This window comes from Mustela erminea, chromosome 3 (genome assembly GCF_009829155.1).
Source record: "Mustela erminea isolate mMusErm1 chromosome 3, mMusErm1.Pri, whole genome shotgun sequence".
In the NCBI taxonomy this organism is placed as follows: domain Eukaryota; kingdom Metazoa; phylum Chordata; class Mammalia; order Carnivora; family Mustelidae; genus Mustela; species Mustela erminea.
Genome location: NC_045616.1, coordinates 1,101,493 through 1,173,581, shown reverse-complemented (window position 1 = coordinate 1,173,581; position 72,089 = coordinate 1,101,493). Strand labels below are relative to the sequence as shown.

The 72,089-nt window shown below is 37.0% G+C and overlaps 1 pseudogene; it reads right to left on the bottom strand.

The window, feature by feature from the left end:
• Positions 1-58,233: 58,233 nt before the first annotated feature.
• LOC116585731 lies at positions 58,234-59,163 on the bottom strand (annotated as a pseudogene).
• Between the last annotated feature and the right edge of the window lie 12,926 nt (positions 59,164-72,089).

The following is a 72,089-nucleotide window of genomic DNA, read 5'->3' as shown; positions in this document are numbered from 1 at the left end:
TGTTCATTCTATCAGTGCACTGGAGAAACTAGGTTTAAACTAGATGTAATTCTATCTCATCTACTTAAAAGAAATATGAGATTGCATTAAAGAATTCATCTATTAGAGCCTCTACATTGCATGTAGAACAAATATAAAGAAACGTGGGATATTACAAGTAATCTTTGAGATAAGACATAATAAAAATGTACTGAATATTTTGCTATAAATTATCACTGAAGAGTAGCTGTAATATTCAGCAACTTATCATAATCATTGTCATCACAATGTTTTATTTTCACTTTAGTTTTCATCCACTACGCTCATATGATGAAATTTTTAAATTATTTCCATATGTTATTCACTAAAACTCTGCAAGATACTTAGTTCAGATATTATTGTTTTTCACTGGAAATGTGTTCATGTGTATGAAAGTAAAATATAAATAAATGCTGCTGTTCCAAACATAAATGGATAATTTTCACTTAGTTTGTGTTTAAAACACCAAATAGATTACCAAAACTAAATATACACATGCCATTAGACCTTTTCTTTTTTTTTAACCTTTACTACATACAGGTTTTCCTTGGTCTCTGAAAGTAGAGCACTTGAAAAAAGCTTCCATATGCTGAAAGTGCATGAACTGAAGAAGCAATTACCACTAATTTTTATGAAAAACTGTTCAGGGGTTCCTGGGTGGCTCAGTGGGTTAAAGCCTCTGCCTTCAGCTCAGGTCATGATCCCAGGGTCCTGGGATCGAGCCCCGCATTGGGCTCTCTGCTCAGCGGGGAGCCTACTTCCTCCTCTCTCTCTGTCTGCCTCTCTGCCTACTTGTGATCTCTGTCAAATAAATAAATAAAAATTAAAAAAAAAAACTGTTCATTTTACTCAACTCAAAAAATAACCTCTCCTGGGATTTTCAGATACCTTAGAACACATTTGCTGATATGAGTTTAAAATAAATTATGTAAACAGAAGCTCATGCACACAGTTCAAAGCCATGCAGGATGTATGCTGAGATTTTTAATGTAGTTCTTAGGGAAGTTCCTTGTCAGTGTCACATTCACTGCTCTGAGTGCATGTTGCTTTTCTTATGGCTTGCTGCCAAATACACACTGAATGTCAATTTCAACTTTCATAATTTTTTAAAGTGAAAATCTTTTTATATTCTTTTGGGTTGGCATGAACAGTAATGAAGTACGTCTTTTGAAAAGCAAATTGGCATAACAGAATTTTTTTTTTAAAAGGAATTACCTTTATTCTGATATCTATTTTTTTAAGATTTTTATTTATTTATTTGACAGACAGAGATCACAAGTAGGCAGAGAGGCAGGCAGAGAGAGAGGAGGAAGCAGGCTCTCTGCTGAGCAGAGAGCCCAATGTGGGGCTGGATCCCAGGACCCTGGGATCATGACCTGAGCCGAAAGCAGAGGCTTTAACCCACTGAGCCACCCAGGCGCCCCATTCTGATATCTATTTTTATATAAATTCTAGACAAGTAATTTCTAGGCTTTAATTAGAAAGAGTGAATATATGTTTTGTAAAAATCAGGAAAGAGGCAACATTAAGATGGCAGGGGCTCTGGGGGCACCTGGGTGTCTTGGTCCTTAAACTTTGCTTTTGGCTCAAATCATGATCCCAGTGTCCTGGGATCCAGCCCCACATTGGGCTTCCTGCTCAGTGGGGAGCTTGCTTCTCTCTCTCCTATTCTCCCTGCTTGTGTTCTCTCTCTTGCTTGGTCTCTCTTTGTCAAATAAATAAATAAAATCTTTAAAAAAATTCCATGGGGGCCGTGTAAGCATTTTTCTTTCATGGAAAACGAAAAAAGAAAGAAAAAAAGATACTGATAAAGGAAAGATAATTATCCTCCACAAACAGATTGATGATTTCAACCCTTAAGTGTTAGTTTTCTTTAACTATCACTTGAGGATATCTAAAACATACTCCATTAGGATGCTCACCTCATTTCCCATCAAGAGAGCATATTTGTAAAGCAACTCCCAAACCATGTTTTGTTGTCTATTTTATACTCTACAGTTTCTGCTGGTATTTTAGAAAGTGTAGCCACTCCGTCAACCTCAAACTCCATTTCAAATCATCTATATTACATAGATTATGTCATTTATTTACTAAACATATCACTTTAAAGTGTAGAATAATTTCAATCCAACTGCAACAAATACTACCAGAGGAATTAATGCAATGTGATCAACACCTATATGACCACATCATAAACTTGCATGAAAACATCTTCACATCTGAAGAATATAATTTATGTTACCAAAGATTTTATTTTAGTATTGTAATTTTATAATTTCAGAATAGTTTACATACAGTGTTAAATTAGTCTCATGTGTACAGTATAGTGACACAAAACTTCCATACATTACCCAATGCTCAATGACAAGCACATTCTCTAATATCAATTCAATACCATGTTTTTTAACATTCTTGACTAAGCTGCTTCCCCATTTCCAGAAGATGCATCATTGGCCGTGCCTAAAACGAACCCTCCATTCTCTAATGAATAATGTTTTTCCTAATTTTTTCCTATAAATTCTTGGTTCAAGTATCACCAAAAAATTATTCTTATATTTTGGGCACCATTTTAACATATTAATTCTCATAGATTTTATCACTGAGTATCATAATAATTATTTATTGTATTCCAGAATATGTTATAGTTAGGTGTAGGCTTATGTAGTGTTCATAATAAATCCAGAGAATTAGTTCATAGATAATACCAGCAGTAGCTTTTATTATAAATTTTACTGTGTTTCAAAATTATTTCACAGTCTTTCACAGCCAGATTAATTCTCAGAATTGTATAAACATTTTGTTTCAAAAACAAAACAAAACTTAGTAACTTAAAAAATGAACAAGTGCTTAAGAAGTGAATCAATTTCTTTAATTTTCACAGTATGTACTCTAATATAAATCATTTACATTGTTTAACCCTACTTCACTCAAATAAATTGAGTTCTCTGGTTAATGAGATGTACCTATTGTTTATTACAAACCAATATTAAATTACACATAAAATTAACTTAAGCACTTGCTGAGAAGACTCACTTCTTGTATCATGATTGAAAATAAGAAAATAATATTACTGGAATACCTTGTATTATCTCTGCACTTTCACAAACCTTGGCCACAAACTGTCACAGACTTGGTTAGCTGACAGTCGTTCAATCATACTCATATGAACAAAGTCGTTTTATGAGTAAATGCCTTTGAATATTTTCCAAACACGTGTTAATCTTTTACCTCTACACATAACATTTTAGGTACCTCCAAGAAAGACAGCACCAACAATGATTCTATGCCTTCTTTACCTGGAGACTTAATCTATTGCATTTGCTTTGCTTAGCTTTGTTTGATTCGATTGGTTGGTTGTTCTTTCCTTTTGTATTCACTTGGGAATGACCACTGAGACTTGGACAATGCAGGTTAAGTTACTAATAGCCCAAAATAGATGTAGGATAAGGTTGGGAAGGTGTTCAACTAATTTCTTTAAATATTTAACAGGTGTGTTAAAGATCAATTTGGTGGTTAAAGAATCAAATATATTTATTCAGTTTGTTCCAGTATCATTGTGTCTCTAAAGTTTTATGAATAATGTATTTATATATTTTAACCAGTAAATTTACAGAAATTATGTGCCTGTAGATATTAATGTACTTCCCAATTTTAATTATATTGGCCAACAGATTTAATAATTCAATGAAATATGTTAGTTTAATAAAACAGAAATTCTGAAAATATCACAAATATGAGTTATCTTTTTATTTATTTTATAGATGAATTGCTTTCAAATTTTCCATTACGTTGCAAAACATGCACATACACACATTATAAAATAATTTTTACTCAATAAACTAAATAATGAAAACAATTATATTACTCCTTTTGAAGCAATAATATTTTAAAAGATGTTTAACAATGCAATTTCATTTCAGGAAATAACAAATATTCTTGTATTTTTCTTGGCTTCCAGTAACTGAATTAACTAGACTTTTTACTTGGGAAAAGGTAACAATGGCCCAGTTTTATTTTACTTTTTTTTGTTTTTATTTTTTCATTTAAATTCATTTAGCCAAGATATAGTTTGCCATTAGTTTCAGACCTAATGTTCAATTATTAAGCAGTTGCTTATGATACCTAATACTCGTATCATGTGCTGTCCTCAATGCACATCACCTGGCTACCAAATTCTATGACCCACATCCCTTCCAGCAGCCTTCAGTTTGTTTCCTAGAGTTAAAAGTCTTGCATGGTCTGTCTCCCTCTATGATTTCGTCCCAGTCAATTTTCATTTCCTTACCTTATGATCCTCTACACTGTTTCTTATATTCCACATATGAGTGAAATCATGTAATTGTCTTTTTTCCAATTGACTTATTTCATTTAGCACAATAACCAACAATTCCATTCTTGTTGATGTAAATGGTAAGTATTCATTCTTTCTGACGACTGGCTAATATTTCATTGTGTATATATATTACCAAATAATCTTTATCCATTCATCCACTGAAGGACATCTAAGCTTCATTCACAGTTAGACTATTGTGGACATTGCTGCTTTTTTTTTAAGTTTGTATTTATTTATTTGAGAGATACCCAGCAGAGGAGGGAACACAAGTAAGGGGAGTGGGAGAGGGAGAAGCAGACTTTCCGCTGAGCAGGGAGCCCAATGTGGGGCTCAATCCCAGGACTCTGGGATCATGACATGAGATGAAAGAAGACACTTAATGACTGAGCCACCCAGGTGCCCAGACATTGCTGCTACTAACATTAGGGTATAGGTGACCCTTTGTTTCACTACATTTGTATATATGTAAATACCCAGTAGTGTAATTGCTGGGTCATAGGGTAGGTCTGTTTTTAACTTCTTGAGGAACCTCCCTACTGTTTCCTAGAGTGGCTATAAAAGCTTGTATTTCCACCAACAGTGTAAGCAGGTAATGTTTTCTCCACATCCATGCAAATAATTGTTGTTTCAAGTCTTCTTAACTTTAGCCATACTAACTGGTGTGAGGTGCTATCTCATTGTGATTTGGATTTCAATTACTCTGATGCTGAGTGATGTGGAGCATTTTTTCAGGTGTTTGGTGGCTATTTTTATGTCTTCTTTGAAGAAATCGCTATTCATGTCTTCTGTCTGTTTCTTGACTGAATTCTTTCTTGATTGGGTGTTGAGTTTGATAACTTCTTTATAGATCTTGGATAGAAGTCCTTTATCTGATAAGTCATTTGAAAATAGCATCTCACATTCTGTAGATTACCTTTTATTTTTTTAAAAGATTCCATTTCTTTACTTGTCAGAGAGAAAGAGCGAATGAGCACAAGCATGGAGAGAAGCAGGCAGAGGGAGAAGCAGGCTCCACACTGAGCTGGCAGTCCAATGTGGGACTTGGTTCCATGAACATTACCTGAGCCAAAGACAGTTGCTTAACTGACTGAGCCACCCAGCTGATCCTGTAGGTTACCTTTTAGTTCTGTTAACTATTTCCTTTGCTGTGCACTAGTTTTTCATATTGATGAAGTCCCAATAGTTCATTTTAGCTTTTGTTCCATTTGCTTTTTGAGCTGTGTCCTGCAAGAGGTTGCTCCAGCTGACATTGAAGAGGTCCTCCCTGTATTCTCAATTAGGGTTTTGCTGGATTCCTGTCTCAAATTTAGGTCATCCATAGATTTAAGTTTAATTTTGCACATGATGTAAGAAATTATTCCGTAACATTCCTCTGCCTGTGCCTGTCCAGTTTTTCCAGGACCATTTATTGAAGAGACTGTTCTGTTTCCATTAGATATTCTTTCCTATTTTGTCATAGATTAGCTGGCCATAGACTTAAGAGTCAATTACTGGGTTCTCTATTCTGCTCCACTGAGCTATGTGTCTGCTTTTGTCCCAGTACCATGCTGTCTTGTTGATCACAGCTTTGTAATATAGCTTGAGTTAGACATCTTGATGTCTCCAACTTTAGTTTTCACTTTCAACATTACTCTGTGGATTTGCTTTTCTGGTTGCATTAAAATTTTAGGATTACTGGGGCGCCTGGGTGGCTCAGTGGGTTAAAGCCTCTGCCTTCGGCTCAGGTCATCATCACAGGGTCCGGGGATCGAGCCCTGCATTGGGCTGTCTGCTCCGCAGAGAGCCTGCTTCCTCCTCTCTTTCTCTCTGCCTGCCTCTCTGCCTACTTGTGATCTCTGTCTGTCAAATAAATAAATAAATAATCTTAAAAAAATTTAGGATTACTTGTTCCAGCTCTCTGAAAAATGTAAATGATATTTTGATAGTGATTGGGTTGAATGTATAGATTCTTATGGGAAGCATAGACATTTTCATAATATTTATTTCTCCAATCCATGAACATGAAATGTTTTTCTGTCTCTTCATGTCTACCTCAATTTCTTTCATAAGTTTTTCTGTATTTTTTAGAGTACAGATCTTTAACTCTTTGGTTAAATTTATTCTTAGTTATGTTATGATTTTGATGCAATTGAAAATCAGATTGAGCCCTTAATTTGTTTTCCTTCAGTCTCATAACTAGTGCATGAAATTGAAACTGATTTCTGTGCATTGATTTTGTATCCTATTATGTTGTTGAATAGCTGTCAGAGTTCTAGCAATGTTCAGGTGAAGTCTTTGGGTTTTCCACATTAAATATCAAATCATGTAAGAAGAGTGAGAATTTGACTTCTTTGTTACCAATTTGAATGCATTTTTATTTCATTTGTTGTCTGGTTGATGAATCTAGAACTTCCAATACTATGGTGAACAACAGTGGTGAGAGTGGGCATTCCATTTATGTCCCAGACCTTAGAGGAAAAGCTCTCACTTTTTCCCAATTGAGAAAGATATCCACTGTGGGAATATCATATATGGGTTTGTGCTATTGAGGTATGTTCCTTCTATCTCTACACTGTCTAAAATTTTATAGACAGGATGCTGGATGTTGTCAAATGCATTTTCTGCATCAATTGAGAGGATTATATGGTTCTTGCTTTTCTTTTATTAATGTGATGTATCACGTTGTTTGATTTGTGAATGTTGACAAATTCTTCCATCCCAGGAATAAGTCCCACCTGGTCGTGGTGAATAGTTCTTTTAATATACAGTTATATCTTATTGACCAATATCTTGATAAGTATGTTGACAGCCATGTTAATCAGGAGTTTTGGTTTTGGGCAGGTTTGATTTCTGCTTCAACTAACTTACTGGTTATGAATCTGTTCAGATTATCTATTTCTTCTTGTTTCAATTTTGGTAGTTTATAAATTTCCAAGAATGCATCTATTTCTTCCAGATTGCCTAATCTGTTACCATATAGTTGACGAAAGTACGTTCTACTAATTACCTCTATTTCCTTTCCATTTTATTAATTTGGGTCTTCTTCTTTTAGTTTATAGAAGTATAGCCAGAGGTTTATTGAACTTATTATTTTTTTCCAGAGAACCAGCCTCTAATTTTGTTGTATTATTTTTTCCCTATTCTTCTATTTTCTATTTCATTGATTTCTGCTCTAATCTTTATTATTTCTATTCACCTTCTTGGTTTAGGCTTTATTCAGTGTTCTGACTCCAGGTCCTTTAGGTTTAAGGGAAGCTTGTGTATTTGATATTTTTCTAGTTTTTTTGAGAGAAGATCCTATTGCAATTCATTTCCCTCTTATGATGGTTTTGCTGTATTCCTATGGTATTGAAAAGTTGTTTTCTTTTTCATTTGTTTTGATAAATTAGTTTAATACTTCCTTAATTTCCTGATTGACCAATTCATTGTTTAGTGGGATGTTATTTAACCTCCAGGTGTTTATGTTCCTTCTAAATTTCCTCTTGTGATCAAGTTCAAAATTTAAAACATTGTGGTCTTAAAATAGGAAGGTGATTATGGCAATCTTTTGGTACCGGTTGAGACCAGATTTGTGACCCAACATATGTACTATCCTGGAGAATGTTCCCTGTGCACTGGAGAAGCATGAGTGCTCTTTTTCTTTGGAATGGAATGCTCTCTATATATTTGTGAATTTCACCTGGCCCACTGCATCATTAAAAGCCCTTATTTCCTTACTGGCCTTCTATTTAGATGGTCTGTCCATAGCTGTGAGTGGGGTGTTGAAGTCCAATACTATTAATGTGCTATCAATTTGGTTTGCTTTTCTTTACATTGGTTATTAATGATTGATATAATTGGCTGCACCCAAATTAATAAAATAAATATTTATAATGATCTGCCATTCGTGTTGGGTAGATACTTTATGATATCATGTCCCTCTTCATCTCTTACTGCAGTCTTTGTTTTAAAGTCAAATTTTCCTGACAGGATTATTATCCCAGGTTTCTTTTGAGGTACATTATCATGGTAAATTGTTCTCCAATCCCTCGTTTTCAGTCTGCAGGTGTCTTTTGGTCTAAAATCACTCTGTTGTAGACAGCATATGGATGGGTCTTGCTTTTTTATACAGGCTGATTCCTTTGTCTTTTAATTGGAGAATTTAACCCATTTATATTCAAAGTAAGTATTGAAATATTTGAATTTAGTTGCATTGTATTACATGAAAGTCCATGTATCTATAGATTATTTCTTTCTGGTCTATGTTATTTTTGGAATCTTTCTCCACTGAATCATGTCTGGGTGCTGCCCTAATATCTTTTCTGGGATGCCACCATCCGACAGGATGTTCTCTGCTTGCAGAAACAGGTTCCATTCTTTTTCAGGCTGCTCAAAAAGAGTGATTACTGACCATCCCATCTTGAGCTTTATGATGACCCAAGCTGAGAACCCCTCTTGAGCTCACTGACCCTAATCTGCTTCCCTGCTACACTACTGGAGCACTCTACCACTTCAGACATCCCCATTCACTCTATGACTCTTTGGATCCTGGGAGACCACTATGCCTCTCCTAGAATTCTGCTATTTCATTTTCAGTTCACTTTTAAGAAAGGGATATATATTCCTATAGCAGATTTATAAGGGTTTTGATTCTGTGTTTCTGTGTCATACCACTTTCCTATTACCAGCTTGTGGAGGCTGCCTCCCACCTCTGTCCATCTACTGATATCTCCCCACATATTCACAACTTCCTAAGTCCTGCCTTCTAAAAAACATTCGGCTTTCTGCTTGTATATCTATCTATCTATCTATCATCTATCTATCTATATATTCCTATATATCAAGCTGATTACATGGGTGTTCAATGAGGTCCCATACTCCTCCACCATCATGCCCTAGAAATTCAATTTTTTTAAAAAAAAATTCTTATTTGATTTCCTTTTTTAAGTGTTCATTGTTTAGTAACATGTTGTTTAATCTCTTAATATTTGTGGTCTTTCCAATTTTTTTTTTCTTTTTCATTTCAATTTTCATAGTGCTATGGTCAGAAAATATGCAAGGAATGATCTCAATAATTTTGTATTTGTTGAGGCCTGATTGGTAACCTAGCATGTGTTCTATTTTGGAGGATGTGTCACATGTATTTAAAAAGACTGTGTTTCAGGATAGAGTGTTTCAAGTTTATCTGTTAAGTCCATTCAGACTAGTGTTCAATTCAAAGCCATTTTAACTTGGAGATTTTTTGTTTATGTGATCTGTTCATGGTTGTAAGTGGAGTTTTAGAGTTCCATACTAATACTATATTATTATCAGTAAGTTCCTTTATAGTTATTATTATATGTCTTATACATCTGTGTGTTCCTATGTTGGGTACAGAAGTATTTACAATTGTTAGATCTTCTTGTTGGATTCTCCAATTTATGAGTATAGAATGTCTTCTTTGACTTTTGTTATAGTCTTTTAAAAAAAAAATCTGGTATGTCAAGTGTTCCTGGGTGGCTCCATTGGATAAACATCCAAATCTTGAATTTTCTTAGGTCTTGATTGCCTGGGTCATGAGATCAAGGCCCATGTCAGGCTCCTCAAACAGTGGAGATTCTGTTTGAAATTATATTTCTCCCATTGTCTTTCCCCTGCTTGTGTGTTTCTCTCTCAAATGAATGAATGAATGAATGAACAAATAATTAAATAAATAAATAAATAATAAAATCTTTAAAAATAAATTAAGAAAATTAAGTATAGTGTGTCAGATATAAGTTATAAGTATTGGTAGTCCAGCTTTCCTTGTTGTCCATTTGCATGACATATCCCCTCACTTTCAACCTAGAGGTGTGTTTGGTTCTAAAATTAGTATATTGTAGGCAGCATATAGATGGACAGTTTTTGGTCCATTCTGACACCCAATGTCCTTTGATTAGAGCATTTACTCTATGAGCATTCAGAGTAATTATTGAAATATACATATTAGTGCCATTTGATCGGTTAGTTTTTTCATTGTATCTGGAGATATTGTCTGATCTCTTCTTGTTTTCATCACTTTTTATCTTCCCTTTCTGGTCAAAGTGTCTCCTTTAATATTTATTGCGATGCTGGTTTAGTGGTGATAACCTCCTTTAGCTTTTCTGTTCTTTTCTTCTTCTTCTTCTTCTTCTTTTTTCTGGGAAATTACTTATGTCTCCTTCTATTTTGAATAATATCCTTGTTGGATAGAATATTCTTGTGTACATATTTTCCCATTCAGAAATTAGAATATGCCATGTCACATCCTTCTCACTTGTGAGGTTCGTCTTAGGAAATCTGCAGCTTTTTGTGGCAATTCATAGTGTCGGGCTAGATAAGATTTAATAAACACATGCTTCCCTGGATGAGGCTAGTTAAGGCAAAGAATGTGTATCTGGAAAGCTGGGTCCCCTTTCAGGTTTCTTGACTGAAAAGAGCCAGATCCTCATTGTGGCTCAATGCCCTCATCCAGGGAGTAAATGCTTGACTTGGGAGAAACATTTGACTTTAGAGGTTACACACTCCCTGTGTGCATGACTGTCCTGATTATTGAAACTTCACAATCCTACTTTTCTTATTCCCTCATTGTACTGTTAACATTTGCAACAAATGTGAATGCAAAGCGTGGCTCAAAACCTTTTGCCAATAGAGAGTTTGGTCCCTACACCTGCTCCTTTCTCTTACTAAGGTGTCTGGAGTCATCTTTTCATTCACCCCCTCAGAGTTTTCTAGCCAAACCCAATGGCTAACCTTATGGGTCCCTTCTTGTAAGTTACAGACTTTTTTTTTGTATTACTGATTTTAAGAAAATTTTCTTTCCTTTTTTTTAAAGATTTTTTTTAATATCACTGTATTTCTTAAATTTTATTGTAGTAGGTATTGGTGTTGGCCTGTTATTATTTTTGTTTTGTTTTGTTTTGTTTGTTTGTTTGATGTTGTTGTTTTGTTTTATTTTTTATTTGTTTGTTTTGGTGGTGTTTGTTTGATTGATTTTGGGGGAGTTTTCTGTTCCTCCTTGATCTGGATGTCTGTTTCCTTTTACAGATTACTGTAGTTTTCAGGTATTATTTCCTTCAATAAATTTTCTGTGTCCATTTCTCTCTCTTTTACTTTTAGGAGTCCTATTATCCAAATAATATATTTGGTGGAATCATTGAGTTCCCTAAGCCTGTTCTTTTCTTGCTAATTCTTTGTTCTCTCTTCTGTTCAGCTTCGATATACTCCATTATTTTGTCTTCTAAGTCACTTGTGACTGATACTTTTTTAACACTTTTACCTCTGTGGTAATGGTATCCCTGAATCCTTTCATTATTTTTACTACCCAATATATATCCTATGACTGTTCCTTTAAATATATATCCCAATATATATTTATATATCCTATGAATGTTCCTTTAAATTCTCCATCATGTATGTTACTTAAATTTATTTCACTAAAATCTCTGGATGTGACTTCTGTGTGTTAGAAAAGTCCATTATGTTTCCTGCTTCTGAGAATGATGACTTTATTAAGAAGATGTCATATAGTTTCCAGGGCCTGATGTTTCAAGTACTTTTCTGGTGTGTACTGTGTGAAATATAGATAGATAGATAGATAGATAGATAGATATAGATAGATTTAGCTATCTATCTATCTAGATAGATCTAGATTTAGATGTATATCTATATACCTATATATCTATATATTATATCTATATATTATCTATATATCTATAGATATATATCTATAGATATCTATATATTATATATCTATATATCTATATATTATATATCTATATATTATATATCTATTATATTATATCTATCTATCTATATATATTTAGATATATATCTATATATCTATAGATATATATGTATAGATAGATATATATGTATAGATAGATACATATACATATATATGTAATGATTGATATTTAGATATGTGTGTACTGTGTGAGATATATATAGATATATCTATCTATCTCTCTATACCTATCTATGTATAGATAGATATCTAGATCTGTGTGTACTGTGTGAGATATATATATATATATATATACACATAGATAGATATATACATATATATATAAATAGATAGATATATATATAGAGAGAGATAGATATATCTATATATATCTCACACAGTACACACAGATCTAGATATCTAGATCCATAGATCTAGATCCATAGATCCATAGAACTATATATATAGATATATATATATAGATCCAGATCTAGATCTAGATCTAGATCTATGGATCTAGATCTAGATCTAGATCTGGATCTATATATATATATATAGATATATATATATATAGATCTGGATCTATATATATATATATCTATATATATATATAGATCTATGGATCTATGGATCTATATAGATATATATATATAGATCTATGGATCTATGGATCTATATAGATATATATATATAGATCTATGGATCTATGGATCTATATAGATATATATATATATAGATCCAGATCTATATATATATATATCTATATATATATATATAGATCCAGATCTAGATCTAGATCTAGATCTAGATCTATGGATCTAGATATCTAGATCTAGATCTGGATCTATATATATAGATATATATATCTATATATCTATATATATAGATATATACATAGATCTAGATCTATATCTATATATATATATAGATATAGATCTAGATCTATGGATCTAGATATCTAGATCTAGATCCATAGATCCATAGATCCATAGATCTATCTATATAGATATATATATATCCATAGATCTAGATATCTAGATATCTATATCTATATCTATATATCTATATAGATAGATAGATAGATAGATAGATATAAACACTGTGTGTTCCAGGCATTCCACATATATATATATGTACATATATATGTATATATATATATATTTTTTTTGACTATTCTATCCTTCAGGCCACTTATCTGCAAAGGTGCTCCTTCACTGCTATGGGCAGTTTTTGTCCCTGGCCTTAAAGAGGTGACTTTTAACTGGGTGTTCTCTGGTCTGCTTATGAAAGAGTCGTCATACCAGTTCCATCAGAATTGAGCCCCTGCAGAACTCTGATAGGAGCACTGGTATGGACACGGGTTTGTGGTATTCTTCTGGGAGAGGGACCCACTGTGTTGGTACTGAGGCAAACTTGATCAAGTGTGGAGTCCCTCCAGAGCACAGGTGTGTGGGATTTGGTGTAAGCAAGATCAGCAACATGTATGGGTGCTGCACTGCTTCCTGTGACTGGCTCTGTGATTATAATAAAAAGAGGGGAGGAAAATTGCACAAGCCTGGTCCCTGTCACCAGAGAAGCATCTACCAGAATGCTTTCTTTCAATAACTTGCTATAAGTGGAAATAATCTCTCCACTCTGTGTTCCAGGCATTCCTCAATTGTCTATTCTTATTTTACCTGGCCCTTGGCCATTTACTTTCCTTCTGTCCAGGGCTAGGGCAGTGTTCTCCTGGCTCTATCCCATCTGATCCCACTTACGTTTAGAAGTCCAATCTTTAAGCCCCACTGGCTGCAGGAACTCATAAATATTAGCCCCTCTCATTTCACCACTCAGTGAATTGTCAGTAATGCTCTTCTTATGAATTTCCTTTGTGACTCCTGTCTCTCTTGTCTTCTACTATGACCAGGGCTCCCTCTCCTCTGCCAAAACTGTAATATCTTTCTATTCCAAACCAGGTCTCCACACTTCCTAAATTTTTTGATGTGACATCTTCTCTTCCTTTAGCTGTGGAATTTGTTCTGTCAGTCTTCTGGTTGATTTCTGAATTATTTAGAATAATTTGATATTTATCAGTTTTGTTCCTGGGAGGGGATGCTCTTAGTATCCTCCTACTCCTTTGCCATCTTCCAGTACCGTTCTCAATTTTATTTTTGAACAACAACAAAAAAAAATCCAGAATACAGAATCTATGTTATTGTTATTGTTGTTGTTGTGGTTTATTGTTGTTGTTGTTTTTTACCTTCAACACATCAGATATTTCACTTCAGTCTTTTCTTGCTTGCATGTTTTCTGAGAAATCAGAAGCAATTCTTTTCTTTGGTCATCCTTATGTAATGTCCCTCCCCCATCTTCTTTAAGGACTATTTTTATGTTAATTTTTTAAAATTTTATTTATTAACATATGATATTATTTGTTTCAGAGGCAGAATTTAATGATTCATTGACTGCATACAACACCCAGTGCTCATTTCATCAAATGCCCTCCTTAATTCCCATCAGCCAGACACCCTCTTGCCCACCCACCTTCCTTCCACCAACTCTCAGTTTGTTTCCTATAGGTAAGTGTCTCTTATGGTTTATCTCTCTCTCTCTCTCTGTTTTTGTCTTATTTGATTTTTCCTTCTCTTCCTCTGTGTTCATGCTTCCTTCTTAAATTCCACATATGAATGAAATCATATGCTATCTGTCTTTATCTGACTTCTTTTACTTAGCAAAATACCATCCAGTTCCATCCAAGTCATTGTAATAAACATTTTAAGATGATATGTCTACATGTATTAGTTTTTCCATTTTTAAAAATTTCCTCTTCTTTCCCACTTTAGTATTTCTATTTTTGTATGTTTTATCCATTTTGTTTTGTCTTCCACTTATCCTGTTTGGAATTCTCTGAACTTCCATACTCCTTGGTTAGTTTTCAATTATTTACAATTTTTCCATTTTTGGGGGGGGGTCTCATTTTGGTATTTTCATTACACTTGTGGTACACATTTTATAGTGTCCCACTTATTTAAATATTCCATTTTTTCCTATTGTTTGTTTTTGTTTGATTTAGCTTTTGAGGATTGTATTGATAAACATCTAGCTCAAAGATTTATTCTCCAACTGTTTCTGTCTAGCAATAAACACTTGTCATTCATTTTTTACATTTGTTACAGCTTTTTTTAATATCTAGCATTTATTTTGTTTGTTTTTTAGCATTTCCAAATTCTGCTTACATAAGCTTTCTGTTTTTGGATGTAGTCCACTTAATTATAGAACTTAGCATATTAATTATAGTCTTTTTTAAAATCTGGTTTAATAATTATAACACTTCTGACACATGTGCTTCTTATGGTTCTGACCTATATTCTGTCACTTCGCAAATGATTTACTTATTTATTTATTTTTGCTTTCTGGGGACTTTTTTTTAATGACAAGAGTAATGTGCCCCTTAAAATAAACTGCTGTAAATAGATCTTCAGTTATTTGATGGTGAGGGTTGTAGGGAAGTGGAGTATTTGATAGTCAAAACTTGTCTTTAATTTTTAATAAGCCTGTGCTTCTGGACTTTGAACTTCACAAGTTTTTCTCATCTTCTTCTCTCTTCATGGGGAGGAAGTATGTGTACTTGCCATGCAGTTGGGTGATTTTCTTCTCCCATGTGAAAGGCTGGACCAGCTTGGTGTTTGCTTATTTCAATTACCACAGGTCAGTTAAATTGTGATAATTACCCATGCTAGGGCAGATTAGGATATTAGCCTCAGGTTAATGAGTTCCTTCTGAGCACTGGATTGGATGGAAAAAATAAATAAATAAAGTGCTGTGGGATATTTGTAATTTTTTTTTATTGTTCTTCTTCCCCTGCTGAGAGCTTCAGGATTTTTTTAAAGCTATTACTGTGATAGCCTTACTGACATCTCAAAAGCATGGGGGGCCCATATTACTGGATTCTCTTGGAGTTTTTGTTCTGTTTTTTTTTTAACTTTTAGAGTTGTCCATACTAAGATTTTACCAATGGGTCAATTACACTTTATGTTTTCCCATCTCAACACTGGTTCTTGCTCCAGTATTGGTTCTAGTGAGTCTTTGCTACAGTAAACTAAAGATCTCTTTATTCACCTGAGTCTATATCTAACCTTAAGGTGAGTGATTTCCTCCTATCTCATTCTTTAATTTTTGGATCCAAAGGATTCTTGATATTTGAATCAGTATACCTTTTTATTTGTTAAAATAACCAGTGACTTCCAGCTTTCTTATAGGAAGAACCAGAAATCTGAATATTTTAGTAATTTCTACAAAGGCAGTTATCTGAATGTGTTTTACACTAAATTTTTAATAATCTGGTCTATTAGAAGATTTTTCCCCTAAGGGAAAAAATCATTGAATATAAAAACACACCTACCCATGGTGTATTTAGGTCATTGGGTATAATTATTCTTTGCAGCATTAAACACATGTGTAGCAAGATGAGGAAAAATATTTTATTTAGTGTATGGATATGGTTGTGCTACACTGAATTTGTATATGAAATTAAGACATTTTATTACATAACTCAGAACAAACCACAATATGTATTGGGTTAAGTTAGAAATTCGGAAGCATTTGGGTATGAGTTACCATGGAATTTGTTGGTGAGATCTCAGGGACAGAATCATCCATGGAGAACCACAACAGCCAATGGGTGACCACTGGATGATAATAGACATATTGAGAAGGCTCTGTGTTCAATCAAATAAGTACTAAGTCCCAAACAATCCATAAAATCCAGATAATATAGTAATCTTAAAATATCCCTGTGCTTCCTGAACAGCATGGAGGCATTATTGATGCATACTTCTCCAGGATACAAAAAGCAGTGAGCATGGCATGGCACCATGACATTCAGCCTATTATTAAGGATAAGAAAGAATAAAAAAATCCAAGACCATAAATAAATCCATGAATAGATGGTCAATGTCACCTTCACAAGGTGGGGATTCTGGTGAATGAAGCTGAAATGATGAGAGGACTACCAACTGATGATCAGTAGATATCTTTACTTCTTATAATCACTTTTTTAATGCCTTCTACAAAATGCATATTCTACAAACCATATATAGATATATGTGCAGGGCATAGGCTATGTGAGATGTGATTTACGTGCAAGCAATCAAGTGAGACAAGTGAACAACAATGATTATCTCTTAGCTTTGAATGATAGTATCTCTTAGCTTCAAAAGACAAGAGCAAGTTAAGGTTTCTCCACATTTATCAGATCTATCTAAATGATGACTTGAAAACACTACAGGGATACTCCCATGTTTATTCTGGCCCAGGAAGCCTCTTGCCCTCCATCTCTTCAAGTTTTCTCACATAATTCAACCAGACCTCAGTCACTTTGGTGAGAATCAGGTTGTGTTCTAACAGTCAACGAATTTACAAGAAAGAAGCCAAGAATACACCATGGGAAGGTATGTTCTATTAAAGTAAACAGCTATTCTATGTATTTCTCTTTTGGAAAACTGGAAGGTAAGAGGCAAAATAATGAAATTGGATCATGATCGGAAACCATACACACACACACACACACACACACACACACACACACACACACACACACACAAATAGTGTAAAATGGATTAAAGAGGTTAAGGAAAGAAGATGGTAAAAGAATAGGGGGCCCACGTTTCTTCTTGTACCTTGAATTCAGCTATTTATCTATCAAATCATTCTGATGACCCATGTATTCAACCTAAGATTTAAGAAAAGATTTGCTGCAATTCTACAAATAGAAAAACAATGACTTTTACAAGGTAGAAGGTGTGGAGATATGAACCATATGGGGAAGGAGCCTCCATAAGCCAACTACAAAAAAGTGATATAGCGGTGGAGGGCAAAATTGGAACTCAGAAGTTTGCTCCTGTGAGGAAACTCCCTGCCTGAAAGGTACTCAGGTGGCAAAGTGGGGCAAAATCCTAGGTGGGAGAGTGTGGTCTCAAGATCTCCAGGATCACAGAAAGAGTGGTGCCTGAATGTACCAGATTTCCCAAGAAGTGGAGTATGGAAACTGACTATAAACTAGACAATTTCTGAGTGGCCTCCCAGCTAGGTATTGCCATAAACAATGAACTATGGATCAATCAGAAGACTGTTCTCCAAGAAATGTCCCAGCAAGACAAAACCTTGGGAGACCATGCTTTTTCCCCTTGGAAGATTGACATAGGGGTACAAATGATCAGACAACCACTCTCTAAGCAGTGACCCAGCATGCTGTTGGGGCACAGTAAGACCCTCTTTCTCTGTCCTGGAGCATCAGAATAGGTGTGCTCCAGAAGATTATGAGGAATTTGGAGCACACAAACGGGATTGACTGTGCTTCCCTGAGGGTACATTGAAGAATGAGGGTTGTGATCATTCAGGTCTCGGGCTAGAGACCAGTGGCTACCATTATAACCCTTTCTTTCTTTCTTTCTTTCTTTCTTTCTTTCTTTCTTTCTTTCTTTCTTTCTTTTTTCTTTCTTTCATATTTCCCATCCTTTAAAGTGGCATGAAAAGCCTTCAGGGAACAAAGACACTCAGAGCAACTGGAAACAGCTTACACTGAGCCTGGCCCCTGGCGAGTGGTGGTGCAACTCTGACCAGGCAAAGACACCTGACAATCACAGAAACATGCCCTCCCCCAGAAGAACATAAGGAACACTAATTGAATAACAAGCTTATGGATCATTTAGGCCTGAAAAATCCCCATACTAGGAGAAAATAGTATATAGATGTTTTTTTCTTATGAGCCTTTAGTATTTCAGTTTAAAGTTTTCTTTTTTTTTAATATTTCCTTTTTCCTTTTCAACTAGCTTCTCATTTTATCAACTCTGTTTTTAATTTTTTATTTTTTTAAAGATTTTATTTATTTATTTGACAGACAGAAATCGTAAGTAGGCAGAGAGGCAGGCAGAGAGAGAGAGGAGGAAGCAGGCTCCCTGCTGAGCAGAGAGCCCGATGAGGGGCTTGATCCCAGGACCCTGGGATCACGACCCGAGCCGAAGGTAGCGGCTTAACCACTGAGCCACCCAGGCGCCCCTGTTTTTAATTCTTTTAATTGTTTTCAATTAGCTAACATATATTCCATTATTATTTTTTATGTATTCTTCAATGATTCATTTGTTGCATATAACACCCCATGATTATCACCACATATGGCATCCTGAATACCTGTTACTCAGTTAGACTTTTTTTTTTTAATTCTTACATTTACATTTTAAACATATATTCTACATTACTGGCTTCAATTCACTGTTTTGGGGTTTGTTGTATTCTAACAAACAGACAAAAAAAAAAAAAAACCCAGCACCAAGTGTATCACCCTGTTTTGTCCACCTATGAGGTTATATTATCTCTCTATCTTATTTTTTTTTTCTTTATTGGTTCCTCCCCTCTTCTGATTTGTCTAGCGTATATTTTAGCTGATGTCATGGTTAATGTTTTTGATTATGTTCTTTCATTCTTCTATTCTTATTTAGACAAAATTACTAAAGGGAAAATTTACTACAAAAGAAAGAACCAGAGTTAGGTATGCCTGGGTGGGTCAGTGGGTTAAAGCTTCTACCTTCAGCTCAGTTCATGATCCCAGGGTCCTGGGATCAAGCCCCACATGGGACTCACTGCTCATCAGGGAAACTTCTTCCCTTCCTCTCTCTCTCTCTGCCTGGTTCTCTGCATACATGTGATGTTTGTCTGTCAAATAAATAAATAAAATCTTAAAAAAAAACAGAGTTAATACTCTCTGCCATTGACCTAATCCCTATAGATATAAGTAAAATGTGAGAAATTTAATAAAAAATAATGATTATAAAGTTATTAGCTGGGCTTAAGAAAAATCATAAAAGACACTAGAACATGTCTTAATAAATAAAAAAAATCTAATCAGGCCAAAATTAAAAATGCTTTAACATATATGCAGACTAAAATGGGTGATTTGACAGCTAGGGTAAATGAAGTATAAAAGAGAATTAGCGACATAGAAGGCAAAATGATTGAAAAAAAAAAGAAGGAAGCTGAAGAAAAGGGATAAAAACAATTATGGACCATGAGGGGTTGCGTTGAGAAATCAGCAATAACATAAAGTGAAACAATATTAGAATTTGGGTATCAGAGGAAAAAGAGACAGGGACAGAGGGTACATGAGAGCAAATCATAGCTGAGAATTTACTAATCTCGGGAAGGAATCAGGCATTCCAGTACAGGAGGTACAGCGAACACCCGCTCAAAATCAAATAAAAGTGGATCGACACACTGATATAATTAAGCTTGGAAATTTCAGAGATAAAGAGAAAATCTTAAAAAACGGCTCAGGACAAGAGGTCCTTACCATAAACGTGTAGAACAACTAAAATAGAAGCAGACCTAACCAAAGAGACCTGGCAGACCAGAAATTCTGGCATGATATATTCAGGGTAATCAAAGTGAAAAACATGCTACCAAGAAAACTTTATCTAGTAAGGCTGTCATTCAGAATAGGAGAGATAAAGAGCTTCCAGGAAGAACAGATACTAAAAGAATTTATGAGTATTAAACCAGCTGTGCAAGAAATTTCCAAACAGATCCTATAAATAAAGAGAGACCCCAAAAGTAACATAGACCATAAAGAAACAGAGGCAATCTACAGAAACAGAGAATTTACAGATAATACAATGACACTAAGTTTATATTTTTTCAATAGTTACTCTGAATGTAAATGGGCTAAATTATCCAAAATAGGCTAAATTCTCCAATCAAAAGATAAAGGGGGGGCCCTCAGTGGCTAAATGGGTTAGGCTTCACCTTCAGCTCGGGTCATGATATCAGAGTCCTGGGATTGAGCCCTGCCTTGAGCTCTATGCTCAGTGGGGAGTCAGCCCCCCTTCCTGCCTCTCTGCCTAGATGTGATTTCTCTCTCTGTTAAATAAATAAATAAAAATATTTTTTTAAAAAAAACGATACAGGGTACCAGATTGGATTTTAAAAAGTCAAGACCCAGCCATATGCTGTCTCCAAGAGACAAATTTTATATCCAAAGTCATAACCATAACGAAAGTGAGGGGGTGGAAAACCATTTACCATGCTAAGGGACACAAAATAAAGATGGGTTAGTAATCCTTTAATCAGAAAAAAATTATATTTTAAATCAAAGGCTAGTTAAGAATGAAGAGTAATGATATATCACACTTAAAGTGTCTATCCAACAAGAAGTTTAAAAATTATAAATATTCATTCTGCTGAATGAGGAACAGTCAATTATATAAACCAATCAATTACAATATTAAAGAAACACATGGTAATTCTACAATAATAGTAGGAGATATTAACACTCCACTCACAGCAATGAGCATATCAAGGACTTTGAATGACACACTGGACCAGATGGACTTCATAAATATATACAAAACATCCTATACTAAACCAACAGACTACTCATTCTTCTTGAGTAAAAATGGGTCTGTCTCCAGAATAGAGCACATACTTGGTCACAAATCAGGTCTCAACTGGTACCAAGACTTAGATTATTCCTTGCATATTTTCAGACCACAATGCTTTGAAAGTTGATCTCAGTAACAAGAGGAAATTTGAAAGGAACTTGAACACTTAGAGGTTAAAGAACATCTTGCTAAGGGTCAACCAGAAAACTAAAGAACAATTAAATAAGTGCATGGAAACAAATGGAAATGAAAATAGAGCTGTTCAAAACCTTTGGGATACAGCAAAGTTCTAAGGGGGAAGTATACAGCATTACAAGCCTTTCTCAAAACATTATGAAAGTTGCAAATACACAAACTAGCCTAATACCTAAAGGAGCAGGAGAAAGATCAATAACTAAATCATAAATTGTTAAGTAGAAAAATAGTAAATTTTAGAGCAGAAATAAAAGAGATAAAAATGATAACAACAGTAGAACAAATCAATGAAACTAGTTATTTGAAAGAATGTGATCAATAAACCCTTAACCAGGCTGGTCAAAAAGAGAAGAGAAAGGACTCAAATTAATAAAATCATAAATTAAAGAGTTGAAATTATGACCAAGACCAAGGAAAGAAAAGTTATTTTAAAAGAATATTATGTGTAACTAATTGTCAACAAATTTGGCAATCTGAAAGAAATAGACTCATTCCTGGAAACTTAGAAACTACCAAAACTAAAACAAGAAGAAATAGAAAACCTGATAAGACCCATAACCACCAAAAAATTGAAGCAGTAATCACAAACATCCCAAAAAACAAGATCCCAGAGTCAGAAAACTTCCTAGGGTAATTCTACTATATATATAGTATAATTATATACTATATAGAGTATATATACTCCATATAGTAGAATTACCCTAGGGATATATAATTATATTATATAGTATAATATATAATTATATTACATAGAGTATATATAGCAATTGGTAGAATGTATATATATATATTCAATTAGTCACTGTATAGTACATCATTAGTTTTTGATGTAGTGTTCAATGATTCCTTAGCTGTGTATATAGATCTTAGTTGTGCATAACATGCAATATCTAATGCCAATCACAACACACGCCCTCCTTAATACCCATCACCTTGTTATCCATTCCCCCCAACCCCCTTCTTTCTGAAATCTTTCAGTTTGTTTCCTGTGGTCTATAGTCTCTCATGCTTGATGTATTCCCCTTTGTATTTCCCTTCATCCCCCTATAGTCCTCCGTGCTATTGCTTATGTTGCACATATGAATAAAACAATATTTTAATTGTCTTTCTTTGTTTGAATTACTTCACTTTAGCATAATCCACTCCAGCTCCATCAATGTAGATGCAAATGGTGGCCACGATGCCCTTCTACCAAATATTTATAATTTTTTAAAGATTTTATTTATTTATTTGACAGGCAGAGATCACAAGTAGGCAGAGAGGCAGGCAGAGAGAGGAGGAAGCAGGGTCTCCACTAAACAAATAGTCAATGGGGGCCTGATCCCAGGACCTTGGGATCATGACCTGAGCCGAAGGCAGAGGCTTTAACCCACTGAGCCACCCAGGTGCCCCTCTACCAAATATTTAAAGAATAAATAATACCTATATTTCTGATGTTGTTTAAAAAAATATAAATGGAAGGAAAACTTCTAATCTTGTTCTATGAGGTCAAAACTATAATGATCCAAAAACCAGACAAAGACCCAATCAAAATGAAGAATAGCAGGCCAACATCCCTGATGAACAGGGATGCCAAAACTCTCACCAAGATACTAGCCAATAGGATCCAACAGTATAGGAGTTGAGGAAAATTGGAGGGGGAGATAAACCATGAGAGACTATGGACTCTGAAAAACAATCTGATGGTTTTGAAGGGGCAGGGGCTGGGAGGTTGGATGATCCAGGTGGTGGGTATTATGGAGGGCATGCATTGCATGGAGCACTGGGTGTTGTGCAACAACAATGAATTCTGTTATGCTGAAAAGAAAAAAAAAGATTATTTACCAAGATGAATTGGGATTTATTCCTGGGATGCAAGTATGATTCAACATTCACAAATCAATCAACATGATAAATCACATAAAAACAAAACAAAACAACACAAGTACCTATTCATAAGATCTTCTTAATTGATGCAGAAAAATATTTGACGAAATACAGCAACCATTCTTTTTTTTAAAGATTTTATTTATTTATTTACTTGACAGACATCACAAGTAGGCAGAGAGGCAGGCAGAGAGAGGGGAGAATCATGCTTCCTGCTGAGCAGAGAGCCCGATGTGGGATTCAATCCCAGGAACCTGGGATCATGACCTGAGCCAAAGGCAGAGGCTTTAACCCACTGAGCAACCCAGGTGCCCTACAGCAACAGTTCTTGATTTGACCCTCCACAGTGTAGGGATAGAGGGAATGTATCTCAATATCATAAAAGCCATTTGTGAAAATCCCACAAAGAATATCATTCTCAATGAAGAAAAACTAAGAGCTCTTTTCCTATGGTCAGGAACAAGATAGGGATATCTTCTGTCACCACTCTTGTTCAGAGTTCCTCAGCACTCTGCAAAATAGCCTCAGCAATCAGACTAAATAAATAAATATACAAAAGGCCTTCAAATATACAATGAAGAAGTCAAACTCTCTCTCTTCATAGATGGAATGATACTTCATCTGGCACACCCAAAGGATGCCCCCCCTCAAAAATTGCCAGAAATCATACAGTAATTCAGCAACATGGCAGGATATAAAATCAATGCACATAAATCAGTTACATTTCTATACACTAACAGTGAGACAGAAGAAATACAGTTAGGAAATCAATCCCATTTATAATTGCAACAGAAACCTTAAGATACCTAGGAATAAACCTAACCAAAAAGATAAAGGATCTGTACTCTAAAAACTACATACCACTCATGAACATTAATAAGAGTCACAAAGACATCAAAAAATATTCTATGGTCAAGTATTGGAAGAACAAACATTGTTAAGTGTGTGGTGCATGAACAATAAATTTTGGAACACTGAAAAAATAAAATAAAATATTTTTTAAAAAAATGTTTATATTATCAAAACAATCTATACACTCCATGAAACCTCTATCAAAATACCATCAACATGTTTCACAGAGCTGGAACAGAACTCTAAATCTGTATGAAACAAGAAAAGACCCCATATAGGCAGAGGAATGTTGGGGGGTGAAAGGTGGAGCCATCACAATGATGAACTTCATGTAATGCTACAAAGTTGCACTCATTAAGACAGCATTGTAGTGGCACAAAATCAGATACATAGATCAATGGAACAGAATAGAAAGCCACAAATTTACCGACTCAAAGAATGACCAATTTTTAACAAAGTAAGAAAAGATCCATTGGAAAAAGTCTCTTCAACAAATGATGTTGGGAAAATTGTATGGCCACATATAGAAGAATGAAACTGGAAGATTTTCTTACATGCTACAAGAAGAAAAACTCAAATGCATGAAAGACATAAATATGAGATAGGAATCCATCTAAATACTAGAGGAGAACATAGGCAGTAACCACTTCAACCTCAGCCACAGCATCTTCTTGCTAGACATGTCTCAAAATGCAATGGAAACAAAACTAAAAATGAACTATTGGGACTTCATCAAGACAAAAAGCTTCTGCACAGCAAAGGAAACAATCTTGAGGGCATGTGATATGGTGAGTGCTATGAATTGTATAAGATAGATGATTCACAGACTTCTACCCCTGAAACAAATAATACATTGTGTGTTTAAAAAAGTGACAGTTGTAAAGTACCAAAAAAAAATTCAACAAAACTAAAAGGCAACCCATGGAACCATGGAATGTGAGAAGATACTTGCAAATGACAAAGAGAAAAGTGATGGTATCCAAAATCTATAAAGAACTTATGATGCAGCGTTCCAAGATTCATCGCTTATGTACAACACCCAGTGCTCCATGTAATACATTCCCTCCTTAAGACCCTCCCCTGCATCCAAAACTAATGATGAAAATGGACTTTCTCCACTTGAATTATTTCACCCAGCATGATATCGTCCAGTCCCATCCATGTTGATAAAATGTTGGATATTCTTCCTTTCTGATGGAAGCATAGTACTCGATTGTGTGTGTGTGTGTGATATGGAGACTATATATATATATATAAATATATATATATTTATATATAAATATATATATATATATATATAATAGAGACTATATATATATAAATATATATATATATATATATATATAATAGAGACTATATATATATATATACATATATAAATAACTTCTTTATACATTCGTCTGTTGAAGGGCATCTTGGCTCTTTCCATAGTTTCTAGACTGCGGCCATTGCTGCTGTGAACATTGGGGTACATATGGCCCTTCTTTTCAACATATGTGTCTTTGGGGTAAATACCCAGTAGTGCAATTGCACTGTTTTCCAAGGTGACAGCACCAACTTGCATTCCCATTCCCAACACTGTAAGAGGGTTCACCTTTCTCCATTTCTCCAACATTTTTTGTTTTCTGACTTGTTAATCTTTGCCATTCTAACAGGTATAAGTTGGTATTTCAGTGTGGTTTTGATTTCAATCTCCCTTATGGCTAATGATGATGATCATTTTTTCATGTGTCTGCTACCCATTTGTATGCCTTCATTGGAGAAGTGTCTATCTATGTCTACTGCCCATTTTTTTAACATGATTATCTCTTTTTTGGGTGTTGGTATGAGAAGTTCTTCATAGATCCTGGATATCAGCCCTTTGTCTGTACTGTCATTTGCAAATATCTTCTCCCATTCTGTGGATTGCCTGTTTGTTTGTTTGTTTGTTTGTTTGTTTGTTTGTTTTGACTGGTTCTTTTGCTGTGCAGTAGCTTTTGATCTTAGCTTGTGTTTCCTTTGTCTTTGGAGACGTGTCTTGAAAGAAGTTATGGTGGCCAATGTCTTACTGCCTATGTTCTCCCCCAGGATTTTGATAGATTCCTTTCTCATGTTGAGGTTTTTCATCCATTTTGAGTTTACCTTTATGTATGGTGTAAGAGAATGGTCAAGTTTCATTCTTCTATATATAGCTGTCCAATTTTCCAAGCACCATTTATTGAAGAGACTGTTTTTTTTCCACTGGATATTTTTTTCTTTGCTTTGACAATGATTATTTGACTATAAAGTTGACAGTTCATATATGGGCCCTCAACTCTGTTTCATTGGTCTCTGTGTCTGATTTTGTGTCAGTAACACGTTGTCTTAGTGATCACAGCTTTGTAGTAAAGCTTGAAATTAGGCATTGTGATGTACTAGTTTTGTTTTTCTTTTTCAACATTTCATTGGTGATTTGGGGTCTTTTCTGGTTCCATACAAATTGTAGGATTGTTTGTTAAAGTACTTTGAAAAATGCTATTGGCACTTTGATCATGATAGCATTGAAAGTACAGATTGCTCTGAGAAGTGTAGACATTTTTGCAATGTTTATTCTTCTAATCCATGATCATGGAATATTTTCCAACTTTTTTGTGTCTTTCTCAATTTCTTTCATGAGTGTTCTGTAGTTCCTTGAGTACATATCCTTTACCTCTTTGGTTAGGTCTATTCCAAGGTTAACTTATGTTTTTTAGTGCTATTATCATTGGAATTGATTCTCTATTTGCCCTTTCTATGGTTTCACTGTTAGTGTATGAGAAAACAACTGATTTCTGTACATTGATTTTGTATCCTGCCACATTACTCAATTGCTGTATGAGTTCTAATAGTTTAGGGGTTGAGTCTTTTGGGTTTTCCACATAAAGTATCATGTGGTCTGTGAGGAGAGAGAATTTGAATAGTTTTATTTCTTTTTCTTTTCTGATTGCTGTTGCTAGGACTTCTAGTACTATGTTGAACAAGAGTGGTGGGAACGGGCATCCTTGTGGTGTTCATGATCTCAAAGGGAAACTGTCGGCATTTCCCCCTTGAGAATGACATTTGATGTGAGTTTTTCATAGGTGGATTTTATGAAGCTGAGTAATGTTCCCTCTATCCCTGTATTTTGAAAAAAAAATTAATCAGGAAACAATGCTATATTTTCTCAAATGCCCATTTTGCATCATTTGAGAGGACCATCTGGTTTTTCTTTCTTCTCTTGTTGATTTGTTCTTTGACACAGATTGAATTTTGAATATTGAACCACACTTGCATCCCAGGACAAATCCCACCTGGTCATGTGGAGATTCTATATATATATATCAAGCAGTACATATATATTTGTTAGAATATTTTTGAGAATCTTGGCATCCATATTCATCAAGAATAGTGGTCTGAAATTCTCCTTTCTCATGGGGTCTTTGATTGGTTTGTGGATCAAGGTAATGCTGGCTTTATAGAAAGAGTCTGGAATTTTCCCTTCTGTTTATTTTTATTTTATTTATTTTTCTTTTTAAATAGCTTCAGGAGTATAGGTCTATTTCTTCTTTGAATGTTTGATAGAATTCCCTTGAAAATCCATAAGGTTCTGGACTATACTGTTGTGGGAGATTTTTGATCACTGCTTCAATCTCATTGTTAGATATTGTTCTATTCAGCTTGTCAATTTCTTCCTGTTTCAGTCTTGTCATTTATAGGCTTACAGGAATGCATCCATTACTTCTAGGGTGCTTAACTTACTGCCATGTAGCTGTTGATAATAATTTCTGATGACTGTTTCTATTTCCTTGGTGTTGGTCATGATCTCTCCCCTTTTATTCATTATATTATTAATTTGAGTCATCTCGCTTTTCTTTTGGATTATATTGGTCAGTTGTTTATTGATCTTACTAATTCTTTCAAAGAACTTGGTTCTAATTTCATTGACATTTTCTACTGTATCTGTAGTTTCTAACCCATTGATCTCTGCTCTATTCTTAATTATTTACTTTCTAGTGTGGGGATTTGCTTAATTTTGTTGTAATTATCCAGTTATTTAAGGTGTATAGACAGTTTGTGTATTTGGGATTATTTTTTCCTTAGTGAGGCTTGAATGGGTAGTATTTCCCCCTTATGACTACCTTGGCCATATCCCATAGCTTTTGGACTGATGTGTCTTCATTATCATTTGTTTCCATTAACATTTGTTTCCATTAACATTTCCATTAATTTCCATTAAAGAACAGTAAGTTCTTTGATTTCCTGCTTGATTTCATTCTTGAGCAGGATTGTCTTTAGCTTCCAATATTTGAATTCCTTTCAAAAGTTTTCTTTTGATTGAGTTCCATTCATAGCATTGTGGTCTGAGAATATGCTGGGAATAATCTCAACCTTCTGGTGTCAGCTGAACCTGATTTGTGACACAATGTGTGGTCTCTTCTGCAAAAAGTTCCATGTATACTCAAGAAAAATGTTTATTCTGTTGTTTTACGTTGAAATGTTTTGTATATATCTATGAGGTCCATCAGTTCCAATGTGTCATTCAAAACTCTTATTTCTTTCTGGATTTTATGCTTACATGATCTGTCTATTGCTGACAATGACATGTTAATATCACCTACCATTAACGTATTCTACTCAGTGTGACTCTTTATTTTGATTTATAGCTGACTAGTGTACTTGGATGCTCCCATGTTGGGGGCATAAATATTTACAATTGTTAGACCTTCTTGGTAGATCGACTCTTTAAGAATGATGAAGTGTCCTTGTCTATCTCTGACTACAGTCTTTAGCTTAAAATCGAGTTTATCTTATAATGGAATCACTACCCCAGCTTTCTTTGGAGGACTGTTGACATGAATAATGTCTCTCCATCCCTTCACTTTCAGTCTGGATATATCCTTAAGTTCGAAATGTGTCCCTTGTAGAAAGCATATGGACAGTTCTTATCGTTTTACTCATTCTGTACACTGTGCAGTTTTATGGGAGCATTTAGGTTGTTCACAGAGAGAGTGATTATTGAAAGAATAGTTTTTATTGTCATCATGTTGCCTATGAAGTCATTGTTTCTATACATTGTGTTTGTAAATTTCTGTTCTATGTCACTCTTGAATTCTTTTTTCTTTCATAGAACCCCCATTAATATTTCTTATAATGCTAGCTTGGTGGTTATATAATCTTCTAAACCTTGCCAGTCTTGAAATCTCTTTATCTGTCCATCCATTATGAATGTCAGCCCTGGTGGATAAAGTATTCTTGCATGTTCTTCTCATTTAGTTCCCTGAATATGTCTTGCCACCCTTTTCTTGCTTGCCAAGTTTCTGTGAAAGGTCTGATGTTATTGTGATGGGCCTTGCTTTATATGTAAGGAATCTTTTCCCCCTAGCTGCCCTTAAGACATCCTCTTGGAATTTATGATTCTTGAATTTTAGTTATGTGCCTGGAGGTATTTCTAGCTCCATTGATCTTGCGGGGTGTCCTCTCTGCCTCTAGGATATGAACACTTGTTCCATTCCCTTCATTAGGGAAATTTTCATCCAGTGTTTGCTCAACTATATCTTCTAGTTTTCTCTCAATTCCCACCCCTCAGGGATCCCAATAATTCTGACATGGAACATTTCATAGAATCATTTATTTCCTTAGTCTTGTTTGCATGACTTCTAAGCTGTTTATTCCAGGCCTCCTCCTGGTCCTTCTTTAGTACCAGTTTGTCTCTTATTTTACTTTTTAAAGATTTTATTTATTTATTTGACAGACAAAGGTCACAAATAGGCAGAAAGGCAAGCAGAGAGAGAGGGGGAAGCAGGATCCCCACTGAGCAGAGTGCCCAATGTGGGGCTCAATCCCAGGACGCTGCAATCATTACCTGAGCTAAAGGCAGAGGCTTTAACCCACTGAGCCACCCAGGCCCCCCAACCAGTTTGTCTTTAAATCACTAATTCTATCCTCTGCCTTGGTTGCTCTAGCTGTTAGAGTATTTAAATTAGCATTTTTAGGTTCTGACAAATCAACTCTCACTTCGATCCTTAGATATTCTATGTTGACACTAATGGTCTTCCTCAACTTATACTTTGACTGGACAATTGTTACCATTAATTACATTTCTGACATATTACTTATGTCCATATCAATAGTTCTGTAGTAGAGGTCATAGTCTCTGAATTTTTTCCTCTGTTAGGTGTTCCTCCTCCTAGCTATTTTGGTGAGAGGTGGTTGAAGGGATGTATAGCTGAATATAACAACCATGATACATTCAAGTTGCACCTTGGAACGTTTCAGAGCAATCAGAAGTCACCATTAAAAAGAAAGAAAAAAAATAAAAGAGAGAGAGAGAGAAAGAGAAAAAAGAACAAAAAAAGCCAACCAAAATAATTTCCAAAAACAAAAATGAATAAATGAAAAAAAAAAGAAGAGAAAAAAAGAGAGAAATAAAAACCCAGTAAAAATGAACCAAAAGGATAATTTATATATTAAAAAAGCAAAAAGAAAAAAAAAACAAAAAAAACAGAAACCTTGACAAAGTAATGAAATGGGGAGGGGGTTATAAACACTTGATGAGAGTGAGAAAGGTTATTTCAGTTTTTCCTGAGTGTATCTTGTTATTTTTTAAAAGGGCTCAATTTTCCAGAGATACAGGGAAATTAAACTGGTTTGTATAGAGGGGTAGTACTGAATGGGGTAAAAGAACTACTTTGAGGCTTATATCTATATATATGTTTAAGAAAAAGAAAAGAAAACAAAGGTATATGTATGAAAAAAGTTCAAGTTAAAAAGTTATTATGGTATGACCCAGCAATTTCACTACTGGGTATACACCCTAAAGATACAAAGTTAGTGATCTGAAGGGGCATGTGCACCTGAATGTTTGTAGCAGCAATATGTACAATAACCAAACTATGGAATGAACATAGATGTCCATCAACAGATGAATGGATAAAGAAGTTGTATATATATATATATATATATATATATAGATATATATATAGATATATAGATATAGATAGATATATAGATATACTATGGAATATTATACAGCCATCAAAAATATGAAATATTTCCATTTGCAATGACATGGATGGAACTACAGGGTATTATGCTGAGCAAAATGAGTAAATCAGAGAAAGACAATTATCATCTGATCTCTCTTAATATGAGGAATTTGAGAGTCAGGGCTGGGGGTTTGGGGATATGGAAGGACAAAAAGAAACAATATGGGATCAGGAGAAAGACAAAACATAAGAGACTTAATCTTACCAAACAAACTAAGGGTTGCTGGGGGTAGGGGGGTAGGGAGAGGGTGATGGGTTTATGGACATTGGGAGGGTATCTGATATGGTGAGTGCTGTGAAATGTGTAAGCCTGATGATTCACAAGCCTGTACCTCTGCAGCAAATAATACATTTCATGTTACTAAAAATAATTAATAAAAATTTTTTAAAAGTTATTATAGGATATGTTGTATTAAACATCTAGATGTAATGATAAGTTAAGAAAATTAAAGAACAAGAATAATGAGAAAGAATTTAAAGAAAAAAGAGAAAATTTGTAAGTATGGCATATACAGGTTTTATGGCAATACTGGGAGCTTAAAATATTGCTTTCCCCTGATGCTGGAGTTTTACAATTTTGGGGGGACCCTGTGGTTGTTGTACTTTTGTTCTTTCAGCTTGTCTTCTGGGGGATGTCAGCCACATTGTTTAGTCAGTCTTGCCTGGGTCGAGTCACCTGCCTCCTATCAAGAGGCTGGGATCTCGAAAAACTGGTTTTTATGTCCTTCGTTTTCTGTAGATTTTTGTTCTCTGGTGGCTTTTTGTGTCTTTTTGAAGGGTCAGAGCAATGTAAACTGTCTGTACCTGGAACTGCACCTCAGAGAGAAGCCTCAGTCTGCTCCCTTCTTGATGGTCGAGAACACACAGACCCTTCCTCTGTGAATTCTACTAATTATACTAAACACTAGAATCTCCCACAGGCGGTGTGCACTCCCAGCCACCTTCTCAGTGGTGGCCTGAGGCCAGTGCATGTCTCTGTACCCCTGGGTTACTAAAACCACTAGTGATATTAGTCTGTGGGAGCCTGACCCCGGTGGCTGTTGTTACCAGGATTGCTGACTAGAGAGCATGCCAGATGGTCTAAGGTGCTGTTGGGCATCAACTGTGGCCACCCTGGGACCATGGGGTTATGTCTATGGCTGTTGCCACCTGATCCCAGCAATTGCCCCTTAAGTCCTTTTGTTTTTCTTTTCTTTCTTTCTTTTATTTTTTAGAATTTATTTATTTAGTTGACACAGAGAGAGGGAACACAAGAAGAGAGAGGGACAGCGGGACTACTATTGTGAAGAGAGCCTGATATGGGGCTCGATCAAGGCCTCAGGACCATGACCCGAGCTGAAGGCAGATGCTTAACAACTGAGTCACCCAGACACCTCAAGACCCTTTGTTCTTTATGAGAGTTACTAACCAGTCTCCAAGCTATTCATCATCCCCCAGCACAGAGCACATTCATATTGGAGTATTACTTTCCAGTGGACACTTCCGATGTTTCCCTCCCTCTCTGTTTATCCTCTGATATCAATTTTAGGATGCCCCCTCCTTTGTACCTCTGCACTGATGATCTTCTGCTCCCCATACAGGTCCAGAAGTGTATAATCTTATATTTCAGACTTATTACAGGGGTGTTCAAAGTGTTCTGGGAGATATTTAGTTGAATTCGGGGAATCTCTTGAAACAAGTCTCCTACACCTATGACACCTTGCCCTTCTTCCACAATACAGGTTTCTATTTTTTCTTTCATTCTTTATTTATTTATTTGTAATTTTTTGTACTTTTTTAAAATTTATTCTCAGTGTTTCAGAATTCATTGTTTATGCACCACAGCCAGTGTTTCATGCAATATGTGCCCTCCATAATACCCACAACCAGGATCACCTAACCTCCCACTCCTTCCTTGTCAAGACCCTCAGTTTGTTTCTCAGAGTCAATGGTCTCTCATGGTTTGTCTCCCCTTCAAAATTCCCCAAATTCATTTATCCTATCTCCCCATGTCCTCTGTATTATTCTTTAACCTTCAAAATAAGTGAAACCATGTGATAATTGACTCTCTCTGCTTGACTTGTTCACTCATCATAATATCTTTCAGTCCACAATGAGCAGGTGGGATTTATCCATGGGATTCAGGGCTGGTTCAACATTTGCAAAACAATCAATGTAATAGAACAAACCAATAAAAAGAGAGAAAAACCAAATGGTTCTCAATCGATGCAGAAAAAGCATTTGAAAAGATACAGCATTTGTTCCTAATTAAAATGTTAAAAAGTACAGGGATACAGAGAACATTCCTCAACTTTATAAAAGGTATTTGGGAAAAGCCAACAGCGAATATCATCCTCAATTGGGAAAAACTGACAGCCTTTACTTTGAGATCAGGAACACAACAAAGATGCCCACTCTCACCACTCTTGTTCAACATACTGTTAGAAACCCTAGCAACAGCAATTAGACAACAAAGAGAGTCAAAATTCCTCCAGTATTTTTCAAAGAGCTAGAATAAACAATCCTAAAATTTGTGTAGAATCAGAAGAGACCCAGAATTTTTATGGAAATATTGAAAAAGAAAAACAAAACTTGGGGCATCACGTTGCCTGAGTTCAGGCTTTACAACAAAGCTGTGATCACAAGACAGCACGATACTGGCACAAAAACAGACACATGGACAAGTAGAACAGTGTAGAGATCCCAGATATGGACCCTCAACTCTATGGTCAAATAATATTCATAAAAGCAAGAAAAATATACAACAGAAAAAAAGACAGTATCTTCAATAAATGGTGCTGGGAAAATTGGACAGCTATGTGTTGAAGAATGAAACTCAACCATTCTCTTACACCATACACAAAGATCAACTCAAAATGGATAAAAGACCTCAATGTGAGATAGGTATCCATCAGAATCCTAGAGGAGAACGTAGGCGGTAACCTCTTCGACATCAGCCACAGCAACTTCTTTCAAGATATATCACCAAAGGCAAAGGAAATAAAAGCTGAAATGAACTTTTGCAACTCAAGATAAAAAGCTTCTGTACAGAAAAGGAAATAGTCAATGAAACAAACAGGCAACCCTCAGCATGGGAGAAGATTCACAAATGCTACTACTAACAAAGGGCTCATATCCAAGATCTATAAAGAACTCCTCAAACTCAACACACACAAAACATATAATCATGTCAAAAAATGGGGAGAAGACATGAACAGACACTTCTCCAATGAAGACATACATATGGCTATCAGACACATGAAAAAATGTTCATCTTCACTAGCCATTAGGGAAATTCAAATCATACCACATTGAGATACCACCTTACACCAGTTAGAATGGCCAAAATTAACAAGACAGTAAACAACATATGTTGTAGAGGATTTGGGAAAAAGGCAACTCTCTTGCACTGCTGGTGGGAATGCAAATTGGTGTAGCCACTTCAAATAACAGTGTGAAGATTCTTTACAAAATTAAAAAAAAAAAATAGAGCTTACCTATGACCCTGGAATTGCACTACTTGGTATTTACCACAAAGATACAGATGTCATGAAAAGAAAGGCATGAACCAAGTGGAAAGAACCAAGATGCCCTTCAACAGATGAATTTATGGATAAAGAAGATGTTTTCCATATATACTATCAAGTACTATGCCTCCAACAGAAAGGATGAATATCCAAGTTTTGTATCAACATGGATGGGACTGAAAGAGATTATACTGAGTGAAATAAGTCAAGCAGAGTCAATTATCATATGGTTTTCCTTATTTGTAGAGAATAAGGAATAACACAGAGGACATGGGGAGACAGAGAGGAGAAATGAGTTGGGGGAAATTGGAAAGGGAGACAAACCATGAGAGATTGTGGACTCTGAGGAACTAACTGAGGGTTTTGGGTGATCCAAACTCAAACTCAAACTCAAACCCAACTGAGGTTGGGTGAGCCTAATTGTGGGTATTATGAAGGGCACATATTGCATGGAACACTGGGTGTGATGCATAAACAATGAATTCTGGAATACTAAAACAAAAAAAAATTAAAAATCAAAAAAAAATTTAAAAAAGTAATCTAAAGCCACTACAACTCAAAAAGAAAGAAAGAAAGAAAGAAAGAAATTCACTTCACTTAAGAACCTTACCTAATCAGATTCCAAATTCCTATTCAATTCAAATGTAAAACCTTCTTAGTAAGTAAATGCTTAGTGGTCATTGATATGCTTTGGTCATTGATATTAAGTAGTGAAAGTCTTATTTATTTTCCAAATTTGAAAACTGAAGTTATATGATATGAGGTAAACCTTTAAACCTAAGCAAACTCTTGAAAAATTTATTGTATTACCATATAATTTCCTTTTATGAAAAATTTCCCCATCATGTATTAAAAAAGTCATCTTTATGCAATTCTAAATCAAGCTTTTAAGAAATTAATAACCAAGAAATCTTTAAAGACTCTCTTGGTTTGGTATAAAAAAATCCAAATCCATATTATTCCTTCCAATATGTGGATCTTGTATTTTGGGGAAAAAAATCATTTTCCAATTCCAATACATATGTCACCCATAACTATGATAACATAAATTCTTCTTAACATGTGGATTCTATGTTCAATATTTATACTTAAACTCATTTAAAAAAAGAATATAGGAGAGTTATCCAATAAACAGTGATGGCCATGCACCTACTGTTTAAGTAGCTAAGCTGAAGGTAATAGGAATTCCTTCATAGGCAAGGACTAAACAGGTCTATCTATTAATAAAATAGTGGTGCATAGTGATGCAGACCAACCCCACAAATCTGGTTCAGTGGAATTTTAAGAATACTAAATATATAATGAAATGCTCATAACAGAAATTATTTAATGAAATGGCAATGGTAACAAAATTCCTTTGAGGCATGTACAATTTCAGTGTTTTGAGGACCGATTGAGAAGTGGCTCCGATTGATAATCTGTATTCAATAAGTGTAACTTCCATGAATCATTTCATAAAATGGCTCACATTATTCCTTAGTCCATTTTGCGTCTCTTCAGTCAAAATTATTTAACCTGACAGAGAAGACTTCTGATACATTATTTCTTAGGATTCATGTAGATATTCCCAGGGTGCTGCTCATGAAATACATAAACTTGTATTTCTTCTTTAGTGGTGTGAGAATGTCTAATTCCATGCAGAACTCATTGGCTAATATCTATATCACTTCCCGTGAAATTTAGGAAAGAGAAAAATTATCCACTAGTTTAGTGTTAAGTATAAACTATAATAGAAATAAAACACAAATACATGTTTGATTTCAAAGAAATCTGGTAATGTTTCTTTTTTTTTGTTTTATTTTCATTTTATTTTTTAATTAATTAATTAATTTTCAGCATAACAGTATTCTTTATTTTTTCACCATACCCAGTGCTCCATGCAATCCATGCCCTCTATAATACCCACCACCTAGTACCCAACCTCCCACCCCCCCACACCTTCAAACCCCTCAGATTGTTTCTCAGAGTCCATAGTCTCTCATGATTCACCTCCCCTTCTAATTTACCCCAACGCCCTTCTCCTCTCTAACTCCCCATGTCCTCCATACTATTTCTTATGCTTCACAAATAAGTGAAACCATATGATAATTGACTCTCTCTGCTTGACTTATTTCACTCAGCATAAACTCTTCCAGTCCCGTCCATGTTGCTACAGAAGTTGGGTATTCAACCTTTCTGATGGAGGCATAAAACTACATAGTGTATATGGAAAACATCTTCCTTATCCATTCGTCCGTTGAAGGGCATCTTGGTTATTTCCACAGTTTGGCGACCGTGGCCATTGCTGCTATAAACATTTAGGTACAGATGGCCCTTCTTTTCACTACATCTGTATCTTTGGGTAAATAACCAGGGGTACAATTGCAGGGTCATAGGGAAGTTCTATTTTTAATTTCTTTTTTTTTAATTTTTTTTATTTTTTATAAACATATATTTTTATCCCCAGGGGTACAGGTCTGTGAATCACCAGGTTTACACACTTCACAGCACTCACCAAAGCACATACCCTCCCCAGTGTCCATAATCCCACCCCCTTCTCCCAAACCCCCACCCCCTGGCAACCCTCAGTTGGTTTTGTGAGATTAAGAGTCACTTATGGTTTGTCTCCCTCCCAATCCCATCTTGTTTCATTGATTCTTCTCCTACCCACTTAAGCTCCCATGTTGCATCACCACTTCTTCATATCAGGGAGATCATATGATAGTTGTCTTTCTCTGCTTGACTTATTTCGCTAAGCATGATACGCGCTCGTTCCATCCATGTTGTCGCAAATGGCAAGATTTCATTTCTTTTGATGGCTGCATAGTATTCCATTGTGTATATATACCACATCTTCTTGATCCATTCATCTGTTGATGGACATCTAGGTTCTTTCCATAGTTTGGCTATTGTGGACATTGTTGCTTTAAACATTCGGGTGCACGTGCCCCTTTGGATCACTACATTTGTATTTTTAGGGTAAATACCCAATAGTGCAATGGCTGGGTCATAGGGCAGTTCTATTTTCAACATTTTGAGGAACCTCCATGCTGTTTTCCAGAGTGGTTGCACCAGCTTGCATTCCCACCAAAAGTGTAAGAGGGTTCTCCTTTCTCCGCATCCTCGCCAGCATCTGTCATTTCCTGACTTGTTTATTTTAGCAATTCTGACTGGTGTGAGGTGATATCTCATTGTGGTTTTGATTTGTATTTCCCTGATGCCAAGTGATATGGAGCACTTTTTCATGTGTCTGTTGGCCATCTGGATGTCTTCTTTGCAGAAATGTCTGTTCATGTCCTCTGCCCATTTCTTGATTGGATTATTTGTTCTTTGGGTGTTGAGTTTGCTAAGTTCTTTATAGATTCTGGACACTAGTCCTTTATCTGATGTGTCGTTTGCAAATATCTTCTCCCATTCTGTCAGTTGTCTTTTGATTTTGTTAACTGTTTCCTTTGCTGTGCAAAAGCTTTTGATTTTGATGAAATCCCAATAGTTCATTTTTGCCCTTGCTTCCCTTGCCTTTGGCGTTGTTCCTAGGAAGATGTTGCTGCGGCTGAGTCGAAGAGGTTGCTGCCTGTGTTCTCCTCAGGATTTTGATGGATTCCTTTCTCACATTGAGGTCCTTCATCCATTTTGAATCTATTTTTGTGTGTGGTGTAAGGAAATGGTCCCATTTCATTTTTCTGCATGTGGCTAGTCCAATTTTCCCAGCACCATTTATTGAAGAGGCTGTCTTTTTTCCATTGGACAGTCTTTCCTGCTTTGTCGACGATTAGTTGACTGTAGAGTTGAGGGTCTATTTCTGGGCTCTTTATTCTGTTCCATTGATCTATGTGTCTGTTTTTGTGCCAGTACCATGCTGTCTTGATGATGACAGCTTTGTAATAGAGCTTGAAGTCCGGAATTGTAATGCCACGAACGTTGGCATTCTTTTTCAATATCCCTTTGGCTATTCGAGGACTTTTATGGTTCCATATAAATTTTAGAATTATTTGTTCCATTTCTTTGAAAAAGATGGATGGTACTTTGATAGGAATTGCATTAAATGTGTAGATTGCTTTAGGTATCATAGACATTTTCACAATATTTATTCTTCCAATCCAGGAGCATGGAACATTTTTCCATTTCTTTGTGTCTTCCTCAATTTCTTTCATGAGTACTTTATAGTTTTTTGAGTATAGATTCTGTGCCTCTTTGGTTAGGTTTATTCCTAGGCATCTTAATGTTTGGGGTGCAATTGTAAATGGGATTGACTCCTTAATTTCTCTTTCTTCTGTCTTGCTGTTGGTGTAGAGAAATGCAACTGATTTCTGTGCATTGATTTTATATCCTGACACTTTACTGAATTCCTGTATAAGTTCTAGCAGTTTTGGAGTGGAGTCTTTTGGGTTTCCACATATAGTATCATATCATCTGCGAAGAGTGATAATTTGACTTCTTCTTTGCCGATTTGGATGCCTTTAATTTCCTTTTGTTGTCTGATTGCTGAGGCTAGGACCTCTAGTACTATGTTGAATAACAGTGGTGATAATGGACATCCCTGCCGTGTTCCTGACATTAGCGGAAAAGCTTTCAGTTTTTCTCCATTGAGAATGATATTTGCGGTGGGTTTTTCATAGATGGCTTTGATGATATTGAGGTATGTGCCCTCTATCCCTACACTTTGAAGAGTTTTGATCAGGAAGGGATGCTGTACTTTGTCAAATGCTTTTTCAGCATCTATTGAGAGTATCATCTGGTTCTTGTTCTTTCTTTTATTGATGTGTTGTATCACATTGACTGATTTGCGGTTGTTGAACCAACCTTGCAGCCCTGGAATAAATCCCACTTGGTCGTGGTGAATAATCCTTTTAATGTTCTGTTGAATCCTATTGGGTAGTATTTTGTTGAGTATTTTCGCATCTGTGTTCATCAAGGATATTGTTCTATAACTCTCTTTTTTGATGGGATCCTTGTCTGGTTTTGGGATCAAGGTGATGCTGGCCTCATAAAATGAGTTTGGAAGTTTTCCTTCCATTTCTATTTTTTGGAACAGTTTCAGGAGAATAGGAATTAGTTCTTCTTTAAATGTTTGGTAGAATTCCCCCGGGAAGCCGTCTTGCTCTGGGCTTTTGTTTGTTTGGAGATTTTTAATGACTGTTTCAATCTCCTTACTGATTATGTGTCTGTTCAGGCTTTCAATTTCTTCCTGGTTCAGTTGTGGTAGTTTATATGTTTCTAGGAATGCATCCATTTCTTCCAGATTGTCAAATTTATTGGCGTAGAGTTGCTCATAGTATGTTCTTATAATAGTTTGTATTTCTTTGGTGTTAGTTGTGATCTCTCCTCTTTCATTCATGATTTTATTTATTTGGGTCCTTTCTCTTTTCTTTTTAATAAGTCGGGCCAGGGGTTTATCAATTTGATTGATTCTTTCAAAGAACCAGCTCCTAGTTTCGTTGATTTGTTCTATTGTTTTTTTGGTTTCTATTTCATTGATTTCTGCTCTGATCTTTATAATTTCTCTTCTTCTGCTGTGCTTAGGTTTCTTTCTTGTTCCTTCTCCAGCTTCTTTAGGTGTAGGGTTAGGTTGTGTACCTGAGACCTTTCTTGTTTCTTGCGAAAGGCTTGTACTGCTATATATTTTCCTCTCAGGACTGCCTTAGTTGTGTCCCACAGATTTTGAACTGTTGTATTTTCATTATCATTTGTTTCCATGATTTTTTTCAATTCTTCTTTAATTTGCTGGTTGACCCATTCATTCTTTAGAAGGATGCTGTTTAGTCTCCATGTATTTGGCTTCTTTTCAAACTTCCTTTTGTGGTTGAGTTCTAGCTTTAGAGCATTGTGGTCTGAAAATATGCAGGGAATGATCCCAATCTTTTGATACCGGTTGAGTCCTGATTTAGGACTGAGGATGTGATCCTTTCTGGAGAAAGTTCCATGTGCACTAGAGAAGAATGTGTATTCTGTTACTTTGGGATGAAATGTTCTGAATATATCTGTGATGTCCATCTGGCCCAGTGTGTCGTTTAAGGCCTTTATTTCCTTGCTGATCTTTTGTTTGGATGATCTGTCCATTTCAGTGAGGGGAGTGTTAAAGTCCCCTACTATTATTGTATTATTGTTGATGTGTTTCTTTGATTTTGTTATTAATTGGTTCATATAGTTGGCTGCTACCACGTTGGGGGCATAGATATTTAAAATTGTTAAATCTTCTTGTTGGACAGACCCTTTGAGTATGATATAGTGTCCTTCATCATCACTCTTTATAGTCTTTGGCTTAAAATCTAATTGATCTGATATAAGGATTGCCTCTCCTTCTTTCTTCTGATGTCCATTAGCATGGTAAATTCTTTTCCACCCCCTCACTTTAAATCTGGAGGTGTCTTCGGGCTTAAAATTAGTTTCTTGGAGGCAACATATAGATGGGTTTTGATTTTTTATCCATTATGATACCCTGTGTCTTTTGACAGGGGCATTTATCCCATTAACATTCAGGGTAACTATTGAGAGATATGAATTTAGTGCCATTGTATTGCCTGTAAGGTGACTGTTACTGTATATGGTCTCTGTTTCTTTCTGATCTACCACTTGTAGGCTCTCTCTTTGCTTAGAGGACCCCTTTCATTATTTCCTGTAGAGCTGATTTGGTGTTTGCAAATTCTTTCAGTTTTTGTTTGTCCTGGAAGCTTTTAATCTCTCCTTCTATTTTCAATGATAGCCTAGCTGGATATAGTATTCTTGGCTGCATGTTTTTCTCGTTTAGTGCTCTGAAAATATCATGCCAGCTCTTTCTGGCCTGCCAGGTCTCTGTGGATAAGCCAGCTGCCAATCTAATATTTTTACCATTGTATGTGACAGACTTCTTTTCCTGGGCTGCTTTCAGGATTTTCTCTTTGTCACTGAGACTTGTAAATTTTACTATTAGGTGACGGGGTGTGGTCCTATTCTTATTGATTTTGAGGGGCGTTCTCTGAACCTCCTGAATTTTGATGTTCGTTCCCTTTGCCATATTGGGGAAATTCTCCCCAATAATTCTCTCCAGTATACCTTCTGCTCCCCTCTCTCTTTCTTCTTCTTCTGGAATCCCAATTATTCTAATGTTGTTTCGTCTTATGGTGTCACTTATCTCTCAAATTCTGCCCTCGTGGTCCAGTAGCTGTTTGTCCCTCTTTTGCTCAGCTTCTTTTTTCTCTGTCATTTGGTCTTCTATATCACTAATTCTTTCTTCTGCCTCATTTATCCTAGCAGTGAGAGCCTCCATTTTTGATTGCACCTCATTAATAGCTTTTTTGATTTCAACTTGGTTATATTTTAGTTCTTTTATTTCTCCAGAAAGGGCTTTTATATCTCTCGAGAGGGTTTCTCTAATATCTTCCATGCCTTTTTCGAGCCTGGCTAGAACCTTGAGAATTGTCATTCTGAACTCTAGATCTGACATATTACCAATGTCTTTATTGATTAGGTCCCTAGCCTTCGGTACTGCCTCTTGTTCTTTTTTTTGTGTTGAATTTTTCCATCTTGTCATTTTGTCCAGATAAGAGTATATGAAGGAGCAAGGAAAATACTAAAAGGGTGGCAAAAAACCCAGGAAAATATGCTTTAACCAAATTAGAAGAGATCCCAAATCGTGAGGGGGGAGAAAAGGGATAAAAAGAGGTTCAAAAAGGAAGAAAGAAAAAAAAGAAAAAAGAAAAAAAAAGAAAACAAATAAGAAAAATATAAAAAAGAAAATATATATATATATATTAGATAAACTAGTTAAAAAACGTTAAAAAAGAAAAAGGTAAAAGTTAAAAAAAAATTTACCAGAAGATGAGAAAAAAAAAACTAAAAATGAAAATAAAAAAATTAAATTAACTACAAGACTAAAAAAAAATCACAGGGAAAAAGCCATGAGTTCCGTGCTTTGCTTTCTCCTCCTCTGGAATTCTGCTGCTCTCCTTGGTATTGAAACCGCACTCCTTGGTAGGTGAACTTGGTCTCGGCTGGATTTCTTGTTGATCTTCTGGGGGAGGGGCCTGTTTTAGTGATTCTCAAGTGTCTTTACCCCAGGCGGAATTGCACCGCCCTTTTCAGGGGCTGGGGTGAGTAATCCGCTCGGGTTTGCTTTCAGGAGCTTTTGTTCCCTGAGTGCTTTCCGTAGAGTTCTGGAGGACGGGAATAAAAATGGCGGCCTCCTGGTCTCCGGCCCAGAGGAGCTGAGAGCCCAGGGCCCCACTCCTCAGTGCACCCTCAGAGAACAGCACCCAGTTACTCCCGTCTGCCTGACCTCCGGCCGCGCTCTGATCTCACGGAGCCTGCGACCGGTTCAAGGTAACACCGAGGTGCGAGCTTACTGTCGGCTCTGTCTCTGTAGCTGGTTTTCCCGTTCCAATACCCGCAAGCTCTGTGACACTCAGACACCCCCGATCCTTCTGTGACCCTGCGGGACCTGAGGCCACGCTGACCCCGCGTGGGCTTCGCTCCGGTTTAGCCTCTGGAGCGATGTCCCTCAGCAGAACAGACTTTTAAAAGTCCTGATTTTGTGCGTCGTTGCTCCGCCACTTGCTGGGAGCCGGCGCCTCCCCCCGGGGTCTATCTTCCCGTCGCTTTGGATTCACTTCTCTGCCGGTCCTACCTTTCAGAAAGTGGTTCTTTTTCTGTTTCCAGAATTGCTGTTCTTCTTCTCTTCAATCTGCCGATGGATTTTCAGGTGTTTGCAATCTTTAGATAAGCTATCTAGCTGATCTCCGGCTAGCTGAAGTACTCTCAGCCTGCTACTTCTCCGCCATCTTGACTCCCTAGAAAATCTATAGGTCATCTCAAAGCTGTCGCTGATGTTCACAATATCAATCTGGGGGAGCAGCTTTGGGGGCTCTGTGAGTTGTGACAAAGCAAATCTAAAAGCGGCATGTTCCTGTGACTGCTGGTTTGGAAATAATCCCCCTTCTCCTCCTCTCTGTGTGTGCAGATCTATTTTTAATTTCTTGAGGAGTCTCCACACTGTTCTCCAAAGAGGCTTCACCAACTTGCATTCCCACCAAGATTGGAAGAGGGTTCTCGAATCCACATCCTCTCCAACACATGTTGTTTCCCATCTTGCTAATTTTGGCCTTTCTAACTGGTGTAAGGTGATATCACAATGTAGTTTTAATTTGAATCTCCCTGATGGCTAGTGATGACGAACATTTTTTCATGTGTCTGATAGTCATTTGTATGTCTTGATTGGAGAAGTGTTTGTTCATATTTTCTGCCCATTTTCTGATATGATTGCCTGTTTTTTGTGTGTTGTGTTGAGTTTGAGGAGTTCATTACAGATCCTGGATATCAACCTTTTGTCTGTACTGTTATTTGAAAATATCTTCTCCCATTCCGTGGGTTGCCTCCTTTTTTTTTTTTTTTGACTGTTTCTTTGCAGTGCAAAAGCTTTTGATTTTGATTAAGTCAAAGTTTATTTTCACTTTTGCTTCCTTTGCCTTAGGAGACATATCTTGAAAGAAGTTGCTGTGGCTGATACCGAAGAGATTACTACCTATGTTCTCCTCTAGGATTCTGATGGATTCCTGTCTCACGTTGAAGTCTTTTATCCATTTTGAGTTTATCTTTGTGTATGATGTAAGAGAATGGTCGATTTTCATTCTTCTACATACAGCTGTCCAGTTTTCCCAGCACCATTTATTGAAGAGATTGTCTTTTTTCCACTGAATATTTTTTACTGTTTTGTCGAAGATTAATTGACCATAGAGTTGAGGGTCCATATCTGGGCTCTCTACTCTTTTCCACTGGTCTACGTCTCTGTTTTTATGCCAGTACCATGCTGTCTTGGTGATCACAGCTTTGTAATAAAGCTTGAAATCAGGTAACGTTCCCCCCAGTTTTATTTTTGTTTTTCAACATTTCCTTAGTGATTCGGGGTCTCTTCTGATTCCATACAAATTTTTGGATTATTTGCTCCAGCTCTTTGAAGAATACTGATGGAATTTTGATTGGAATGACATTAACATTATATATTGCTCTAGGCAGTATAGACATTTTAACAATGTTTATTCTTCCGATCCAATAGCATGGAATGGTCTTCCATCTTCTTGTTTCTTCTTCAGTTTCTTTCATGAGTGTTCTTCAGTTCCTCAAGTACAGATCCTTTACCTCTTTGGTTAGGTTTATTCTCAGTATCTTATGGTTCTTGGTGCTATAGTAAATGGAATCGATTCTCTAATTTGCTTTTCTGTATTTTCTTTGTTAGTGTATAAGAATTCCATTGATTTCTGTACATTGACTTTGTATCCTGCTATGTTGCTGAATTGCTGTATGAGTTCGAGTAGTTTGGGTGTGGAGTCTTTTGGGTTTTCCATATAAAGAAAATGTCATCCGTGAAGAGATAGAGTTTGACTTCTTCATTGCCAATTTGGATAACTTTTATTTCTCTTTGTTGTCAGATTCCTGTTGCTAGGACTTCTAATACTAAGTTGAACAAAAGTGGTGAAAGTGAGCATCCTTGTCTTGTTCCTTATCTCAACGGGAAGACTGCAAGCTTTTTCCCATTGAGGATCATATTTGCTGTGGGTCTTTCATAGATGGATTTGATGAGGTTCAGGAATGTTCCCTCTATCCCTATACATTGAAGCGTTTTAATCAGGAACGGATGCTGGATTTTGTCAAATGATTTTTCTGCATTGATTGAGAGGACCATGTGGTTCTTCTCTCTTCTCTTATTAATTTGTTCTATCACATTGATTGATTTGCGAATGTTGAACCATCCTTGAAGCCCAGGGATGAATCCCACATGGTCATGGTGGATAATCTTTATAATGTGCTGTTGGATCCTGTTTACTAGGATCTTGTTGAGAATCTTAGCATCCATATACATCCGTGATATTGGTTTGAAATAATTTTTGGTAGGGTCTTTGCCTGGTTTGGTTATCAGGGTAATGCTGGCTTCATAGAAAGAATCTGGAAGTTTTCCTTTTGCTTCAATATTTTGAAACAACTTCAGGACAATAGGTGTTATTTCTTCTTGGAAAGTTTGGTAGAATTCCCTAGGGATTCCATCAGGTCCTGGGCTCTTGTTTTTTGGGAGGTTTTTGATCACTGCTTCAATCTTGTTACGAGATATTTGTCTATTCAGGTTGTTGATTTATGCCTGGTTCAATTTTGGGAGTTTATATTTTTCCAGGAATGCATTCATTTCATCTAGGTTGTTAGGCTTATTGGCATATAACTCTTGATTTTAACTTTTTTTTAAATTATTTTATTTATTTACTTGACAGAGAGATCACAAGTAGGCAGAGGGGCAGGCAGAGAGAGAGGAAGAGAAGCAGGCCCCCTTCAGAGCAGAGAGCCCGATGTGAGGCTTGATCCCAGGACCCTGGGATCATGACCTGAGCTGAAGGCAGAGGTTTTAACCCACTGAGCCACCCAGGTGCCCCAGCATATAACTGTTGATTATAACTTCTGATGATTGTTCCTACTTCCTTGGTGTTCATTGTGATCTCTCCCTTTTCATTCATAATTTTATGAATTTGGGCTTTCTCTTCTTTTGGATTAGTGTGGACAATGTTTTATCATTCTTATTGATTCTATCAAAAACCAGCTTCTAGTTTATTGATACATTCTACCGTCTCTGGTTTCTACCTCATTGATCTCAGCTCTAATCTTGATGATTTCCCTTCTTATGTGTGGAGTTGGTTTGATTTGTTGTTGATTTTCCAGTTCTTTAAGATGTAGAGACATTTGGTGTATTCTGAATTTTTAATTATTTAGAGGAAGCCTTGGATGGCTATGTATTTCCCTCTTAGGATTGCCTTTGCTGTATCCCATAGGTATTGGACTGAAGTGTCTTCATTCTCATTGGTTTCCATGAATTGTTTCAGTTCTCCTTTGATCTCCTCGTTGATCCAAGCATTTCTAAGTGAGGTGGCCTTTAAGTTCCAGGTGTTTGAGTTTCTTGGGAACTTTACCTTGTGATTGAAATCCCGTTTCAAAGCATTGTAATCTGAGAATATGCAGGGATTCATCTCAGTCTTTTGGTATTGGTTGAGTCCTGATTTGTGACCCAGTATGTGATCTAATCTTGAGAAGGTTCTGTGTGCACTAGAGAAGAATGTGAATTCTGTTGTTTTAGTGTGGAATGTTCTGTATATATCTATGAGTTCCATCTGGTCCAATGTGTCATTCAATGCTCTTGTTTCTTTATTGATTTTCTGCTTCGATGATCTGTTTATTTCTGAGAGAATCATGTTAAGATCCCCTAGTATTAATGTATTCACATTAATGTGACACTTTATGTTGATTAACAGTTTTCTTAAGTAATTGGCTGCTCCCATATTGGGGGCATAGATATTTACAATTGTTAGATCATCTTGGTGGATAGTTCCTTTAAGGATAATGTAGTGTCCTTCTGTATCTCTGACTACAGTCTTTCGTTTAAAATATAATTTATCTGATATGAGAATGACTACTCCAGCCTTCTTTTGAGGCCCATTGCCATGAAAAATGCTTCTCCATCCCTTCACTTTCGGTCTGTGTATATCTTTAGGTTCAAAATGGGTCTCTTGTAGACAACATATGGATGTGTCCTACTTTTTATCCAATCTGCAACCCTGTGCCGTTTTATGGGTGCATTTAGTCCAATCAAATTGAGAGTGATTATTGATAGATACGTTTTTATTGACATCGAGTTACCTTTGAAGTCTTTCTTTCTGTAGATTGTCTTTATATTTCTGTTCAATGCTATTCTTAGGATTTTTCCTCTTTTATAGAACCTCCCCCTTATTATTTCCTGCAGTGTCGGCTTGGTGGTTGCATAGTCTTTTAAGCCTTGCCGGTCGTGGAATCTCTTTACCTCTCCATCCATTTTGAATGTCAGTCTTGTTGGATAAAGTATTCTTGGCTGCATGTTCTTCTCATTTAATGCCCTGAATATATCTTGCCATCCTTTTCTGGCTTGTCAGGTCTCTGGGACAGGTCTGATGTTATTCTGATGGGCTTTCCTCTGTAAGTCTTTGCTCTAGCAGCTTTCAGGAGATTATACCGACAATTATAATTCCTCAATTTGACTATCAGGTTTCGTGATTTTTTTTTGAATGTATGATCTTGGGTGGAGACCATTTAGCCTCTAGTATATGAACACTGGTTCCATTCACAAGACTGGGAAAATTTTCATGAAGGACTTGTTCCACTATATCTTCTAGACTTCTTTCTTTCTCCTCCTCTTCAGGGATTCCAATAATTCTGACGTTGGAATGCTTCATGGCATCATTTATATCCCTGCTTCTGTTTTCGTGGTTTCTAAGCTGTTTGTTCCAGTCTTCCTCCTGATCCTTTCTATCAGTTTGTCCTCCAGCTCACTAATTCTATCTTCTGCCTCAGTTACCCTTGCTTTGATTGAATTTAGAGTAGATATGAACTCATTGAGAGCTTTGTGAACCTCCTCCTTGATAGCTTTAAGCTCTGCCCTAACATTGTGAACATCATCTCTCTTCACTTTCAGCTCAGCCCTAATCAATTCGGTTTGGTCATCCATGGCTTTCTCCAATTTAGCTATTGCCTGGATAATTGTTAGCCTGAATTCTCTTATGACATTTGTCTGTGTTGATAGCCATTAGCTCTCTTGCAGAAGGTCCATGCTCTATATTTTTCTTCTGTTGGGCGTTCCTCCTCCTAGTCATTTTGGTGGGAGGTGACTGAACAGATGTGGCTGGATGTATCAAACCTGGTGCCGTCAAGGTGAACAATGGAACACTTCTGAGAAATCAGGATTCTACACCCAAATGAGAGAGAAAAGAAAAGAAAAAGAAAAAGAAAAAAAAAGAAAAGAAAAAATCAAAGAGAGAGAGGCAGGAAAGAAAGGGAAGATGAAAGAGAAGGTTCAAGCCAAATGGGTCCCAAGGTAAGATTTATGAAGTAGACAAACAAAAACAAAGAAAAAGACTGATACAAGTACATGACAAGAGAAAAAAATATATGTAAATAAGGGAAGAACCTCATCAAAAGAAACCTCAAGTGTAAGATTTATACGCTATCAGAACAAACACCAAAACACAGAAACACTGGTGAAAGAAAAAGATGGTAGAGTGTTTATAAATTCTCAGTGTGTGTGAGGAAATTTGTTTTGATTCTTCCTGGATGTATCTTGATATCTTTGTTAAAGGACTCAATGTTCCTAAGATAAAGGGGGATTAAAAATTTGTTTACATATAGGGGTAGTATTTATTGGGGAAAGGGGATTACTTTGAAGTTTAACTCAATATGAATATTAGAAGATAAATATAAAAAGGAATAAACTAGATGAAACTAAACTAAAATTTAAAAAAAGGAATTCAAAAAATATAAATGCAAAAGAAAAACATAGGTTTATGTTTCAAAAAGTCAGATTTGAAGGTTATTATGGATTTTGATGTACTGTACAGCTTGCTGTGATGGTAAATAGGTTAAAAAATTACCTATGTAAGGGGGGACAAGATGGCGGGGGAGTAGGAGGAGGCGCCTTTACAGCACATACCCCAAAGTGAGCTGATTACCTACCAAAGAACTCCAATCACCCATGAAATCAGCCTGAGATCAGAATTATACACGTCTGGATCTCTACAGGGGCAGAAGACGCCAGTGGGAAGGTAAAGCGGAATTGGAATGGCGGACTGATATCGGAAGATAAACAAAAGGGGCAGGGAGCCACCAGAGGTGACCGGTTGGAAAGTAATACCCCAATATGAGCGAGAGTGCCCTGCGTCTGGGAACCAGCATTAACTTGGAGACTGGTGTAAAGCCCTCCAAAAGAGCAAAGGATCGTGGGGGGAAATTGTGGGAATTGGGGCGGCTAGGGACAGGGGCTTAAGTCCCCGGTCCCAGGACAGCCTCCCCAGTGCTGAGGCAGAGAGAGTGCAGTGGAGAAACCAGCTCATGGTCCCTAAGCCATCAGCATGACCGAGAATGCGTGGGTTCTAGTACCTGTGAGGGGATCGGAGCCACGCTGGTCAGCAGAATGCGCGAGCCCTACCACAAAGCTTGAGATTGCATGCACTTCCCTCATGCTACTCTGAGTTACAAAGGACCAGCAGGCGCTCTTTGACCCACGCCATTGTTTCAAAGCCTAAGCCGCGCGCCCCAAACTCTCCCCTGACAGAGGTGCAAAAGCTCATCCTAGTGCTTACTGACCAGCATCCCGTTCTCAGTGCCCGAGACACGCGCCCAACCCATAGCCGCCTCTGAAAGAGGTGCGCGCAAGCCTTGTACTCCCAGCCCACGCCAGCGGCAAAATCTCAGTGTGTGATTGCTGCTTGGAACCTCTCTGGCGGTTGTGAGCTCCCAGACAGCTTCCACTGCCTTGGCTTTGGGTACAAGCAAAAGATCTATGCCCCCAGGGTCTGCAACTTGGAACCTTCTCTGCCAGCGGCCAAGGGGGAACTTATTTAGGCTCTGCAGCCAGACTGAGGCTTCTCTCTGAGAGAGAGAGATCAGGGTACGGTTTGTTTTCCTCTAAAACTACAAAAACCATCAACGGCGGTCAAGGTGAGAGAAAAAAAAAAGTGAACAAGCATAAAAACCGCCAGAGAACAAAAGCCTGAAAAAAAACAGTTTCCTCAGAGCCCACCCCCTTGAGGGGGGCGGGAGGACTTAACTCAGGAAACATCATTGACTGACAAACCACGTGGCAGGGCCCTCCCCCAGAAAAGAAACCAAGAAAGAGAAAAAAAAAAGATAAAAAAAAAAGGACTGCAAGAGAACAACCACTACCTCATAGGTAAACTTGTATTGTTCACTCGTTCCCACTATTTCGGTTAATTTTTTTTTTTTTTTACACATAGGTAATTTTTTTAACCTATTTACCATCACAGAGAGTTGTCTAGTACATCAAATTCCATAATACCTTTCTAATCTGAACTTTTTAATACATACAACTATGTTTTTCTATTGCATTTTTATTTTTTGAATTCCTTTCTTTAAATTTTAGTTTAGTTTAGTCTAGTTTATTCCTTTTTATTTTTATCCTCTTATATTCATATAGTGTTAACCTTCAAAGTAATCCCCTTTCCCCCAATCAATACTACCCCTATAGGTAAACCAATTTTTAATCCCCTTTATCTTAGGAAAGTTGAATCCTTTAACAAAGATATCAAGATACATCCAGGAAGAATCAAAACAGCCTTCTTCGCACACATTGAGAATTTATAAGAACTCTCCATCTTCTTCCACCAGCGTTTCTGTGTTTTTTATGTTTTTCCTGAAGCATATAAACTTTAAACTTGTGGTTCTTTTGACGAGGTTCTTTCTTTATTTGCATATATATATTTTTTCTCTTGTCATATACTTGTATCAGTCTTTTTATCTTTTTTTGTTTGTCTACTTCATAAATCTTACCTTGGGGCCCATCTGGGCTGAACCTTCTTTTTCATCTTCCCTTTATTCAATCTCTCTCTCTCTCTCTTTCTTTTCTTTTCATTTTTTTTCTTTTTCTTCTCTTTTGTCTCTCGTTTGGGTGGGGAATCCTGATTGCTCAGAAGTGTTCGAGGGTGCACCTTGACTGCACCACAGTTGATATATCCAGCTAAATCTGTTCAGTCATCTCCCACCAAAATAACTAGGAGGAGGAATGCCCAACAGAAAAAAAATACAGAGGATGGACCTTCTGCAACAGAGCTAACGGCTATCAACATAGACAATATGTCGGAAAGAGAATTCAGGCTAACAATTATCCAGGCAATAGCTAGGTTGGAGAAATCCATGGATGACCAAACAGAATTGATTAGGGCTGAACAGAAAGCGACCAGACAGGATGTTCACAATGTTAGGGCGGAGCTTAAAGCTACCAGGGAGGAGGTTCACAATGCTCTCAATGAGTTCCAATCTAATCTAAATTCTCTCAAAACTAGGGTAACTGAGACAGAAGGTAGAATTAGTGTTCTGGAAGACATACAGTAGAGAGAAAGAATCAGGAGGAAGCCTGGAACAAACAGCTTAGAAATCATGAAAACAGAATCAGGGAAATAAATGATGCCATGAAGCATTCCAATGTCAGAATTATTGGAACCCCTGAAGGTGAGGAGAAAGAAAGAAGTCTAGAAGATATAGTGGAACAAGTCCTTCATGAAAATTTTCCCAATCTCACGAATGGAAACAGCGTTCATGTACTAGAGGCTGAACGGCCTCCACCCCAGATTATACATTCCAAAAAAACATTACAACACCTGATAGTCAAATTAAGGAATTATAATTGTAGGTATAATCTCTAGAAAGCCCCCAGGGCAAAGAGGCTCCTTATTTACAGAGGGAAGCCCATCAGAATAATGTCAGCCCTGTCCACAGAGACCTGGCAAGCGAGAAAGGACTGGAAAGATATGTTCAGGACACTGAATGAGAAGAACATGCAGCCAAGAATATTTTATCCAGCAAGACTGACATTCAAAATGGATGGAGAGATAAAGAGATTTCAAGATGGGCAAGGCTTAAAAGACGATGCAACCACCAAGCCGACACTGCAGGAAATATTAAGGGGGGGTTCTATAAAAGATGAAAAATCCCAAAAATAACATTGAACACAAATATGGAGAGAGTCTGAAGAAAGAGAGGTTTCAAAGGTAACTCAATGTCCATAAAAACACATTTTTCAATAATCACTCTCAATGTGAATGGCCTAAATGCACCCATAAAACAGAACAGGGTTGCAGATTGGATAAAACGACAGGAACCATCCATATGCTGTCTACAGGAGACCCATTTTGAGCCTAAAGATACACGCAGACTGAAAGTGAAGTGATGGAGAAGCATCTTTCATGCCAATAGGCCTCAAAAGAAGGCTGGGGTAGTGATTCTCATATCAGATAAATTAGACTTCAAACAAAAGACTATAGTCAGAGATACAGAAGGACACTACATAATCGTTAAAGGAACTATCCACCAAGATGATCTAACAATTATAAATATCTATGCTCCTAATATAGGAGTAGCCAATACTTAAGAAAACTGTTAATCAAGATAAAGAGTCATATTGATGAAAATACTAATCATTGGAGATCTTAACATGACACTTTCAGAAATAGACAGATCATCGAAACAGAAAATCAATAAAGAAACAAGAGCATTGAATGACACATTGGACCAGATGGACCTCATAGATATATACAGAACATTCCACCCTAAAACAACATAATACTCACTCTGCTCAAGTGCACACGGAACCTTCTCCAGAATAGACCACATACTGGGTCACAAATCAGGACTCAAGCGATACCAAAAGACTGAGATAATTCCTTGCATATTCTCAGATCACAATGCTTTGAAACTGGAACTTAATCCCAAGGAAAAGTTCAGAAGGAACTCAAACACCTGGAAGCTAAAGACCACCTTGCTTAAGAATGCTTGGATCAACCAGGAGATCAATGAAGAACTGAAACAATTCATGGAAACCAATGAGAATGAAGACACTGCGGTACAAAACCTATGGGATACAGCAAAGGCGGTCCTAGGGGAAAATACAGAGCCATCCAAGCCTCCCTCAAAAAAATTGAAAAATCCAGAACCCACCAGTTGTCTCTACACCTTAAAGAACTGGAGAATCAACAACAAATCAAACCAACTCCACACATAAGAAGGGAAATCATCCAGATTAGAGCTGAGATTAATGAGGTAGAAACCAGAGGTACAGTAGAACATCTCAATGAAACTAGAAGCTGGTTATTTAAAGAATCAATAAGATCGATAAACCATTGGCCACATTAATCCAAAAGAAAAGAGAGAAAGCCCAAATTCATAAAATTATGAATGAAAAGGGAGAGATCACAACGAACACCAAGGAAGTAGAAACAATCATCATATAACTGGCAACAGTTATATGCCAATAAGCTTAGCAACCTAGATGAAATGGATGCATTCCTGGAAAAATATAAACTACCAAAATTGAACCAGGAAGAATTCGAAAACCTGAATAGACTGATATCTAATAACGAGATTTAAGCAGTGATCAAAAACCTCCCAAAAAAACAAGAGCCCAGGACCTGACGGATTCCCTGGGGAATTCTACCAAACCTTCAAAGAAGAAATAACACCTATTGTCCTGAAGCTGTTTCAAAAAATTGAATTAGAAGGAAAATTTCCAGACTCTTTCTATGAAGCCAGCGTTACCCTCATCCCCAAACCAGGCAAAGACCCTACCAAAAAGGAGAATTTCAGACCAATATCACTGATGAATATGGATGCTAAGATTCTCAATAAGATCGTAGCCAACAGGATCCAACAGCAAATTAAAAAGATTATCCACCATGATCAGGTGGGATTCATCCCTGGGCTGCAAGGATGGTTCAACATTCGCAAATCAATCAATGTGATACAACAAATTAATATGAGAAGAGAGTAGAACCACATGGTCCTATCAGTTGATGCAGAAAAAGCATTTGACAAAATCCAGCATCCGTTCCTGATTAAAACGCTTCAAAGTATAGTGATAGAGGGAACATTCCTGAACCTCATCAAATCTATCTATGAAAGACACACAGCATATATCATCCTCAAGGGGAAAAAGCTTTCAGCCTTCTCGTTGAGATCAGGAACAAGACAAGGATGCCCACTTTCACCACTTTTGTTCAACATAGTATTAGAAGTCCTAGCAACAGCAATCAGACAACAAAGAGAAATAAAAAGTATCCAAATTGGTAATGAAGAAGTCAAACTCTCTCTCTTTGCAGATGACATGATTCTGTATATGGAAAACCCAAAAGACTCCACCCCCAAACTACTAGAACTCATACAGAAATTTAGCAACGTGGCAGGATACAAAGTCAATGTGCAGAAATCAGTGGCTTCGTATACACTAACAATGAAAATACAGAAAGGGAAATTAGAGAATCGATTCCATTTACTATAGCACCAAGAGCCACAAGATACCTGGGAATAAACTTAACCAAAGAGGTAAAGGATCTGTACTCGAGGAACTACAGAACACTCATGAAAGTAATTGAAGAAGACAGAAATAGATGAAGACCATTCCATTCTCTTGGATCAGAAGAATAAATATTGTTAAAATGTCTACACTGCCTAGAGCAATATACACATATAATGCCATTCCAATCAAAATTCCACTGGTATTCTTCAAAGAGCTGGAGCAAATAATCCTAAAATTTGTATGGAATCAGAAGAGACCCCGAATCACTAAGGAAATGTTGAAAAACAAAATAAAGCTGGGGCATCACGTTATCTGATTTCAAGCTTTACTACAAAGTTGTGATCACCAATACAGCATGGTACTGGCATAAAAACAGACAAATAGACCAGTGGAACAGAGTAGAGAGCCCAAATATGGACCCTCAACTCTATGGTCAATTAATCTTCGACAAAACAGGAAAATATATACAATGGAAAAAAGGCAGTATCTTCAATAAATGGTGCTGGGAAAACTGGACAGCTATATGTAGAAGAATGAAACCCGACCATTCTCTTACACCATACACAAAGATAAACTCAAAATGGATAAAAGACCTCAATGTGAGACAGGAATCCATCAGAATCCTAGAGGAGAACATAGGGAGTAACCTCTTAGATATCAGCCACAGCAACTTCTTTCAAGATATGTCTCCAAAGGCAAAGGAAACAAAGGCGAAAATAAACTTTTGGGACTTCATCAAAATCAAAATCTTCTGCACAGCAAAGGAAACAGTCAAGAAAACAAAGAGGCAACCCACAGAATGGGAGAAGATATTTACAAAGACAGTACAGACAACAGGTTGATATCCAGGATCTATAATGAACTCCTCAAACTGAACACACATGAAACAGGCAAACATATCAAAAAATGGGCAGAAGATGAACAGACACTTCTCCAATCAAGACATACAAATGGTTATCAGAATCATGAAAAAATGTTCATCACCATTAGCCCTCAGGGAGATTCAAAATAAAACCACATTGAGATATCACCTTAAACCAGTTAGAATGGCCAAAATTAACAAAATAGTAAACAACATGTGTTGGAGAGGATGTGGAGAACGGGGAACCCTATTCCAATGTTGGTGGGAATGCAAGTTGGTGCAGCTTCTTTGGAGAACAGTGTGGAGATTCCTCAAGAAATTAAAAATAGAGCTTCCCTATGACCCTGCAATTTCACTCCTGGGTATTTACCCCAAGGATACAGATGTTGTGAAAAGAAGGGCCATCTGTACCCCAGTGTTTATAGCAGCAATGGCGACGGTCGCCAAACTATGGAAAGAACCAAGATGCCCTTCAACAGACAAATGGATAAGGAAGATGTGGTCCATATACACTATGGAATATTATGCCTCCTTTAGAAAGGATGAATACCCAACTTCTGTAGCAACATGAACGGGACTGGAAGAGATTATGCTGAGTGAAATAAGTCAAGCAGAGAGAGTCAATTATCATATGGTTTCACTTATTTGTGGAGCATAACAAATATCATGGAGGACAAGGGGTATTAGAGAGGAGAAGGGAGTTGGGGTAAATTGGAAGGGGAGGTGAATCATGAGAGACTATGGACTCTGAAAAACAATCTGAGGGGTTTGAAGTGTCAGGGGTGTGGGAGGTCGGGTACCAGGTGGTGGGTATTATAGAGGGCAGAGTTTGCATGGAGCACTGGGTGTGGTGAAAAAATAATGAATACTGTTTTTCTGAAAATAAATAAATTGAAAAAATTTTTAAATATGACTTATGTAAAAGGAAAATAATAATGACTCTGAATAGTGGAAACGAGTGAAAATAAAAGTTTTCCTATATAGAAGTGGTTTTTCTCTTGTAGTCCTTTTTTTTTCCTCTTTTTTTTTTTTTTGGTTTGTTTTCTGGGCAGGGACCTGCCACTTGGGTTTTCTGTCAATGATTTTCCCTAAGTTAAGTCCTCCTACTCCCCTCAAGGGGGTGGGCTCTGTGGAAACTGTTTTATTTTTTTCAAGCTTTTGTTCTCTGGTGGTTTTATGTTTGTTCACTTTTTTTTTTTTCTCTCACTTTGACCACTTTTATACGCCAAATGACAAAATGTCATTTCAAAAACCATCAAATGGTTTTTGTAGTTTTAGAGGAAAACAAACTGCACCCTGATCTCCCTCTCAGAGAGAAGCCTCAGTCTGGGTGCAGAGCCTAAATAAGTTCCCCACTGGCCACTGGCAGAGCAGTTTCCAAGTTGTGGTCCCTGGGGATGCAGGATCTTTTGCTTGTACCCAAAGCCAAGGCAATGACGGCTGTCTGGGCAGCTCTAGACAGCCAGAGAAGTTCCGTGCAGCAATTGCACACTGAGATTTTCCCGCTGGCCCGGCCTGGGAGTGTCTGGTCTTTCTGGGTCTAAGAGCGCCTGATTTGTGCACACCAATTTCAGGGGAGGCTGTGGGACACGCGCAGGTCTCAGGCTCTGAGATCGGGGCACAGGTCCAAAAGCACCAGGCTGGGCCTTCCACTTACCTCTCTGTGGGGAGAGTTTGGTGCAGGTGTCTTAGACTCTGAAACAATGGTGCATGTCAAATGGCGCTGGCTGGGCCTTTGTACCTCTCTCAGGGGAGTATCTCAGGCTCTATAGCAGGACTCGTGTTCTGCCACCAGCGCGGCTCCCATCCCCTCACAGGAAATGGACCCCACGCATTCTCGGGCACGCTGGCAGCTTAGGGTCCAAGAGCTGGTTTCTCCACCACACTCTTTCTGCCTTAGCACCAGGGGAAGCTGTCCTGGGATCGGGGACTTAAGCCCCTGTCCCTAGCCATCCCGATTCCCACAACTTCTCCCCGCAATCCTTTGCTCTTTTGGAGTGCTTTCAAATAGTCTCCAAGTTAATGCTGGTCCCCATATGCAGGGCACTCTCACTCCTTTTGGGGTATTACTTTCCAACCTGTAGCCTCTGGTGGCTCCCTCCCACTTTTGTTTATGTTCCGATATCAGTCCACAGTTCCCACTCTGCTTTACCTGCCCACTGGCATCTTCTGCCCCTGTAGAGATCCAGACGTGTATAATTCTGATCTCAGGCTGATTTCATGGGTGATCGGAGTCTTTGGTAGGTAATCAGCTCACTTTGGGGTACCGGCTGAAAAGGCGCCTCCTCCTACTTCCCCACATCTTGTCCCCCCTCTGGTAATGTTTCTTTTTTTTTTTTTGTCTTATTTTATTCACATGGGGGGATAGTATAAATATATGAGAAATATTACAATGAATAATACCATCAAGGGGGACTGTTTCCAATGTCATTTCAATGTGGTGATAAAATCTTATTACACACAAGTTAAAGGAAATATATATGCTCTTTGCATTTATTGAAAATTTACAAGAAATAAAAATAGTGATTGTGAATGTACAATTATTTTATTAAATATCAACCATATAAATTTTCTAGATTAGTGTAATCCCTGTCTTCAATCCTGGAATGACATTTTTCTTAAAGAATGCATGAGCCTAAATCAATGTACTTCCAAGGCAGAAGAACTAAATATCATTTGTCCACTGAGCAGAACTGCTGTTCTCTTCTCAGGGTCCCCATAACCTCCTCGTTTCTCAGGCTGTAGATGATGGGGTTGAATATTGGGGTCAGAATCGTGTAGAAGACAGCCAGGACCTTGTCCTCTGTTGGCGATTGGAAGGATTTTGGACATAGGTAAGTGAAAGCAAAAGATGCCTAGTAGAAAGTCACCACAGTGAGGTGGGTGCTGCAGGTAGAATAGGTCTTCTTCCTCCCTTCTGTTGACTGCATGTGACAGATGGCATGGAGCACCCGGCTATAGGAGCATGCAATGCCAGTGAAAGGAAACACAAGGAGAAATGTGGTGCTCACAAACACTGTGTACTCATAGACCCGGGTGTCAATGCAGGCCAGAGTCAACATGGCTGGAACATCAAAAAGAAATGGTTGATAATTCTGGATCTACAATAAGGGATTCCATATTCATATATAGTGTTGGCACAGGAGTTGACTGAGCCTAGTAACCAAGATCCTGTTATCATCAGCACACATACTCTTTTGCTCATATGAAGGATAGTGGAGAGGAAAGCAAATAGCCACATAATGATCATAGGCCATAGAGGCCAATAGTAATCCTTCTCCACCAGCTAAAGCCATAAAGAAGAAACTCTGAACTCCAAACCTGATGAGCAAAATAGACTTGTTTCCAGAGAGATAATCAGAAGCTATCTTGGGGACAATGGTGGAGATGTAGTTCAGGCCCATGAGGGACAACTGACTAAGTAGAAAATACATGGGTGTGTGTAGATGGGTGTGCAAGAGGATGAGGATAATCATGGTTAGACTGACAAACAGAGCCATTAAAAAAATAAGAATAATGAGAATGAAGAAAAACAGTCCAGTTCTTGCTGATGAGTATAACCCCAATAAGAAGCCAGTAGATGTTTGGTTAATATATTCCATGGGACATTAATTTAGTTTTACCTAAAGAGAGACATATTTTGAGCACAGAAAAAATATCTTATTAATTATTTATTTAGGAAAAACTCACTCATAAAAAGTAAACATATATTTTGAGAAAAATTGCACCAGTTATTGCTTCATAGATAATATCTTGATGACACATACATTTGTCTCCCAAATATTTGATAGTAATCTCTAAATGTGTAAGCATAATATATTTCTATAATGATTTTATTAGGATACATTGTCACTGCCAGTGTGATGACACAAGCAGGGTCAAGAGGGTAAGAGAATGGAGAAAGAATAAGACTTGTAAAGAAATGAGGACAGGAGGGACACAATGGATGATGTCCAAGCAGTGCGAATTTTATTCACGGCTGTGAGGCATTATATAGCTAACAGTTGATTGCTCATACACAGGTAACATTCACATGAAACCCTTTAAGCTTTTATGAAACCCATTTCCCAAGTGCTGGTAGTGGATCTTGTGACGCCAGTAACTTTTGTCTACTTAGCTAATCTTTAACTAGCAATTCATGAGCTTACAATGATGCAATTTATAATCCGTGCAAGTACAGGGTAATCTTGTAACAGTTAAATGTACAACCCAATTTTGCCTCTTAATACATGCAGGCAGTCAGTCAGCGAGTCTTAGGATCCATAGGTCAGGCCCTTTCTCAAGCACAGCTCAACTGATACTCAGGAGGCAGGAATCAGCTCAGGCTTTTTCTCAAGTGCAGCCCAACTGATATTCAGGAGGCACGAGTCAGAGCCTGGCCTGATCCCTCGCCTCTAGCTGGGCCCGTGGCTGCCTACAATACATATATATTTTTTTCTATATAAACTTAGGTATTATCAACATAAGAATTTACAATTTTGATATATGCATTATAAATCAAGGAACATTAATAAATTATGGGCACAACAGAATACATTTTATAAGCCTTAGGCAATGATTTTTCCTTTTATAATTTATCCCCAGGGCTCCTGGATACTCAGTTGGCTGAGTTTCAGATTCTTACTTTAGGCTCAGGTCACAAAAAACCTAAGAGCTATTGTAAGATTGACGAGGATAATTTATACTGGATATGTCAAATTTGATTTGCATGAGTGACCAGTGAACAGTAGCTGGGAAATGTTTTACCATTTTCATCATCACCATTGACAATAAAATCAACATAGTTACCATCATATAATTTTTAACCACATACCTGTCATCGTTAGATTTCTCTGTGACATTGTTCCCAAGCTGTTTCAATACACGTTGGTTTTCACAAAGAACCTTATGTTGTTAACTCAGATATAACTATTATTTTACTGGATTATTAGGGATGCACAAATAATTTTAATGAAATATTTGAACACATAAAGCAGTACAATTGGGTACAATTTGTGTTAAAATATAATTGTAACACATCCACTATTCCTACAAAGCCTGGAAATATTGCTTCAGGAAATCTTGCTTCAGGAAATATTGCTTCCATAGACAGATATATTCAGTCATTACTATTTGACTTTTATTATGAAATGATATAAATAAACTTTTGAATAAAATATAGGAAGAAATAATTTAATTAGAAGTTACAGATACATAAAAGGAAAAATCCTGCATAAGCAATAAGTTTATTTGGAGAAATATTTAATCACATTGTACTCATTGGCAAAATATCCTCCCCCAAGTCCAGGAAAGATATAGGAAATGGTTTCTTTTCTACAATCACTATGATGATTTGAACTCCTACTTGCTAGCTTTATTGAATTTTATGTAAGCTCATCTAAAGCCAATCCCAATAAGATATTATATCTTTCAATGACCCTCATTTCCCTCCAATACAGAAAGCACATTTATGAACTCACACCTAAATCACATTTCTATTGTGCAGCTATTCTCACTCTAACTCCAGTCAAAATCTTCTATTTCCAAACTTGGCCAACTGCTACATAGATTATATCACTCATTTCCTAAACTGAAAACTTTAAATTTGGAATTATTTTTAATTTTTTTATTAACATATAATGTATATTTGTCCCAGGGGTACATATCTGTGAATCATTAGGCTTACACATTTCACAGCACTTACCAAAGCACATACTCTCCCCAATGTCCATAACCCAGCTACCACATCCCTACCCGGCACCCCACAGCAACCCTCTAAATCTGGAATATCAAGGCAATAAACTACAATGGTAAACTAATTAACCCAACAGGATCAACAGCTATGTCATCACATTATAGCCATGCATGAAAACAGCTCTGCTCTGGTAGATTACGATTTAAGTTACACATGCCATTCCAAAGTATTCTTTATTTTGCAGAAAACTCCACTCTCACAGGCTCTGGACTCAACATAACCTTACTTTCTCAGTGGGAAAAATGCATCTTTCAAGTTCAATTATTTTTTCTAAAAATGTCTTGGTTCATGAAAATTCTTCTCATATTTTCACTTCCACTTATATACTTGTGTATATTTTGTCACAGAATATTATTATTTTTAAAGTGACCATATTTTCATGAATACAGTATCATTTACTGTAGACCTTAGTTTTCTTGGTGCTCTTGTAAATGGAATTGATTCTCTAATATTCCTTTCTGTATTTTCATTGTTAGTGTATAAGGAAGCCACTGATTTCTGTACCTTGACTTTGTATCTGGCCACGTTACTGAATTGCTGTATGAGTTCTAGTAGTTTGGGGTGGACTCCTTTGGGTTTTCCATATAAAGAATTATGTATTCAGCAAAGTGAGATATGACTTCTTCATTGCCAATTTGGATACCTTTTATTTCTCTTTGTTGTCTGATTGCTGTTGCTAGGATTTCTAATACTATGTTGAACAAGAGTGGTGAGAGTAGGCATCCTTGTTGTGTTCCTGATCTCAATGGAGGATTATATTTGTTGTTGGTCATTCATAGATTGATTTTATGAAGTTTAGAAATGTTACCTCTATCTCTATATTTTGAAGCATTTTAATCAGGAACAGATGATGGGTTTTGTCAAATGCTTTTTCTGCATCAATTGAGAGGACCGTGTGGCTCTTCTCTCTTCTCTTGTTGATTTGTTCTATTACATTGATTGATTTGAGAATGTTGAACCATCCTTGGAACCCAGGAAAGAATCCCACCTAGTCATGGTGAATAATCTTTTTAATTTGCTGTTGGATCCTGTTTGCTAGGATCTTTTTGAGAATCTTAGCATCCATATTCATCAGGGATATTGTTCTTAAATTCTCCTTTCTGGTAGGGTCTTTGCCTGGTTTGGGGATCAAAGTAATGCGGGCTTTATAAAAAAAAATAAAAAAAAAAAGAAAAAAAAAGAAAAGAAAACCTGCCTGGAAGTTTTCCTTTTGCTTCAATTTTTTGTAACAGCTTCAGGAGAATAGGTGTTATTCCTTCTTTGAAAGTATGGTAGAATTCCCCAGGGAATCCTTCAGGTCCTGGTCTTTTGTTTTTTGGGAGGTTTTTGATCACTGTTTTAATCTTGTTACTAGATATCGGTCTATTCAGTTTGTCAACTTCTTCCTCATACAATTTTGGAATTTTTGGTTTTCAAGGAATGCATCCATTTCATCTAAGTTGCTTAGCTTATTGGCATATAACTGTTGATAATAACTTGTGATGATTGTTTCTACTTCCTTAGTGTTAGTTGTGATCTCTCCCTTTTCATTCATAATTTTATGAATTTGGGCTTTCTCGCTTTTCTTTTGGATTAGTGTGGCCAATGGTTTATCGATCTCATTGATTCTTTCAAAAAACCAGTTTCCAGTTTCATTGTTATGTTCTATTGTATCTCTAGATTCTACCTCATTGATATCTGCTCTAATCTTGATTATTTCCCTTCTTGTGGGTGGAGAATCAAGAACACTTGATTCTCCAGTTCTTTAAGGTGTAGAGACAGCTGGTGTATTCTGGATTTTTTCAATTTTTTAAAGAAAGGCTTAGATGGCTATGTATTTCCCCCTTAGGACCGCCTTTGCTGTATCCCATAGGTTTTGGACTGAAGTGTCTTCATTCTCATTGGTTTCCATGAATTGTTTAAGTTCTCCTTTGATCTCTTGGTTGAGCCAAGCATTCTTAAGCAAGGTGGTCTTTAGCTTCCAGGTGTTTGAGTTCCTTGGGAACTTTACCTTGTGATTGAGCTCCAGTTTCAAAGCTTTGTGATCTGAGAATACGCAGGGAATAATCTCAGTCTTTTGGTATCGGTTGAGTCCTGATTTGTGACCCAGTATGTGGTCTATTCTTGAGAAGGTTCCATGTGCACTTGAGAAGAATGAGAATTCTGTTGTTTTAGTGTGGAATGTTCTGTATATATCTCTGAGTTCCATCTGGTCCAATGTGTCATTCAATGCTCTTGTTTCTTTATTGATTTTCTGCTTGGGTGATCTGTGTATTACTGAGAGAGGTGTGTTAAGATCTCCTACTATTAATGTATTCATATCAGTCTGACTCTTTATCTGATTAATAGTATTCTTTTGTAATTCGCTGCTCCTATATTGGGGGCATAGATGTTTACAATTATTAGATCATCTTGGTGGATAGCCCCCTTAAGAATGATGTAGTGTCCTTCTGTATATCTGACTCCAGTCTTTAGTTTGAAATCTAATTTATCTGACATGAGAATCACTACCCTTGCCTTCTTTTGAGGCCCATTGTCATGAAAGATGCTTCTCCATCCCTTCACTTTCAGTCTGGGTGTATCTTTAGGTTAAAAATGTGTCTCTTGTAGACAGCATATGGATGGGTCCTGCCATTATATCCAATCTGCAACCCTGTGCTGTTTTATGGGCCCATTTAGGCCATTCACATTGAGAGTGATTATTGATTGATACGTTTTTGTTGACCTCATGTTATCTTTGAAATCTTTCTTTCCATAGATATTCTCTTTATTCCTGTTCAATGCTTTTATTAGGATTTTTCCTCTTTTATAGAACCCCCCCTTAATATTTACTGCACTGTCAGCTTGGGGGTTGCATAGTCTTTTAAGCCTTGCTGGTCTTGGAAACTCTTGATCTCTCCGTCCATTTTGAATGTCAGTCTTGCTGGATAAAGTATTCTTGGCTGCAAGTTCTTCTTATTTAATGCCCTGAATATATCTTGCCAGCCCTTTCTGGCTTGCCAGGTCTATGTTGACAGGTCTGATGTTATTCTGATATGCTTTCCTCTGTATATAAGGAGCTTCTTTGTCCTAGCTGCCTTCAAGAGAGTTTCTTTATAATTATAATTCCTCATTCTTACTATCAGTTTTCTTGAGGACTTTAGAGAATCTATTATCTTTGGGGGAGACTGTTCTGCCTCTAATACATGAACACTGGTTCCATTTGCGAGATTGGGAAAATTTTCATGCAGAACTTGTTCCATGATATCTTCTAGACTTCTTTCTTTCTCCTCCCCTCCAGGGATTCCAATTATTCTGACGTTGGAACATTTCATGGCATTATTTATTTCCCTGAGTCTGTTTTCTTGGCTTCTAAGCTGTTTGTTCTAGGCTTCCCCCTGGTACTTTCTCTCTTTCTGTTTGTCCTCCAGATCACTAATTCTATCTTCTGTCTCAGTTACCATAGATTTTAGGGAATTTAGGTTAGATTGGAACTCATTGAGAGCATTGTGAACAGCATCCCTGGTGGCTTTCAGTTCTTCCCTAACATTGAGAACTGCATTCCTGGTGGCTTTCCCTTCTGCCCTAATCCATTCTGTTTGGTCATCGATGACTTTCTCCATCCTAGCTATTGCCTGGATCATTGTTAGCCTGCATTTATTTTCTGACATATTTTCATTGTCAACAATCATTAGCTCTGTTGCAGAAGTACCATCCTCTAAATTTTTCTTCTGTTGGGCATTCCTCCTCTTTGTCATTTTGCTGAGAGTTGGCTGAACGGAAATAGCTGGATGTTTGACAGTGGTGCACTCAAGGAGCACCCTGGAACATTTATGAGCAATTACGAGTCCCCACCCAAACGAAAGTTAAAAAGAAAGAGAGAAAAATGAAAAAAGAGAGGGAGAGAAAGAGAGAGAGAGAGAGGAAAAGGAAAGAAAGATAAAAAGAGAAGGCTCAGCCCAAATCGGCTCCAAGGTATGATTTATGAAGTATACAAACAAAAAAAGATAAACAAAAAGACTGACAGAAGTATATGACAAGTTAAACATTATATATACATATATAAAAGCAAAACAAACAAACAAACAAAAAAAGAACCTCATAAAAAAAAAAAAAAAAAAAACATGTAGAAAATATATATACTACCAGGACAAACACAAATACACAGAAACACTGGCGGAAGAAAAAGATTGGAGAGTGGTTATAAATTCTCAGTGCAGGCCAGGAAGGTTATTTTGATTCTTCCTGGATGTATCTTTATCTTTTTCAAAGGACTCAACTTTCCTAAGATAATGGGGGATCAAAAATTGGTTTACCGGGCACCTGGGTGGCTCAGTGGGTTAAGCTGCTGCCTTAGGCTCAGGTCATGATCTCAGAGTCCTGGGATAGAGTTCCGCATCGGGCTCTCTGCTCAGCGGGGAGCCTGCTTCCTTCTCTCTCTCTCTCTCTGCCTGCCTCTCTGCCTGCTTGTGATCTCTCTCTGTCAAATAAATAGCTAAATTCTTTTAAAAAATGGTTTACCTATAGGCATAGCATTGTTTGGGGAAAGGGGATAACCTTGAAGTTTAACTCTATATGAATATTAAAGAATAAAGATTTAAAAAAAAAAGAATGAACTAAACTAAACTAAAATAAAATTTTTAAAAATTAAAAAAATTGAAAAGCAACAGAAAAACAAGGGTATATGTATTAAAAAGTTCAGGTTAAAAGGTTATTTTGGAGTTTGATGTATGGACATCTCACTATGATGGTAAATGAGCTAAAAAATTATTTATATATAAAAAATTAAAAATGAACCATAGTGGGAACAAATTAAAAATAAAAGTTGTGTCTATGAAGTATGGTTGTTCTCTTGTCCTTTTTTGTGTGTTTGTTTGTCTTTTTTTTTTTTTTTTCTGGTCGGCCTTCTGCGGGGGGCTGCCACATGGGTTTTCAGGCAGTGTTTCCTGAGTTAAGTCTTCCTGCCCCCCTGAAGGAGTTGGGCTCTGAGGAAACAGTTTTTTCAAGCTTTTGTTCTCTGGAGGTTTTTATGTTTGCTGTTTGTTTGTTTTCTCTCCACTTGGCAGCTCTTGATGGTTTTTGGAGTTTTAGAGAAAAGCAAACTTCACCAAACCTCCCTCTCATGCAGTGGCTGTCTGGGCAGGGCCAGACTACCAGAGAGGTTCCAAGCAGCGATCACACACAGATTTTCCTGCTGACCCAGGCTGGGAGTACTCAGCCCTTCCGGGATTGAGAGCTTCCAGCTGGCGCCTGCGTGCACCTCTCTCAGGGGAGGGTGCGGGGCCTGACACAGGCTCTTATAGCACAGGGCAGTGCATGCATGGGGACTGCAAAAAGCCTGAGTTTCTGTCAGCTGGCAAGGCTCCCAGCCCCTCACGGGAGCCACCCTCCATGCACCCTCAGGCGCACTGCCTTGCGGCTCAGGGAACAAGACGTGGTTTCTTCACTGCACTCTCTCTGGCTAAGCACCAGGGATGGCTGTCCTCAGTCTGAAGACTTAAGCCCCTATCCATACCCACCCTGATTCCCACAATTTCCCCCCCGCAATCCTTTGCTCTTTTTGAGTGCTTTCAACCAGACTCCATTTTAATGCTGGTCCCCAGTCATAGGGGGCTCTCATATTGTGGTATTACTTTCCAATGGGTCACTTCTGGTGGCCCCTTCCCCCATTTGTTTATCTTCCTGTATCAGTACTTCTCACTCTGTTTTACCTGCCCACTGGCGTCTTCTGCCCTGTTAGAGATCCAGAAGTGTATAATTCTAATCTCAGGCTGATTTCATAGGTGATCAGAGTTCTCCGGTAGGTAATCAGCTCACTTTAGGGTAAAGGTGAAATGGCGCCTCCTCCTAGTTCCCCGCCATCTTGTTGCCCCAACCTCATTATATTTTTACCAGAATAAAAACTTAATATGATTTCTACATTTTCACCATATTACAACTTATTTCATGGCCTAAGATGTATAAAATCCTGGAGACTACTCCATTTGACTTAAGGGGATTGCATTATCTGGATGTTGTTTTGAGAAGTGTTTCTCATATGACTCTTTGGTCAGAACAGTTTATAGTGTTTTACAAATCTCCCTTTTTAAAAAAATAACTTCTGTCTAGTTTTTCTATTACTGAAAGAGGAATACTGAAGTTTCCAACTATTATTGTAGTTTTTCTAGAAATATGATATTTGGTGCATACATGCTTATTATTCATATTAATTTATTTATTTTCAGCATAAAAGTATTCATTATTTTTTCACCACACCCAGTGCTCCATGCAATCCATGCCTTCTATGATACCCACTACCTGGTACCCCAACCTCCCACCACCCCCGCCACTTCAAAACCCTCAGATTGTTTTTCAGAGTCCATAGTCTCTCATGATTCACCACCACTGCCAATTTACACCAACTCCCTTCTCCTAACACCCCTTGTCCTCCATGCTATTTGTTATGCTCCACAAATAAGTGAAACCATGTGATAATTGACTTTCTCTGCTTGACTAATTTCATTTAGCATAATCTTTTCCAGTCCCGTCCATGTTGTTACAAAAGTTGTGTTTTCATCCTTTCTGATGGAGGCATAATTCTGCATAGTGTATATGAACCACATTTTGCTTATCCATTCATCCATTGAAGGACATCTTGATTCTTTCCATAGTTTGGCGACAGTAGCCATTACTGCTATAAACATTGGGGTACAGATGCCCCTTCTTTTCACTACATCTGTATCTTTGGGGTAAATACTGAGGAGTGCAATTTCAGGGTCATAGGGAATCTCTATTTTAAAATTCTTGAGGAATCTCCACACTGTTCTCCAAAGAGGCTGCACCAACTTCCATTCCCACCAGCAGTGAAAGTGAGATCCCCATTCTCCACATCCCCTCGAACACATGTTGTTTCTTGTCTTGTTAATTTTGGCCATTCTAAATAGTGTAAGGTGATATCTCAATGTGGTTTTATTATGACTCTCCCGGAGGGCTGGTGATGATGAACATTTTTTCATGTGTATGATAGCCATTTGTATGTCTTGATTGGACAAGTGTCTGTTCATATCTTCTGCCCATTTTTTGATATGATTGTCTGTTTTGTGTGTGCTGAGTTTGAGGAGTTCATTATAGATCCTGGATATCAACCTTTTGTCTGTACTGTCATTTGCAAATATCTTCTCCCATTCTTTGCGTTGCCTCTTTGTTTTTTTGTTTTGTTTTGTTTTGTTTTTGACTGTTTCCTTTGCTGTGCAGAAGCTTTTGATTTTGATGAAGTACCAAAAGTTTATTTTCGTTTTTGTTTCCTTTACCTTTGGAGATACATCATGAAAGAAGTTGCTGTGGCTGATATTGAAGAGAATACTGCCTATGTTCTCCTCTAGGATTCTGATGGATTCCTGTCTCACGTTGAGGTCTTTTATCCATTTTGAGTTTATCTTTGTGTACGGTGTAAGAGAATGGTCGAGTTTCATTCTTCTACATATAGCTGTCCAGTTTTTCCAGCACAATTTATTGAAGAGACTGTCCTTTTTCTACTGTATATATTTTCCTGTTTTGTCGAAGATTAATTGACCATAGAGTTGAGGGTCCATGTATGGGCTCTCTACTCTTTGCCACTGGTCTATGTGTCTGTCTTTATGCCAGTACCATGCTGTTTTGGTGATCACAGCTTTGTAGTAAAGCTTGAAATCAGGTAACGTGATGACCCACGTTTTATTTTTGTTTTTCAACATTTCCTTAGCAATTCGGGGTCTCTTCTGATTCCATACAAAGTTTTGGATATTTTGTTCCACTTCTTTGAAGAATACGAGTGGAATTTTGATTGGAATGGCATTAAAAGTATAGATTTCTCTAGGCAGTATGGACACTTTAACAATGTTTATTCTTCTGATCCAAGAGCATTGAATGGTCTTCCATCTTTTTGTGTCTTCTTCAATTTCTTTCATGAGTGTTCTGTAGTTCCTCAAGTACAGATCCTTTACCTTTTTGGTTAGGATTATTCCCACGTATCTTATGGTTCTTGGTGCTATAGTACATAGAATCAATTCTCTAATTTTCCTTTCTGTATTTTCATTGTTATTGTATAAGAAAGCCACTGATTTCTGCACATTGACTTTGTATCCTGTCACGTTGCTGAAATGCTGTATGAGTTCTAGTAGTTTGGGGGTGGAGTCTTTTGGTTTTTCCATATAAAGAATCATGTCATCTGCCAAGAAAGAGAACTGGACTTCTTCATTGCCAATTTGGATACCCTTTATTTCTCTTTGTTGTCTTATTGCTGTTGCTAGGACTTTCTAATACTATGTTGAACAAGAGTGGTGAAATGGGCATCCTTGTCTTGTTCCTGATCCTCAACGGGAAGGCTGCAAGCTTTTTCCCGTTGAGGATGATATTTGCTGTGGGTCTTTCATAGATAGATTTGATGAGGTTCAGGAATGTTCCCTATATCCTTATACTTTGAAGCATTTTAACCAGGAATAGATGATGGATTTTGTCAAATGCTTTTTCTGCATCAATTGAGAGGACCATGTGGTTCTTCTCTCTTCTTCTCTCTTCTCATATTAATTTGTTGTATCACATTGATTGATTTGTGAATGTTGAACCATCCTTGTAGCCCAGGGATGAATCCCACCTGACATTGTGGATAATCTTTTTAATGTGCTGTTGGATCCTGTTGGCTAGAATCTTTTTGAGAATTTTAGCATCCATATTCATCAGTGATATTGGTCTGAAATTCTCCTTTTTGGTAGGGTCCTTGCCTGGTTTGGGGATGAGGGTAATGCTGGCTTCATAGAAAGAGTCTGGAAATTTTCCTTCTAATTCAATTTTTTGAAACAGCTTCAGGAGAATAGGTGTTACTCCTTCTTTGAATGTTTGGCAGAATTCCCAAGGGAATCCGTCAGGTCCTGGGCTCTTGTTTTTTGGGAGGTTTTTGATCACTGCTTCAATCTTGTTACTAGATACCGGTCTATTCAGGCTGTCAATTTTTTCCTGGTTCAATTTTGGTAGTTTATATTTTTCCAGGAATGCATCCATTTCATCTAGGTTGCTAAGCTTATTGGCATATAATTGTTGATAATAACTTCTGATGATTGTTTCTACTTCCTTGTAAGTTGTGATCTCTACCTTTTCATTCATAATTTTATGAATTTGGGCTTTCTCTATTTTCTTTTGGATTAGTGTGGCCAGTGGTTTATTAATCTTATTTATTCTTCCAGAAAACCAGCTTCTAGTTTCATTGATATGCTCTACTGTATCTCTGGTTTCTACCTCATTGATCTCAGCTCTAATCTTGATGATTTCCCTTCTTATGTGTGGAGTTGGTTTGATTTGCTGTTGATTCTCCAGTTCTTTAAGGTGTAGAGACAGCTGGTGTGTTCTGGATTTTTCAATTTTTTTTGAGGTTGGCTTGGATGGCTATGTATTTCCCTCTTAGGACCACCTTTGCTGTATCCCATAGGTTTTGGACTGAAAGGTCTTCATTCTCATTGGTTTCCATGAATTGTTTCAGTTCTTCTTTGATCTCCTGGTTGATCCAAGCATTCTTAAGCAACGTTGCCTTTAGCTCCCAGGTCTTTGAGTCCCTTATGAACTTTTCTTCGTAATTGACCTCCAGTTTCAAAGCATTGTGAACTGTGAATATGCAGGGAATAATCTCAGGCTTTGGTATTGGTTGAGTCCTGATTTGTGACCCAGTATGGGGTCTATTCTGGAGAAGGTTCAATGTGCCCTTGAGAAGAATGTGTATTCTGTTGTTTTAGGGTGGAATGTTCTGTATATATCTATGAAGTCTGTCTGGTCCAATGTGTCATTCAATGCTCTTGTTTCATTATTGATTTTCTGCTTCAATGATCTGTCTATTTCTGAGAGAGGCATGTTAAGATCTCCTATGATTAGTGTATTCATATCAATATGACTCTTTATCTTGATTAACAGTTTTCTTAAGTAATTGGCTGCTCCCAATATGGGAGCATAGATATTTAAAATTTTTAGATCATCTTGGTGGATAGTCCCTTTAATGATTATGTACTGTCCTTCTGTATCTCTGACTACAGACTTTAGTTTAACATCTAATTTATCTGATATGAGCATCGCTACCCCAGCCTTCTTTTGAGACCCATTGGCATGAAAAATGCTTCTCCATCCCTTCCCTTTCAGTCTGGGTGTATCTTTAGGTCAAAATGCATCTCTTATAGACAATATATGGATGGGTCCTGTCGTTTTATCCAATCTGCAACCCTGTGCCATTTTATGGGCACATTTAGGCCATTCGCATTGAGAGTGATCATTGATAGATATGTTTTTATTGACATCGATTTACCTTTAAAGTCTTTCTTTCTGTAGATTGCCTCTATATTTCTGTTCAATGCTATTCTTATGATTTTTCCTCTTTTATAGAATCCGCCTTAATATTTCCTGTAGTGGCGGCTTAGTGGTTGCATAGTCTTTTCAGACTTGCCGGTCTTGGAAATCTTTATCTCTCCATCCATTTTGAATGTCAGTCTTGCTGGATAAAATATTCTTGGCTGCATGTTCTTCTCATTTAGTGCCCTGAATATATCTTTCCATACTTTTCTGGCTTGCGAGGTCTCTGTGGACAGGTCTGACGTTATTGTGATGTGCTTCCCTCTGTAAGTAAGGTGCCTCTTTGCCCTTGTGCTTTCAAGAGATTATACCTACAATTATAATTCCTCAATTTGACTATCAGGTGTCATGATGTTTTTTTGGAATGTATAATCTTGGGTGGAGACCGTTCAGCCTCTAGTATATGAACGCTGGTTCCATTCACGAGATTGGGAACATTTTCATGAAGGACTTTTTCCACTATATCTTCTAGACTTCTTTCTTTCTCCTCCC